This window comes from Lactuca serriola, chromosome 9 (assembly GCF_051521515.1).
Source record: "Lactuca serriola cultivar US96UC23 chromosome 9, Lser_US96UC23_V15, whole genome shotgun sequence".
Lineage (NCBI taxonomy): Eukaryota > Viridiplantae > Streptophyta > Magnoliopsida > Asterales > Asteraceae > Lactuca > Lactuca serriola.
In genome coordinates this window covers 165,117,623-165,189,711 of record NC_136416.1, presented here as the reverse complement: position 1 = coordinate 165,189,711, position 72,089 = coordinate 165,117,623, and the positions used below count along the sequence as shown (strand labels likewise).

Below are 72,089 nucleotides of genomic sequence, written 5' to 3'. Positions count from 1 at the left end.
TGAACTCCCCTGAAAGTTTGAAGAAAGCGAGATGGAAACCGGGTAGAATTTCGTCTCGGGAAAACGGATTTTCTCGGGATTCTCGGGAATCTCGGGAGTACAAAGGATCTTCGGAACTTGAGCAAAGTGACCGGGGCTTCGGGTTAGCATGGGCACGGAAAACGAGGCAAGAACACAAAAGAAATGAGAGAAATGGAGCCCTTTCTTCGGAACCCTCGCATCCCTTTTATAGGGGCTGGGAACCGCCTCGGTACGCGGGGCGTACGAGGGTACGCTGGGCGTAAGCATACGTCACGCATGACCGGATCCTCGACTGCCTCGGACTCAGATGGGACAGGCTGCTAGCTTTGCATAGGGCGAGACGTGGACGATCTGAAGCCTGGGCTTTTAGTACGCGGGGCGTAACTCAGCCCTATCTGATGACTCCCCTTCGGATAATACCAAGGATTAATAATTAAATTTATATTTTATTTAATTAATAAACTTATAAAATTCATATCTTCTTCATAAGAATTCCGTTTTCGATGGTCTTTATATCCACGCGTAGGTGAGACTACGCTCTACAACTTTCGTTTAGATTCCGTCGGCAAATTTCGAAATTATTTTTATTATTTATTTTTAAAATGTCGTTTTTAAGAGAATTTTGTTAGAAATTCATAACTCCTTTATCTGACGTCAGTTTTTGCCAAACTTTTTACTGCTGAAATACCATTGTCGAGACCTTCGATTCTCGTTTAGGTCATTCCGGCTAAAAGTCGCTCGATCTCGGATTCAAGTTTTTTAGCTGTCTGTTGCTAAGCCGAACTTTGGAAAAATCATAACTTCAATATATGAAGCCGGATTTGGGCATTCTTTTTACGTACGATCACAGTTTAATGATATCAAACATAGTAGGTAATTAAATAGAAACTTTTTGGGCATTTTATTATCAAAGTTAATTTCATTAACTCAAAAGTGGTTACAATACTTGACGTTTTAGGTCATTACAAAGAGTTGAAATATCGGGTTGTCACATCATCCCCCCGTTAGAGGGAATTTCGTCCCGAAATTTAAAGTAGTAAGGATACTAGTGAATATGAAAAAGATGAGGGTACTTTTGTTTCATCTGATCTTCGCGTTCCCATGTGAATTCAGGTCCCCACTTGCCGTTCCAGCGAACCTTCACGATGGGTATGCGACTTTGTTTTGTTTGTTTGACCTCTCGGTCCATGATTTCTACCGGTTCTTCCACAAAGTTGAGGCTCTCGTTGATCTCGATCTCGTCGAGTGGGATAACAAGAGTCTCATCGGACAGACACTTTTTCAAGTTCGAGACATGGAAGGTTGGATGTATGTTACTAAGTTCACGCGGTAGATTAAGCTTGTAAGCCACAGGGTCGATTCTAGCAAGAATCTCGAAAGGCCCTATGTATCTTGGATTTAGTTTCCCACGCTTCCCAAAGCATATTAAACCCTTCCACGGTGAGACCTTCAATAAAACGTGGTCTCCCACCTGGAATTCCAAAGGTTTCCTCCTTTGGTCAGCGTAGCTTTTCTGTCGGTCTCTGGAGGCTTTCAACTGTTCACGAATTTGAACGATCTTCTCTGTCATTTCCCGTATGATTTCCTGACCGGTGAGAGTGCTTTCAGGAACTCGTCCTCTAGCTAACTGGGTATCGCCAACTTCAGTCCAACACAGAGGGGATCTGCATTTTTAACCATAGAGGGCTTCAAACGGAGCAGCCTTTATGCTTGTATGATAACTATTGTTGTATGAAAATTCGACAAGGGGTAAATGGATATCCCATGCCTTTCCAAAGTCAATCACACAGGCTCTCAACATATCTTCCAAAGTTTATATCGTTCTCTCACTTTGCCCGTCTGTTTGTGGGTGGTAGGCTGTACTCATGTCTAGCCTAGTCCCCAGGGAACTTTGTAGTGACTGCCAGAATCTTGAAGTGAATCTACTATCTCTATCGGAGATAATGGATATCGGAACACCATGCAGTCGCACTATTTCCCTTATGTAAGTTCTAGTAAGCTTTTCCATCTTGTCAGTCTCCTTGATTGGTAGGAAATGCGTGGATTTGGTCAATCTGTCGACGACGACCCATATGGTATCGAGTCCACCCGTCATCTTGGGCAACTTGGTTATGAAGTCCATAGTAATCTGCTCCCATTTCCATTCTGGTATCTCCGGTTGTTGTAGTAATCCTGACGGTTTCTGATACTCGACCTTAACTTTAGCGCAAGTAAGGCATTTACTTACGAAGGTAGCAATTCCTGCTTTCATGTTAGGCCACTAGTACAGTTTCTTAAGATCCAGATACATTTTATCTGAACCTGGGTGAACGGAATATCTCGTGTTGTGTGCTTCGGTCATGACTACGTCTATGAAACCACCATGTTTCGGCGTCCAGATTCGGTCCATGAGATAATATGCCCCGCCACCCTTGATTTCTAGATTCTTTTCCATTCCTCTCAGGGATTCACTCCCACATATTCAGGTTGCAAAGCTTCCAGTTGAGCCTCCTTAATTTGCGTGGATAAGTGGGAATGGATAGTCATAGTCAGAGATTTGACTCTCCGACCAGTGTATTCTTTTCGGCTGAGGGCGTCAGCTACCACGTTGGCCTTGCTAGGATGATAACGAATTTCACATTCGTAGTCATTGAGTAACTCGACCCATCGTCGTTGTCGCATGTTGAGTTCCTTCTGATCAAAAATGTGTTGAAGGCTCTTGTGATCGGTGAAAATAGTACTCTTTGTTCCGTATAAGTAGTGTCTCCAGATCTTTAGAGCAAATACCACTGCTCCTAACTCAAGATCATGGGTTGTATAGTTCACTTCGTGTGTCTTAAGCTGTCGGGAGGCATAAGCAATAACCTTCCCTCTCTGCATAAGAACGCAACCAAGTCCTTGGTTTGATGCATCGCAATACACTACGAAATCTTCTATCCCTTCGGGGAGGGATAGTATCGGTGCGGTGCACAAGGCCTGTTTCAGCGTTTGGAACGCCTTCTCTTGTTTCGCTTCCCAATCAAAGGCCACGCCTTTCTGGGTTAATGTAGTAAGAGGTTTCGCAATGCTAGAGAAGTTCTTTATGAATCTGCGATACTAGCCGGTGAGACCTAGAAATTGACGAATCTCTATAGGTGTCTTTGGTGCCGACCAGTTCTCAATGGCCTTAATTTTGGAGGGGTCCACGTGTATCCCTTTCTCGCTAACAACATGACCCAAAAATTCGACTCTTCGAATCCAAAATTCGCATTTAGAGAACTTCGCATAGAGTTTCTCCAATCGTAGTGTTTCTAAGACTTTTCGTAGGTGCTGACTATGCTCCTCCTTACTTCGGGAGTAGATAAGTATATCATCGATAAAGACGATGACGAACTGATCCAAGTAAGGACGGCATACCCTATTCATTAGGTCCATAAATACTGCTGGTGCGTTGGTTAATCCGAACGGCATCACTACAAATTCGTAGTGTCCATAATGAGTTCGGAAAGCTGTCTTGGGAATATCCCCCTCTAGTACTCATAATTGGTGATATCCGGATCGTAGATCTATCTTTGAGAAGTAGTTTGCTCCTTGAAGTTGATCAAATAGGTCGTCAATACGGGGTAGAGGATAACGGTTTTTGACAGTAAGTTTGTTTAGTTCTCTGTAGTCAATGCACATACGGAACGATCCGTCTTTCTTCTTTACGAACAAGACCGGTGCTCCCCAAGGTGAGAAACTTGGTCTTATGAATCCTTTTTGAAGGAGTTCGTTAAGTTGACTGGAAAGTTCTTGCATCTCTGCCGGTGCTAGGCGATAAGGCGATTTCGCTACTGGGGTAGCCCTTGGAACTAAGTCGATTCTAAACTCGACTTGGCGTTGTGGTGGTAATCCCGGTAGTTCTTCTGGAAAGATATCGGGAAATTCATGTACTTCTGGAATGTTCTTGATGTCTTTCAGTTCCTGACTCGTATCGACGATGTGTGCTAGGAATGCTCGACAATCCTTCCGTAAACACTTTCGAGCTTTGATGCACGAAATGATACGAAGGTGTGTACTTGATTTGTCGCCGTAAATCACTAATGTTTCGTTGTTAGGGGGATTAAGACAAACTGCTTTCTCAAAGCACATGATGTTAGCGCGAAGAAGACTTAACCAATCCATGTCGACTATGACGTCGAAACTTTTAATTTGGACCGGCATGAGGTTGATTGGGAAAGAATGCCCGTCTAAAGTTAACGTACAGTCCATGTATATGCAGTTAGTGTTTTCCATTTTTCCATTGGCCATTTCTACAGTGAATGATTTTTCTAACTTGCTAGGTTTTGGTTTAAGTAAGTGAATAAAGTTTTGACTCATGAAGCTTCTCTCCGCTCCACTATCGAATAATATGCATGCATATGAATTATCTAGAAGGAACGTACCGACAACTACAGTCGGATCAGCTACGGCTTCATCGTGGCCTATAGCCAAAACTTGTCCCACCCCGCTGGTATTTGCTGCCTTTGGGCAGTTTCTCCTGTAGTGGCTCACCTCACCACAACCGTAGCAAGTTTGTCCTACACCCGCGCTGGGAACTTGAGTGATCGGCTTTGCGGGATCCTTGCAGAAACGGACAGTGTGTCCCTTTCTGTTGCAGTTGGAGCACTGCATTTCCCGACAAGGTCCATGATGGTGGTAAGTGCATTTGGTGCACTTTGGAAGGTTACCCCCATAAGTCTTTGTTGGGTAGGGATTTGTAGGAATGGTAGTAGGTACAGTGGCAGCATTCACTGAAACCAGTTGTTTCTTCGCGGATTCTTAGGAAGGCCCACCCTTCCCTTTCTTCCATACTCTCTTCCTGTTATTGTTGTTGTTGTTGTTTCCCTTTTGTGGTTCTGGTGTAGCAACCGTTGAGTTCTGATGGCCTCCGTAGTCAACAAGAGATTGTGCCAGTTCCTTGGCACTTTCAAAAGTGTCAAGTTTCGAAGCTAGCACGCTTGACCGAATTTGGGGTGACAGTCCCCAAATGTATCTCTCTATTTTCTTGCTCTCAGGAGCAATCATATCTGGACAGAGGATTGCCAGATCGTAGAATCTGTTGGTATAAGTTGCGATATCGGTACCAACCATTCCAAGAGTCCAGAGTTCGTGCTCGCGTTTTTGAATCTCTCCTCGTGGACAGTATTCTCTCATCAGCATGACTTTTAAGCTCTCCCAGCTTATGGAGTTTGCCACTATCAGGGTAAGTACCTTAACGTGGCCATTCCACCAAGGTAAAGCTCTATCAATAAGGGTGAAGGTTGCAAACTTGACTTTGCTGTGCTCGGGACAGGAGCATATTTCAAAAACTGATTCTGTCCTTTCGATCCACTGCCTCAGAGCCATCATGCCACCAGTTCCATAAAACATCCGGGGTTTGGCATTAGTAAAGTCCTTATAGGTGCATTCTCGGGGCTGCCCATGACTCTCGCCATGGTTGGATAGGTTTGTGCCAGTTCCCGAGCCAGTAGTACTCGAGTTATTGATCTGTGACATGGCAGCTGCTACCGCTGCGGTGACTGCTGCTTGGAACATGACAGCATCAAATTGAGGAGGTGGAGGTGGTGGTGGTGTAGGTGCTTCCCCACCATTGTTTCGCCTTGGGTTCCTACGCGGAGGCATCCTTCAACTATAGGTTGAAAAGATAAAGATAAGAATTCCATTGCCTATAAATGGTATGTGTCTCATGAACTATATTGCTATAGCCCAACAACAGATGATAGTACGAGTCTCAAAATAGAAGAATGAAAGTTATTTGTAAGACTGAAAATATGAAACAAGCATTTTTTTCCATAACTTTTTAAGGATTGAATGAAATACTCCACGTATTAATAATAGTGCCACTTATATTAATATAATAGTTGATACAATGATCACGAAAATTTGACCCCTATAAGGGTCTCCGGTTACAAAGTTTAAGAAAATTAAAAACTTTTAGCCGAGGTCCTAACTTATAACAAAATTTGAGATTTTGGCAAACACTACTTGCGACGTAGGTTGCGCTTGGAGCTTGACTCCGCATCCGATTGCTTTGACTCCATTAGACGCCTATCAAAAGCGGCTTGTTGTTCCCTCAATTCGGAGAGGGCTGCAATCATTTGTGCTTGGAATGCCTCAGTTTGGAGTTGGGCATTGTCCTGAATTCTGTCCAGCCTACGGATGTCAGAAGTGTGAACCTGTACTTCTACGTTGACATCCCGAATCCGGCTAGCTTGAACTCCGGATTGGTAGGACTGATTGGCTAGCTTGCCCACCATCACTGGGAGTGCCCGATCAGCCGAACCTCCGCCTCTGACATCGTAGAAGTCTCGGCACATGCCGTAGGGAGAGCGTAGGTTTTGTTGTTGGCTCCAATGGTGGAGGTGACTTCCCCAGACGGGAGTCGGTCCTTGAAAGTTCCTAACGAAGACGGGAGGTTGTGCGGGAGGTGGATTGATCACTTCCGGCTCTGAGTCGGTACCGGAGTCATCCTCCAATTCTATGGGTTCTTCGTCCTCCTCGGGATCATCTTCGATCCATCCCCCGTTGCCTTGGTTAGGATAGTAGGGGTCGCCGGGGTGGTGAAATCCAGCCATTTGACTGTACGAGAATAGGGTTATAAGATTTGAAATAAAGTTGGAACATGTAAGAATTAAACATGTAAGTTAAACTAGTTCATGTAGCAAATACTCCTATAGTATTTAAATTCTTGTGTTTGATTCTTGTGATGTTTTGGTAAGTTTTGACTTGTTGCTTACTACGAGCAATCCTCGATATATATTGGTCCGATCTCGGACAAATATAGTTGATCACGCTATATTTTTCCCAAATCCGATTACATATATCGAGTCTTGACCGTAGTGTCCAACTTGTCTAAATACTTCTTGTATAGTTATAATCATGAAAATAATTTGTTGTATGCATGTATTTGTACTTAAATGAACTAACAATTTAAGTTAAACGTAATGCTGCTTAAGCGTAAAAACAAAAGAAAAATGTTTTTTCAGAGAGTATTAGTCCCTTAAGCATTTATAGTTTGTATATCTTATGTGGTTCGATATACTTAGTTCACTATAAACATTGCTCTGATACCAATCTGTCACACCCCCAAACCTGAACGGCGGAAACGTTCGGGGGGATGACTTCATGTGGTAACGTAACAAATGAATACATAGTAAAGAAAGCAATACAACCATCATATATATAATTGAAAGTTTACATTTGTCAAAAGTTACATGTTCAAAACCAATTACAATATGATGTCAAAATATGAAATTAAACTGGCGCCGCAGCGTCCCTTCTTCAAAAGCATACTCTTTCAAAATTACTTGTATGTCCCAGGGATTCAGTAATTACAGGTAACAGTATGCTTTTGAAGAAGGGACGCTGCGGCGCCAGTTTAATTTCATATTTTGACATCATATTGTAATTGGTTTTGAACATGTAACTTTTGACAAATGTAAACTTTCAATTATATATATGATGGTTGTATTGCTTTCTTTACTATGTATTCATTTGTTACGTTACCACATGAAGTCATCCGCCCCCGAACGTTTCCGCCGTTTAGGTTTGGGGGTGTGACAATATATATGGGAATCTACTCGTCACATTAATTGAACCTATACTTGGAACCGTGGTTTAACTTTTCCTCGATGTGCGGATTCTGTCCTTAATTCCGGCTGGATGGAGCGACTGGTAAATTCCGATAAGTTAGGTCTGTAGAATATCATTTTCTTTCTTTCCGTCTGTTAGTCATATGTTGTCTCCTTTGTGCGACTTCCAATCCGACCTGGTACACAACATATGCAACTCTATTTCTCTGCAGGTTATATATGTGAAAGACTTCTTATCTGTTAGCCATATGTTGTCTCCTCTGCGCGACTTCTAATCCGACCTGGTACACATCATATGCAACCTTCTACTTCTCAACCCCTCTGAAGTTATAAGTAATAAGTAATAGAATTCTGAATCTCTTCTCACTCTGAATGGTTGTCTGCTCACCCGGTGTAAGGAGTACTCTGGAAGTTCTTGATGGCTGGGGCATATCAGGAAGCGGGAAACACGTTCTAGTACACTTAAAAATTGAACACATACTAATTGTCTATAGATCTCGTTGCTCAATTTAGGTGGACAACAATATCCCTGGTCGTCGTCAGATGAATGTTCCTTAAGATATAGTATCTAAGGAATTAGGATCATATATAAATTTTAGGTTTTTAAGTTCACTTTTTCTTGTAACAAGTAGTATGTCCTAAATCTGTCATAATTTTTCGTGTTTAAGTGGACCACAATACCGACGATCGACCAGACAAAGATGTGAATATGGAAGGTACCGACAAGTGGATAATGGTTGTCCAACAACTTTGATCCTAGTACCTCAAGATGAAGTCAAAAAGTTTACTTATGTTGTTTAGTTAGAATTTTTTATTTTTACTTTTATTTTTATTTTTATTTTTATTTTTATTTTTATTTTTATTTTTAACTAATAGACAAATTTACATTAGCATTTTTTTTATTATTATTTAATTTTATTTTTATTCTATTTTTATTTTTATCCTCAAAAGGTTTTATTTTTAAAAATTTTTGTTTGGAATTTGGACAGTCAATACAGTGTATGCGGCCTAGAAAAGTCAAAGGAGTATAAAAGCGAGAGTTTACTGCTGTAAACACTCTTTACCGCCTCTTTCACTGTGAAACCGTAATCTTCCCTTTCTCTCTCAAATCTTCGAAAAATCAAAGTGTGAGTTTTCTCAAAATCGTTTAGTCCATAACAAAGGTAAGTCAATTCCGACCCTGAACCTGTAAATTTTTGTTTGAATCGACTTAGAATCGTGGAATAATTCGAGTTTAAAAGTTGTCGGAGTTTACGGTTTTTGAATGTTCACAGGGAGTAAACTCATAGGCTGTAAACTCACAGGGAGTAAAATCATAGGCCGTAAACTCCAGGGAGTAAACTCATAGACCGTAAACTAGTTGTGCTTCATAGACCGTAAACCTGTTTTAATTGATGGGCCGCAAACCCACTTTGTTTACGGTCGTAAACACATTTGACCTTACGGCCGCAAACTCAGTTTACGGTCCATTGACCTAGTTTGACCGTAAACTTAGTTTACGATTCGTTGACCTAGTTTGACCATAAAATATTTTTTCTTACTTGGCTTGGTTAGTGCAGATAATGGCATATCTTAAAACAGCCGAGATGCACAACATTGCAATTGTGTTGGATGATCCACCAGAGGCTCACAGAGACTTCATGTCCATGATGTACCGTCTTCAAGAGTGTTGCTTGGCTTATGCGATTACGGTGAATCCTATCATTTATGAAAGTCGTATTCAAGAGTTCTGGAAAACAGTCAAAGTAACCAAGAAGAACAAGGAAATGAACATTGAAGCTGTGGTTCAAAGTTGCAAGATCCAAATTTCGGAGCAATATATCAGAGAAACTCTGATGATTCTTGATGAGCCTGGTTATCCAACTGAAGCTGATGCTGAAGAAATTCCAAGGATTCTTGAGAGAATGAGATACGAGAATTCTTATCCTCCAACAGTGAAAAAGCTTCTACCTCCTTGCTGGTGCTTCTTGGCTCACGTGTTCATCAATTGTGTGTCAGGAAGAAGATCGGGAGCGGATGAGATTTCAATCAGAAACACAGGAGCGATTGTATCCCTAGCAGCTGGCAACAAATTCAATTTCTCAAAGTATATCTTTGATGAGTTTCTTGTGAACATCGGTGCACTAACTCGAGGAAACAAAGATGCATTTCTAATGTACCCCAGATTTATTCAGACCTTCAATGATGATCAGTTTCCTGACATGGTTAAACCTGGCGATAGGATGGACACAAAGTCTTTGGGTCCTCACACCGTTGGACTCATCAAACAAAACAGAAAGGGTAAAGTGGTATTTCAAGGTCTTCATCCCTTGGTGAAGTTCGGACAATTTACAGAGATCAATGAGTCTTCTGAGTCGCACGGAATTTCTGAGAAGACTTTGTCTGAGCCAACTTCTTCAGAAAGAGTATCCTCTGTTGGCATCATCACTGTTTCAGATCACGAGGATGATGAAACTCCAGCCCTCGAAACTCAAGTCGATGATGAACAGGAATTGCAGTCAGTTCAAGTTCAAAGTACTTACAATGAAGACTTGAGAAAAGATGACAAAGAATATGAGAATGTTGACGTCACGGATTTTGACAGAGATGATATCCCATTAAACTTTGATAACAATGATGTATTTTTGTCTGATGTAAACCTCGAAAACTTGCTTAATGATGTCGATGAAATAGCTCATGTAACTGCTGAGACAAGGGTAGAAGAAGAAATTTTTGTGACCGCTCCTTCCACTTCCAATCCAGAGGCAGAAACAGCAACTCCTATGGTGACAGTGTCAGGAATTCCTCCTCTTGATACTGGGTTACCTACCTCCACGCCAATGGAAGAAGATCTTTCCACCATCCAAGCCACTCCTCCTCCGACAAAGCGACGAAGACTCATTCTGAGATTTGCAAATCGAAGTTCAACGACACAAAGTGTTACAGCTCCTCCAACAATCACACCAGCTATTGTCTCAGCCAAACCCATAAGTGAAGGTCCCAGCATTGTATTTGATGCTGGTGGTTCCTCATTTCAAGCAGATCTCTTACCTCCAAGGCCAAACAAAGACGATGCCTCAATCAAGCTAGCTCATCTGTTAGCTGAGGAACAATTCTCGACGCCGCCTTCTCGTGGCAAGGGAATTCTCATCGGAGGTGATAACACAAGAGATTACTCCCCTTCACTCCAAAGCCAGATTGATGCCATTAAATAGAAGAATGTTGAGCTTGACCAGAGGAACATTGAGCTGGTAATCAAAATCGCAGATCTCCAATCTAAGAATACCGAGCTCAGCATTCAAATGGCTGAACTTAAAGAAGAAAATGATATGAAGACTAAGCAGATTTCTGATCTTCAGACGCAATATGGCAGTCTGGCTGCAAATCTCCTGGAGTTACAAAAGAAGCTTGAAGACAGGTTTGGTGACAATTTCAAGACAACTGTTGATGAACCTCATGTCGATTCCCCCGCTCCAGACGCTCCAAATGTTGATGCTCCCATAGATGATGCTCCTATTTCCTCTCAACCAATCCGATCTTCCATCGTTGTAGATCGTTTTGACGTGGATCCAGAATAGGCTTGTAGAGCTGCAAAGGCAAAAGGAGCTAAGCGAAAGAAAGCTGCTGATAAGTCGACTGACAAGAACAAATGGCTTTTTAAAAGAAGTGTGGATCATAAATCTCCTTGGGATAGACCTCAAGTAACCTTCACTGACCTAAGCACTCAAACCTTCAGAGACATGTATGGTGATAGGTCAGGAATTATTTCATGGGGATTTCATGATACACTAGATATGTTCATGGTTCGAAGGAAGAGTAGAAATAAAGAACTATACAAGGATGCTCATGATTTCAACTCCTTTACTAAAGTTGATCTCATTGAGCTATCTAAAGCTCCCTTCTCGAATCCGTCAAAGAATTCCAAGGCCAGTCAATTCAAATCATTTTTGGAAGATCAAGTCGCTAAAGGATTTCCATCAATGAAAACTGCAGAGTCCTTTGTTGCAGTTCACAAGCATGTATTGGATAAAGAAACCAACGAGCCTATCCGAGCAGTAATGTGGTCAGCAACTGCTCAAGTAAAACACATCCCTGTTCCTCAAAACTGTCCTGATGGATCTCTACACTCTATGCTTTATTGGGTGTATGAGGAAACATCAGATGCTGCTGTCATCAAGCTCAAGGAAGATTCTATTCGCTTGTATGACAAAAGGGATCTACTTATGTTTGGTGAACAAGACATTCATCAGCTTGCAAGGTGTCAAATTGTTGTTGCTGATGAGCTGTTTGAGCCTGCTGCAAAGGAATATACAAGGATGGTGGCTACAATTATTGACAAGAGAATATGGAATGGAGCTATGGGGAGGTCCGACGTGCTGGTTGCCAACAAAGACTAAATCCAAGCCTGCTCCAAACCAAGGGGGAGATTGAAGGGCCATGTAAATGGTTTGGGCTAGGCTTAGCATGTGATGTGTTTTGTTTTGTGTCTGTAATTTCACTTTATGTTTATTTGAACTTTGTTGTGCTTACTACCGTAAACACGTTTATGGCCGTAAACGTGTTTACGGCCGCAAACTCAGTTTGCGGTCCAGATGGGTATATATTGTGTAAGAGCTGGTCTTTTGGGGGGTTGGTTGCTCTAGAAGCTTACGGTCACTTTTGACTTGTACCTGATGATTTCTTGTGTTTAATCGTGTGCAAGCTCAATTCATTCATCTTTACTGTGTTACTCTTGATCCATGTATGTTTGATTATCAGTTTTAGATCTAGAATCGGACCTAACAAAAAATCTTGTTATGTCTAAAACTCTTTAGACAATCTACAATCCTGCTCATGACAATCTTAATTTGCTACTTACTTCCAAAAGTACGATCTACTGTGGAGTTTTAAATAATCCAATTATTCGGGAAGTAAAACATGCAAAGTGAAACACAATAATAACCTAACTAACTATGGTCTCAAACTATTAAATATAAATAAAACTCTTTTTATTTAATCACCATAAAAATTAGACTTTGTTCATTGTATAATGTTTCGAGTAATCAACTAAACACTTAAATTAAACATTAGTCATGCCATGTTATAAATATGCATACAATGTCTCTCTATGGTCCTTACTTTGTGAACAAATCGACTAGAAACTATTCTAATGATGCTCATTTCAAGATTCCATATTCTTGTCAGTACAAGAATGTGTTAGAGTTCCAACCTTATATGCATTGTCATTCTGTGATGTCGAAGCTTCAAAGTCACAAAGACTTAGCCAACAATATTACAGAATGTACCATTGGAACTTTGTTACTGAAAACAATTCCATGGTAAGAAGTCTTAGATTCAAGACACGCTCCTTGAACACCTTCCTTGCATTAATGTTTCCAACTTACACGTACATCTTTAATAATCAACTCTCAATATGGAAAATTTTCCACATTCCCATATGACCATCAATTTTGACCAAGAATCATCCCAGTCCGAAACATGTCACCATGGTCCTTCTAACCAATTGTAACACCCTATTCCGAATCGTTTCCTATTTTTGGGTGGTGACCAAAGATCGAGAATTATCAAGCTTAGGACCGTTGAGGAAATCAAATATGGACCTATTTGGATATGGGTGATGTGAATCTAGATGATCTGGGGGTTCAGTTTGTATTTTGGAGCCAATGGGTATTTTGGTAAATGTCAGCTCGGACTTTTATGGAAATTTGATTTCTATTCAGTAAATTTTAAGGCGATTATGAGATGATAAAAGTGTAGAGCTTTTCGTTACCTTTTTATGGATATAGGGTGAAACATCCCAAAAATACAGTCCAAAAATTTCGTTTGGATTATTTATAAAAACCATAAATGCCATTTATCATCTCACAAAACATAAGTAATGTATCTCAAATCATCATAATAAAATAATGTATCAAAATCATATGCCAAATATCAAAGTCTAAACATCCTAGGCTAAAAGTTGTGGTGTGTGTCATGTAGTCATCCTGAGTTCTTCCCCTTGCTAGCGGAAGTACCTAAAACCAAAACTGAAACTATAATCACAAAGCTTAGTGAGTCTCCCCAAAGTACCACATAACATACACATATCATATAACATGCAGCTAGGAGATGCGGGCCTCGCCCACACTCAAGGAGATATGGGCCCCCGCCCACACTCGGCTAACTATGAGATACAGGCCTCGCCCACACTCAGCTATCTCAGAGATATGGGCCTCACCCAAACTCTGCTAACTAGGAGATACAGACCTCACCCACACTCAGCTGGATAGGAGGTACGGGCCTCGCCCACGCTCTGCTAACTGGTAGATACGGGCCCCTGCCCACACCCTACTAACTAAACATACATACAAGTATCACACAGACAACGAGTATAACCATAATCTACCAGTTCAATATCATACTCAGACAATACTAAGATACGGGCCTATCCTACACTTAGCTACTAATCATAAATCATTCTAAGATACGGGCCCAGCCCACACTTAGATACTTGACACGGGCCGACATTGGTGCCTTAGACCCATTCCTACTAAAGGAAACTCACCTCTCAAACTAGCTGATGAAATCTCGTGTGAGGAATCCCCGACTGCTGCTCCAACAACTCCCTGACTATCATCCACATAAATCACTTAATCAAAAACTGAGAATCCTCCCAAGGGTAAAATGACCATTTTACCCCTTGATCTAATTTGGACCATGACCTAGGCCCAATTCCCTCTAATCTTTCCTAATTCACTAATGTCCCAATTTTCTAAATTGGGGCCAACTCCTCCAATGAATCCCAAAAGCGGATGGTATCTTGGATCTGTGAGCTCCACATACTCAAGTTCCTCTTCATTATCTTCTCCTTCTTTCTTTCAAGATTCAAATCTCCAAACAAGCTTCACATAGCCAAAACACACACAAGAATGAGAAAGGGAGGCTATCTAGGGTTTCTGAGAATGAAGGGCTGGTAAGGAGGCTAGGGTTTTTGTAATAATGTGGTATGGCTTAAACCCTAAAAATTAGGGTTTGGAATATGCTCACGTACGCTGCACGTACGTGCATGCATCCCCCGCATCCAATGCTTCTCTACGCCCCATGTAAACCAAGGCTACGCCAAGCGTATTTCTTATGGGTGGCCCAAGTCCTCGGTCCACTCGCTAAATGTCCACTCAATTAATCCTTCTATTAACATATAGCCCAACAATTAATAAGAGATATTTAATAATTATTACCTCAAGTGATGGTCGTTACAATTCTCCTCCACTTGTATCAGACTTCGTCCTCGAAGTCCGCTGTATCCGAGAACAACTTCGGGTAGTGCTCCCTCATCTCCTCCTCGGGCTCCCAGGTCTACTATGAGCCCTAGTGGTGCTGCCAATGCACATTCACCAGCTCCACCCTCTTGTTCCTCAGCTCATATGTCTTTATGTCGAGAATAGCTACTGGTCTCTCGATGTAGTTCAGACTGTCATCAACCTAAATATCCTCTAAAGGCACAACCACTGAATTATCCACTAAGCGCTTTCATAACTAAGAAACATGCAAAGTATTATGGATCCGGCTGAGCTCTACTAGAAGATCCAATCGATATGCCACCTTGCTCACCCAGGCTATAACCCTGAAAGGACCGGTATACCTGGGGCCTAGCTTGCCCAACTTCCGAAACCGGATGACACCTTTCCAAGGTGACACCTTCAAGAGGACCATGCCCCGACTTGGAACTCTAGGTCCGATCAACGTCTGTCGATGTAACTCTTCTGCCGACTATATGCAGTCTGAAGCCTGCTCCTGACCTTCTGAATCCTCTCCGTCGTCTTGAGCACCACTTCAGTACTCCCCATGACCCTCTGACCAACTTCGCCCAAACAAAATTGGGGTTCTACACTTCCTCCCATAGAGCATCTCGAAGGGAGGTCGGTCTATGCTGGCATGGTAACTATTGTTATACGAAAATTCCGCTAACTGAAGATACGTATCCTAACTGCCACCGAAATCCAAGACACATGCACGTAGCATGTCATCGAGAGTCTGTATCGTCCTCTGGATCTGTCCGTCCATCTAAGGGTGGAAAACGATTCTGAAGTGGAGAAGAGTACCCATCTCGTCATGAAACCGCTTCCAAAATCTGGAAGTGAATCGGACATCTCGGTCTGACAACACCGAGATAGGCACTCCATGACATGAAACTATCTCACGCTCATAAATCTCAGCCAGCCTCTCAGCCAATATGCTTTCCTGGATCGGGATAAAATGGGCACTCTTGATCTACTGATCCACGATGACCCATGTCGAATCAACCCCGCATGCGGTCATGGGAAGCTTAGTGATGAAATCCATAGTGATATCTTCCCATTTCCACATGGGAATGTCTAACGGTTGCATCTTTCCGTGAGGCCTCTGGTGTTCTGCCATGAGCATCCTGCAGGTAAGGCATCTCTCAACATACCAGGCTACATCCCGCTTCATGCAGTGCCACCAGTAATTAGGACGAAGATCTATGTACATCTTCGTCGCCCCAGAATGTATAGAGAACCTCAACTTATGGGCCTCATCCATCAGAATCTATCGTACTCCGCCCCAGTATGGAACCCAGGCTCTACCATGCAAGTTCAGCAACCCACGACTATCATAATCAAATCAGGCCACTTGGCCTACGATCCGCTCGTGCTTCTGGAGCTCTTCCTTCTGGACCTCTACCTACGCCTCTCTAATCTGCTCCAACAATGGAGTAATTATTTTCATCCTCAGACAGATGTCTCGAATTGGGGCTGTTACCGCCTTGCGGCTCAGGGCGTCGGGCACCACATTAACCTTGCTGGGGTGGTAAAGGATCTCACAGTCGTAGTCCTTCACCACATCTAACCACCGAAGCTGCCTCATGTTCAAATTCGGCTGGTCCATGAGGTACATCAAACTCTTGTGGTCCGTGTAAATGGTACAACGGACCCCATAGAGGTAATGCTGCCAAATCTTGAGAGCGAACACCATATCCCCAAACTCTAAATCATACGTCTTATAGTTAGCCTCGTGAGGTTTCAACCGCCTCGATGCATAAGTTATCACGTGACCACGCTGCATCAATACTGCTCCCATGCATATGATCGAAGCGTCACATTAAACTACAAAGTCATCAACTCCCTATGGAAAAGTCAAAATCGGTGCCTCGCATAACCACTATCTGAGGGACTCGAAGGCTACCTGCTGCTAAGGCCCCCAACGGAATGTCAACGACTTCTTAGTCAGTCAGGTCAGGGGAATGCCCATCTTGGAGAAATCATGGATGAATCTTCGGTAATAACCCGCTAGACCAAGAAAACTCCAAATCTCAGTTGGAGACCTGGGAGCCTCCCACTGCATCGCGGCCTCTATCTTGGCTGGATCAACCAGAATACCCTTCTGGTTGACAAGGTGCCCCAGAAACTGTACCTCGCGCAACCAGAACTCAAACTTGGAGAACTTTGTGAAAAGTCTCTCCCTCTTCACTGTCTCCATCACCTCCCTCAGGTGCTCGTCACATTGCTCCTGAGTCTTGGAGTAAACCAAGATGTCATCTATGAAGACTATCATAGACCGATCCAACATCGGTCTGCACACGTGGTTCATGAGGTCTATGAATTCGGCTGGAGCATTGGTGAGCCCAAAAGGCATCACCACAAACTCATAGTGACCATAGCGAGTTCTAAAAGTTGTCTTCTGCACATCCTCGTCCCTGAATAACATCTGGTGATAACCCGATAGCAGATCAATCTTGGAGAGCCTAGCAGCTCTTGCAGCTACGTTGACAACTCCTACATCTCGGGAGGAGCCCAATGATTTGGTGCCTTAACTATCGGGGCCGCACGAGGGACTAGGTCAATCCTGAACTCAACCTGTCTCTCCAGAGGTACCCCAAGAAAGTCATATGGGAATACATCTGCGTACTCTCAAACTACCAGTACGACATCGACTGTCATCTTACCTTTATCCAGGGTATCCATGACATAGGCGACATAACCTGCGCAACCTTGCTGAAGGTAGCACCTCACTCTTACTGCTGATCATAGAGTCAATCCACCCTACGGCCTCTCAACCTGAATCACCAACCATCTACCACTAAGAGTCCGAACCCTCACTAACTGGTGCTCGCAGTCGATCACTGCCGCTATTGGGGTTCAACCAATCCATGCCAACTATAACATTATTCCCTCATAGAGGAATACGGACTAGATCCACAGAAAAATGCTCATCAAATAACTGTAGTGTAAATCCTCGGTATCAATGAGGAGGTCATGAGTATAGAAGAGGATCAGTTCATGCCTTGGGCACACCAAACAGGATTGTCGGTGATTGTTTCTCAGTTTCAGGTTGAAGACCATTAGGGTCCGAGGTAGAGTCGGGTGTGTGTAGCTCTAGTTTGGGTGAGACCCATGGTCGAGACCGTAATGTTGGGATTGGGGATCTTGGGTTGCATGATTGAGTGTGTGGTCAATAAGTTGATGGGTTTTGTCCATAAGAACATCCTATGTGCTCATGCAAACCCTAATGCTTGGATCTAGGTTTCTTTATTGTACATGCTTTCATCCAAGACTTTAAACCCTAGATCTAGCATATGATAATCAATATTAACATAAGAATGGGGTTTAGATCTTACCTTGATTGTTATGTAGCAATAACAATCTCAAATCCTCCTTGTAATGGCTTCAGAAAGCTTAGAGTCACAAGTGTCACTCCTCTAATGGCTCACAAACACCAAGAGCAAGACGATGAACAAGGAGAAGAGGAGAGGCACCCAAAAACGTCTAAAAACCCTAACGAATTAGTTCGCCATGTTTTTGGTGCCCTAGGGTTCCTTAAATATATGAGGCTATTAGGGTTATCTAACAAGGAAACCCTAATTTGACTGCTTAGGCCCTAAGCAGCCCATGGACTCCCTCCTTAGAGGCCTTGGACGATTTCTAATGGGTTTCCCCAAAGAATTCGTCCACTCCATCCTCTATGGAGTTCATTAGCCCAATATTCAACTATCACACAATTGACAGTTCCAGTCCCCTTTATTTAATTAATATCTTTTAGCCACAAAATTAATTCTTAATTAATTATTGACTAATATTAATTAAACAATATGATTTCCCTTTAATATATTATTCTCATAATATAATTAATAAATCATAATTAATCCTCTCTCTCCATAATTCATCCTATAAAGTTGCTTTGGTGAAGGCAACCCAAAAGGACCATGCACCATCGGTTCAAGTACATACCAAAATAGTTATAGACTTAGACACTAATCCAACAATCTCCCACTAGGATAAGTCTAATAACCATTATGCGTATGACTTCAAATCCTGATCTGCAATCGTAGCTTTCAAAAGCCGTTGTCAACTTTGATCTTATCAGAAGCGTGTCCTTTAGATAAGGGATCATATATTCCTCCATTCTAGATATCGTATAGACGTGAGACATGGATTTAAATCATTCTCTCAGTCTATGTGTTGTTTCCTGATTTTCGATTTACGGCGACTGACAACAGACTACAAGTGAACATATCAACTTAGTCCCGGCTTGGCCAAGCACTTTAGGTGTCGTCACTAAACCATCGAGGGGCCCACAGATATCGCTTTTATCCCGCTTTGGGTAAAAGGAACGGATAAACTTTGACTCAATGCTCGCTTGCATTCACTTAACGAATCACACACAACAATATGTTTTATAACATCAAGTTACTGGTGCGTTTACATATTATCAATGTGTAACCGACTCGCAAGATACAACTTACACAACTCGGTTTCAAGAATATAAGATATTATCCTCTCACCAATCACTCGTGATAAAATCCATGAAGCGATCCAAGTGAGCGTGGGTTTAACACAATGCTCAAATCATATTCATAAGCATTCATGAACGTTGCAACAAACATTTGCTATGTCTAATACACTTTAGGCAATCTACAAACCAATTCATGAAAATCTTCTTTCATACCTACTCCTAAAGTATGAGCGACTGTGGAACGTTCGAATAATCTTATTATTCAGTAAGTCAAAACATGCAAAGTGAAACACAAGAATAATACTAATCCTGCATGGCCCCAAACTTTTGAGTATAAATAAAACACCATTTATTTAATCACCATATTTATCACTCATTATTTGTTGTTTCGGGTAATCAACTTCTTACTTGAATTATAACAACAATTGTCCCATGCTCTTAGCATGCACACTATGTTTACCTATGGTCCTTACTTTGTGAAACAGTATAATTGATAAAATTTTCAATCACACTCATTTCACAATTCCTAATCCATTAGTGTAAGAATACAAAATTCTCGCCACTACTAGAATATGTTAGATTCTAACATTTTATGCAACGGTCATTTCGTAATGTCACAGCACAAAAGTCACCAAGACTCGGCAAATGACATTACAAAATACTCTATTAGACATTGTTACAAGACAATTCCATAGTCATGAAGTCTCATATTTAAAGTACATTCCTTTGAACATCCTTCTTGCATAAAAGTTTCTAATCTAGACATTGATTCTCGATATCCAACTCCCAATATGGAAACATTTCCATATTTTCCATATGACAACTCATTCTAATAATGTCAATATGGTCCATCCATGACTATACTTCCAACTGTCCACAAGCGACCAATCCTTGGCGAACCATAGATTGTCCTTGGCAGTTGTATAATTATTTTTTAGTTAAAACCGGTTCTATTTCCTTTTTCCCTCTAAATGCCCTAGGCATTTGGAAAATTTTAGAACGGTCGAATATTATAGCATATGCAATCGATCCTATACCCGAAGCGTATGGGATACAATTCATAGTGAAAAACATGATACTTTACCAGTTTCTTACTATAATATCGTCATAATATTTCTATTTGTCGTGTTCTCAAAATTCGAACTATGAAGAGGGATGCCGTAATCATAATTGAACTTTAAGAATGCAAATAATAAATATATCCTTTACTAAATTCAATTAAAATTTCTCGATCTAAGCTTTTAGATTGGAAACGAAGTATAACATTCTCTCCCTTAATTATAGAAAAAACAACTTTTCAACCCCTACAACTTTGCAAAGTGAAACTTTTGTTTTTCTATAAATAATATTGCCAACTTGCAATACTTAAATAATAATCATGCTCCCACTAACATGATGATTATATTTATCCCATCATAACATTTATGCTCCCAATAGCTTTGACACGTATTTAGAAAATAGTTGGACTTCTAAAAGACAATGTTTATTGACTTCCAAAGTTCATATTTCCAATACGGTGTGCTTCGATAAGCCTTTATCTAAGCTTCTCAAACTCATACGCCTTTCTTCAGACAGCTCATATTTGTGTCTAAATTAATTCATAACTTATACTTCTAAGTCCCAAATGTTCATACCAATGCCAAATCTCACAATTCGAACTATGAAGAGGAATTTCGTAATCATAATCGAATTTGAGAATGCAATCTATATAATCGCTATCTTCTTAAAATCTCTCTTAGTAAAAGTGTTTCCTCACAATCATTTTCATGAAGGAGAGAAACCTTATGAAACTTAGATTTTATGGTGCATGTGTTCCTATCCATGCAAATTTGTCAAAAGCATAATCATAAGATAATGTTTGTGACAAATTCAAACGCTTATAGACAGAACTTGTTGATTCTTAATTTGTTGCCATCAAGGGTCCCACCATTGCTTCCAAGTTATTTAGCAGCTCACCTATGCCAGTCAATGTACTTTCATTGAACAAGGTGTTTGCCCTTATGCAACCTGTTGGAAACTCGTAGATATCATATGCATAATCAACTAAACTGGATTGGCACAGAAACAAGAATAAGTCAACACGATAGGTTACAATCCTCAAGTCGTGTGCTAGTTTTTAATAGGTTTACTCTTGATTAGTTCTTGAAATTTTTCAAAATCATTTAGACTCCCACTAACTTCTTGACATATAAGATTCTCTTGTCAAGAAAACATTTCTTGACAAACAAATATTCAAGAGTTAGTGCAGATTCTTATCAAGACAACCACTACACACAATTGGTATTAGTTGGTCTTTGTCTTATCCAAGACATCACAATTTACCAATTTCAAACGTGCAAGAGTAAGAAAAACAATTATCTACTTCACATTTGATGAGTGTGTTAGAACTTCTTAAGATGTTTCACTCAATTCACAATCTTGGAGTACGAGTCTAAGACTTGATTTTGGAACGAAGTATGACTCATCCTGTTGATTTAACCATTTCAACAATTTCCGATTCCTCTTCTCAGCCATACTAGTGAACTAAGATGTCCTTAGAGGATCAATTCTGATATGGCTCTTAATCATTAAGACGATCATAAACCATGAGACAAAAGTACTCTCCCTTCTTCTTAGATTGGAGAAACTTTTATCTTTCTGCCTAATTGATTCTTCATATTCGTTCTGCCATTCATTGAAACTTTTCAACGATTCAGAATTACACTTAATCTTGTAAGTATAACCACATACACTAGACTTTTAGTAAATTATGATGAATAGTCATATTTTTATTTATGGTGGACTTGATTGTGTGATCAAGGAATTAGTCTTAATTTCCTAAGTACCAAGATTTCCATACATCACATGATTCAAATCATATGATTCCAAGCTTCTGTCCAACTGAAACTTGGGCAATAGTAATCTTTCCTTACTTAGAGAAATTTGAGACTTCTATAAATAACATAACTAAGAATCACATCCATTTATAGAAATACACAAACAATATCAATTTTTCACAACGATTTCATTGCAAGCATATATATAAATAATATAAATCAAAATTTTATTTTATTCATAAAAGTAGTGGAAAACATGTCCTTACAATGAAAAATCAACTGAAAAACTATGTAATCAAATATTCCTAACAACTCTATCATAAATTTCAAAGCTCAAAATCTGATCTTCGAATCCATGCGATCGTGGTCCATTTCTTCATGATCAGACTCATTTTTCTCTTCCATCAAGCTTCCTCTCTTTTATCTGATCCAGCAAAACATTCAAATGTAATTTTATCACATTATTGTTTAAGAATCAATGAATAGGAACTTAATGGAGTTAGATAGTGGATATTACCTGAAGTAGAGTCAATCTTCTTGACTCTCCCATCTCTTAAATCTCTCAGGTAGACAGGGCAGATTCGTCTCCAATGTCCCTTCTCTTGGCAATAAAAGCAAATTGACTCTTTTGGAACAGCACACGGAACTACTTCAGACTTTGCCTTTCTCTTATGATCAAACTTTTCGACCATTGCATGCCTTTCCTTGCCATTGCCTATATCCATAGTGGTCTGGAAGGCAGATCCACCAATCAACTTTGCTTTTCCAGTGTGCCAAATCATCGCCGATTCAGCAGCAATAAGCCAATATGTGAGATCGATGAGGGTCACGTCGTGATCCATCATATAGTACTCTCTTACGAACTCACTATATGAGTCAGGAAGCGACCGAAGAACCCAATCAACAGCCAGTTCCTCACAGACAATGACTCCCAACATTCTTAATCTATCAATGTGTAACTTTATCTCTAAGACGTGTGCACACACTGACTTTCCATCTTCATGTGTCATCGCCAATAGGGCATGAGTGTGCTTGAAATTTTCAAGCCTTTGAGCTTGTGGGTTAGGGAGAACAATAGGAGGAGGTGGAGGAAGTGAAGCACGATCTCGGGTTCCTCAATCGTATCATGGAATATCATCTTCCTGTGGAAAGCTTGTTCCACGGGATTTAGGAAGACCATAGTTGTCATACTTCGACATCTACAAAACGTGAGAAAAGTCAAGTTAGTTGATTGAGTCCTTAATAAAACACCCAAATGAGATATTAAGGCTAGGACGCAACACAATATCCTACAAATTGGAAGAGGGATGCCGTAATCCAACTTGCAGAACATTTGAAGGTAAGTGAATGACGATTCACTAATTTTCCACTATGAAAAACGAAAAAGAATTTAAGTTTTAAATGTATTAAAAAAAACTCCTAGATCCTTTGAGATTCACTGAACTTTTCAATGGCATGTTTAAATCTCGATATGCCCTCGATTTGTGACTGGGATGCCGAGGATCACAAAACAGGGTGTGAATAACCATGCAAACTTACATGGTGCCCCCAATGTTACAGTCACCTATATGAAGTGCCGGTTAACCACACACGCTCCACCAAACTATGACAAACATTGAGTCACCCTTTTCTACCTTTGTTTAGAACCATTTATAGTGTCGGTTAACCACACACGCTCCACTAACGTCTTCACAAGGGTACAAAGTGTAATTTAGTTACTAAGATTGGGAATTTTGTAAAAACATTTAGTTACTTTATACTTCATTATACTTTTAATGGAAAGGGGTTTGCCCTATCCTACCCGTTTGGCTAACGACCCTCCACCAATCAAGGAAACGGTGGGTGAGAGTGGACACCTATTAAACGGCCATTTTATACGCCATAACCTTATACCCCCTTATAGATTGGCTTTGTGAACGAGGCCTACTAATGGTAAGACTGGCAGTTTATGTTATACATATATAATATTAGACTTTTAATGTTATATATAGTATAAGGGTGTATTTTACACTTTTAAAATACTAGGTGGACTAATTTAATAAATTATACTTTTAATTTAATTAAATGTAAACCACATCACTATGGATTTATTAACTCTCTTTTTAATTATACACTTAATTAATTTTAATAAAACCATAAGGGTGCAATTTGAACTTTTTCAAAAATTAGGGTTTTAGAATTTAACAATTTCAAAATTAAACTTTTTATAATAAAAAAAATTAATTCCAAAACTTGAGGGCAAGTTTTGAAACCTTTCAAAACTATTAGATCAAAATACAAATAAGGCAATTAAATAATTAATTGGTGATTATCTAATTAAGACCTAATTCAATTTCTTGCAAAATAATGATCAAATAATTCAAATAATTTAACGTTTATCAAATAAGGTAACACTTATCTAATTAGATGACCAAAATATTTTATTTTGACAAAGATAATCATAAGGAATAAATAAAATTCTTATTATATTAATTTGAAACAATTATGGCAATTATCCTAAGTCAAAACAGGCAAAAAAAATCCGAAAATTCGTCTGTCTGACAGCCAGACTCGCCAAGTCACCAAATGGACTCGCCGAGTTCATCCTACTCGACGAGTCTACATTGGGACTCGACGAGTTTGTCAGGAAGAGGGCCAAAAACTCAACTTTACAATCAAGGATGAATCATAAAGCATTAATACAATATAAACCAATCAAGGCTCTGTTACCATTGATGGGTTTTGACCATAAGAACATCCTATGTGCTCATGCAAACCCTAATGCTTGGATATAGGTTTCTTTATTGTACATGCATTCATCCAAAACTTTAAACCCTAGATCTAGCATATGAAAATCAATATTAACATAAGAATGGGGCTTATATCTTACCTTGATTGTTATTTAGCAATAACAATCTCAAATCCTCCTTGTAATTGCTTCAGAAAGCTTAGAGTCACAAGTGTCACTCCTCTAATGGCTCACAAACACCAAGAGCAAGAGGATGAACAAGGAGAAGAGGAGAGGCACCCAAAAACGTCTACAAACCCCAAGGAATCAGTTCGCCACGTTTTTGGTGCCCTAGGGGTCCTTAAATATGTGAGGCTATTAGGGTTATCTAACAAGGAAACCCTAATTTGACTGCTTAGGCCCAAAACAGCCCATGGACTCCCTCCTTAGAGGCCTTAGACGATTTCTAATGGGTTTCCCCATAGAATACGTCCACTCCATCCTCTGTGGAGTCCATTAGCCCAATATACAACTATCACACAATTCACAGTTCCAGTCCCCTTTATTTAATTAATATCTTTTAGCCACAAAATTAATTCTTAATTAATTATTGACTAATAATGATTAAACAATATGATTTCTCCTTTAATATATTATTCTCATAATATAATTAATAAATCATAATTAATCCTCTCTCTCTCCATAATTCATCCTATTAAGTTGCTTTGGTGAAGGCAACCCAAAAGCACCATGCACCATCGGGTCAAGTACATACCAAAATAGTTATAGACTTAGACACTAATCCAATATAAGTGGCATACAGGGATGCTTGGGTTAGGTTACCCTTTTCTTTCGGGTTCTTGTAAACCCGGTGTCTGGATCAGGTGTGAGACTGGTAGTTTCAGCGATGGTTGGGGGAAAATCTTTATATCCAGGTTTAGTAAGGGGTTACTATAATCAGAAAATTTCAGGTAAAATGCAAGTGTAGGTCCTTGGATATCGAGTTATGGGTTAAGTACCGAGTTGCTTCTTAGTAGGAACTCGCATTATGAATCACGGGTGTTTATGTGCAAGGTTTTCATTTCAGCAGAGTATGAGTTAAGGAATATGTGTGCCAAGGATATCCGTTGGAAAGTTCAGGGTTATAGGGTGGTTTCAGTTTTGATGGTAAATCAGATTTGTGTGGCCATGGTTTGATTTGGTTCTATTTGTGTGGGTATCATACAAGTATGGGGTTTCAGAACTTTCGTTAGTGATATGTTGGTTTGGGGGTTTAAGAAAGCAATATCTTGTTCAGCACTAGAAGGTTTATCTCCTAGTTTGTCTCATGTTGTTCGTTATTTTTGGAAAATGGTTGTCATTAGGATGAATTTTCCCTAGAAGGAATATTTGTCCCTTTGACCAAGTGAAAGGTTGTTGGTAGCAGTGTTTGGTCTATGAATGTTTTTTCTAGTGGGAACTTCTGGTAGTTAGGAGTTAAGTAGTCGGTTTGGGGACAAGTAGAATGGAATTAGCAATGGTACAATATGGGCGGTCTACCAGGGAGTTATACCAATTTGAGACTTCATATTTCAGGATGAGTAGTCGTAATTATTTTGCATGGGATTGTTTGAGGCTAGGACGGATTCGTCCATCTTCGGGTTGGAAAAACCTGCTACGATTGGTTTCGGTTGCTTTCGGAAGGTTGTGGTATAATCGGGGTTCTGGTCATGTTGCTCATATTTTCTGGCATGCCAGGGATGGTAAGGACTGATTTCGAGGATGATATCTAATTTAAGTGGGGGAGAGTTATAATACCTTGTTCCGAATCGTTTCCTATTTTGGGATGGTGACCAAAGATTGGGAATTATCAGTCTTAGGACAGTTGAGGAAATGAGATCTTGACCTATTTGGATATGGGTGATATAAATCTAGATGATCTGAGGGTTTGGTTTGTATTTTGGATTCAAGGAGTATTTTGGTAAATGTCAGCTCGTACTTTGATGGAAACTAAATTTCTATTCAGGAAATTTTAAGGCGATAATGAGATGATAAAAGTGTAGAGCTTCTCGTTACCTTTTTATATAAGGATAGTCAGAAACGGATATATAATGAAGAATTTATGGCCTTTGAAAGAATTTATGGTTTTGGGAAAAACCCTAGTGTATGGGGCGTACATGGGAGTACGTTGGGCATACTCGTGTGAGGACCTTTACATGAGGCATACCTTGGCGTACGCTGAGCGTAGTTAGCAGATGGATTGCGAAGCTTCGGCCTCGTACGTTGGGCATACGAGGAGTTCATGAAACCCTATTTTCCTTTTGTTGTACCCTATATAAACACCTTAAGCCCCTAGGGATGGCCTTTTTACCAGCCCCCAAACCTCCTAAAACCTTAAATCGTCCCTTAAGATTTCTTGGTGGTGTTCTTGAGTCCTTGAGAGGATTTTAGTGGGTGTTTTGCTCATTGTGAAGGAAGCTTTGAAGATTGAAGGTGCCTTGCTTGGAAGGACAAAGTATTTTTGAGTCCTTGAGAGGATTTTAGTGGGTGTTTTGCTCATTGTGAAGGAAGCTTTGAAGATTGAAGGTGCCTTGCTTGGAAGGTCATAAATCCAGAATTATCTCACTTGTTGCAATCTCTTTGAGGTGTCAAGTTCATACCTTGACTTGTTGCAATCACTTTGGGTTGATTGAAAAATTAAGATGTCTTAAGGGCTTGTTCTTTTAGATCTAAGCTTGTGGTGGACTCCTTGAGCATAAAGGTGCACGCTTTATGGGATTTTTGGTTACATGTATGCATTAAGTCACTTGTTAAGTCCTCTTTAAGCTTAAGAGCTTTATTTAACCATGCATGAACGTAATTTTAGCGACTTTACATGATAATACAGCTCAAGGAAGTCAGATCTATGTTTTAGAGCTATTTCTTAAGGGATTAAGTGATGAAATCAAGTTTTGGGTTGAATAAATGAATACGTTGGGCGTACAAGCCGTCAAGCGAGTATGCTATGCGTACGTGCTGAGTATGCCCCGTGTACTCAGTCTGGTGGACTTTGCATGTTTAGGCCTTGGATTTGGGTTATTCTTTGGTCTTTATGTCTTGTGGCTTTGTTGGGCCACCTGAATGCAAGATTTTGGAGTAGAGAAAATTAGTGGGCCTTATGGTAAGGCCTATGTAAGGGTTTGGGCCTAATTTATAAAATTGGGCCATGTATGGCCCTTGGGTATTTATTTGGATCTTTTCACCTTTGGATTGTTGGCTTGGACCTAGGTTTGGGCCATGATGAGTAGAGGGTAAAAAGGTCTTATACCCCAGTTTGGGCAATTAGTATAGACCATATTTGATTATTGATGGATGATTATTATGGTGATTTGTAGCACAAGGATTTTAGCGTGGCAGTGGCCAGAGATTCTTTCTGTGAGATTTAGCAGTGTGAGGTGAGTTTTCCTCACTATATTTATGGGTCGAAGGCACCAAGTCCAGCCCATTGGTTTGATAACCTCATATTCATGGTTATGCTGAGTATGGAATTGATATGCATGCTAGTTTTGATATGCTAGTATGGTAGATCAGTAGGACTACCTGTGATATTGTATGTATGATTATCTATATATGTTAGTATTTGTTATATGTCGACATATTGTGTGGGTTGGGTTGAGTTTGTACTGCTCCGTGCGGTAGCCAACAAACCCAGGACCGATCCAGATATACAATGAGGGCCATGTAGGGCATGCCAGACTCATATTTTGGGCTCATGATCATTCCATATACAAGCTGCTCTCTGGGTACGGCATGCTAGACTCGTACTAAGGGCTTTTTTGTAATCAGTCTGAGGACTGATCTGGTCGGGAAGCAAGCAAAACATAAGATGTGGGCCCTGAGGGCAAGCCAGACTAATGTTGTGGGCTCAGGGGTAATCCAAACTTTTTGTTGTGGACCCACTATATGGTGTTATTGTATATGTGTTATTTGATGTGTATTGGTACGTTATGGGAAACTCACTAAGCTTTAGGTTAACAGTTTTGGGTTATGTATCAAGTACCACAAATGATTGCGGGAAGGCGAAGGCATGATTGTGAACCTCCTCGTGTTTTGTTTTGTGATTTTCAATTATTTAAACATGATATTCATATATGTCCAAGATTAAGTTCCATTAAATTCTTCAGTCTAAACCTTTAGACGTGAAAAGAAGTATAAGTGCCCTCTCCCTTAAATTTTCCTATAGCGAAACTATTTCCAAACTTTGCAATTTTCTAATTTGAAAATTTTGTCTCCTACAAATAGTATTGCTAACTTGCAACACTTAGCATAAAAATTATGCTTCCACTAGCATAACAATTATGTTCCCACTAGCTTTGACATGTATCCAGAAATCAACTGGGCCTTTATAAATCAACACTCTTTGATTTTCTTACTAAAGTACAGATTTCTGGTATGTGACGCATTCATAAGTCTTTAACTTGACTACTTAAATCTTAGACACCTTCATTAAGTAGCATATTTATGTGTGTTCAATCCCTTTCAGAACTTATAGCTATATGTCCTGAAAGTTCAAATAATTCTTTGCCATTTATAACAATTCGAACTATGAAAAGGGATGCCTTAATCATATTACGAATCTGAGAATGCAGTTATTAAAACTATTAACCATAATGATATTTATCAAATCTTTCAAATCTACTAGCGAAAGTGTTTCCACATAATTAGAGCGAAAACTTTGCCTCCTAGATTTTATGGTGTATATGTCACAACTAGCCTTTTTGGCTAGGAAATTTCATCCTTAAGTAAGCAAGGACTATTATGAGACTAGTGCTAACACACCTAAGTGTTCAATATGAGTTCCTAAGGAGCCATATAGTGTTATAATGCGAAATCTCTCCAAGTATAGTGAATCTCTCCCAAATCTCTCCAAGTATGTGAAATCTCTCCCAAATCTCTCTAAGTATGCAAAATCTCCCCAAGTATAGTGAATCTCTCCTAAATCTCTCCAATTATAGTGAATGTCTCCCAAATCTCTCCAAGTATATGAAATCTCTCCACGTATCTCAAATCTCTCTCAAATCTCCCTAAGTACCTTCCTAAGTCGAAAACAACTCAAAACCGGAAAAGGAAACCCCAAAAGGACCCTCTCGGTCCGGAACCCTCTTGGTCCTGAACCTCTTGGTCCGGAACCCTCTGGGTCCTGAACCTCTTGGTTCGGAACCTTCATAGCCCGGAATGCCTCCTAAAGAGCCAAGAGAAGCCACATCTTCGGAACCTCCCTCACTCCGGAAGGCTTCACTCCGGAATAAGCCTCTCATCCGGACACTTCGGTTCCTTCAGAATCCTTGCCCTGCCTCGCATCTTCGGTCCGGATCAGATGTCCTCGCATTTGAAGGGAGTACTCCGGAATCATGAGAGAAACTTCGGAATTGGCCCAGCACCTCCAGAACTCCCATGCTGCCACTTCGGACCCTCACAGGAACCAACCCCCACTTCGGATTTTGGTTATTTTCCAACTTTTTCACCATTTTAAGGCATTTTGACGTCAGAAATCACACCAAACTCGTATTTTTCCTATCCTAAACCCCTTAAACCCCTATTTTATGCTAAAATTAATTATTTTAAGCATAATTACATAAAAATAAATGTTTGGGATTTAGGAAGATCTTATCCTAAACCAAGATAAGGACAAGAAGGTTGACCTTGTGATTTGATGAAATCCTCATTTCCCAAGCAAATCACAGTATCCCATGCTTTACCCACCAAATATCCATGCATGGACCATCAGATCCAGATACACCAAAGATTCCTCCCTTCTCTTATATTCCAAAGCAACGACAGTAAAGGAGTTTAGACACCACCTTCTCTCTCACTTTTTCCATTTTCCCTCAAAACTCATCTTTAAGGCAAGAACAATGATCTTGGTGGAAAGGAAACTATTCTCAATTTCTCCCTGGAGTTGTAAGGTAAATTCCTCCACTCACCTAATATTCTATTATATTTCAAGATGAATCCATATTATTTTATTCATAATAATATGTGATGATCATCTTTAGGGAAGCATCCCTCCTAGGGAAGTTCCTCATCTCAGCCAAGAGTTTAAGCTTGAGATCTTCACTCCATAACTCCATACAACTCCTCAACTAAGTCAAGGTGAGCTTCATACCCCACCTTTTTCAATGTTTTAATGTTTTTAGGGGAGAGTACAAGTCATATCTTGCCTAAATGCTTGAATAATTGCATGTATACGTATGTTTGCATGTGTGTGTGAAATATATTAAATTATTATTTTAGTAATATCCTCATGAACGTAAGATTTCACAACTTCATAAAGAACATAGGATACTTTGTGTACAAAAGAGCCTCCCAACTATTGGGTGTGTCCAACTTAACCCCTTTATCTATGCTTTCATGTCTAGAGATAAAAGTTATAAAAAGGGATCTAGATAAGTAGACACCATTTCTAGTAATTTTCGAAAATGAAAACTTTGTGACTATTTGAAAACTATTAGGGGGTATTTTATAAATATTTAATATAAAATTTTGCGTCAAGAAAATATACAAATAGAGCCTTTATGACAGAAAATTTTGCATGTCATAAACTGCTGTCGTAAAACCTCTAAGAACATAAGTAATGTTCTATATGTCATAAAACAGAAAATACGTGTCATAACCGGCACTTATAAATTTATACAAATTATAACTTGACACTTTTTCTCTTGACTAAAATGACTCATTTTTCAATAAACGAAAAGGAACGAACACGAGCAGCCAGTTAACGAGCACAATCAACGATATGGAACAAGAACGATATCTCTATTCAATGAGTACGAATTTCATTATGTATCTAACAAATAATGGATCTCTAACGATTTCTCAAAAGGTTGTTAATATTCTAGTTAGAAAAATCTCAAAAGTACCTAAATAAAAAAAATATTAGTGCACGTCTATGTCCTGTAAGGAGTTATAGCCAGAGTCTCCTGGAGGGAGAGCGGGAATTTGTGTATAGATCTATACGGGGTTGACACCCCGCACCTTCGTTGTTCGCTACAGCTTGACAGGCCAGTCTAGGGTGACAAATGTCTTTTCCAAACCGAGGGCGCCTAAGAAACGCCAAAACAGGCACTCCGTCAGATTAGTATGGTTATAACGACTCACTAGAATATGCTCTATTAACTAGAAATTTATGTAAGGAAAACCTCATATATAAATTTTGGCACGTTGTGTTGACTGTCCACGTGATAGGTGATGGTCCGCATTGGTTGTGTTGACTGTCCATCTTCATCGCATAGAATGTCCACAACTGCCATGTTGGTTATTTCTCCTAACAAGTATAGAGTCGTACTACTGCTATTTTTACAAATTAAAAAATGTAGGGCTCTACGGAAAATGTTTGTAAATGGTTTTGATAACGATAAACTAACCCACACATATACATGGTTGGAACTAGAGTTTACGAATATTTTATAGCAGAAAATATTGGTTTTTCTGGAGAAAATGATTTTCTACGATTTTGATAACGATAACCTAGAACTTACGAATATTTTATAGCAGAAAATATAGGATTTTCTGGAGAAAACGATTTTTCTACGATTTCGATAACGATAAACTAGAACGTGCACGCAATTTTACTCAATACGAGGAACAAAATTTTCAACCATATTTCCTTTTTGAAAATAAGGGATTTTTCTTGAAAAAGTTTACTATTACTATTCAAAAGAACTATTCTCGGACACTTCTCGCTTTCACAAATAACAATACTTTTCAAAATCACTCCTTATAAGGATGAACGAAAGTAATGACATGCACACATATAACCATGATTTTCAAGGCAAGACTTCAAATGATTTCATAGAAAATATCGGATTTTCTGAAAGTAAATTGAGAACAACTCTAAACAAGTGTAAACGATTTTATACAAAAATGCTTATGAACTCACCAACTTTTTAGTTGACGCTTTTCGAAACGACTTGTATTCTCAGGGATCTAGTAAGTAGGTAACAAGGGACGTTGATGCAAGACTATTTAGTTGTAGTTTGAAGTTTTCTACTTATGTATCTTTTGGGTAACTCGAAGAACAAATACAATATGTAAACAATGAAGTTTTGTTATCTCAATGTATGATGTTTGGATTGCTCTGTTTCATTTATATTCAATTGTTATGACACTGCACAATGAAGTCACCCGCCTTCGGACGTTTCCGCCGTCTGGTCCGGGGGTGTGACAGATTGGTATCAGAGCATTGTTTATAGTGAACTGGTATATCTAGCCATACGATATATTCAACTATAAATACAATGGGACTAAAACAAACTCTATCTAAAAGTATACTTTAAGAAAATAAGTATTTATAAAAGTATACATAATTACTAACCCAGTATCATAACGAGAACACTACAGTCAAACCTGGGCAGTTATGTAATCATATCTGGGATCAATATAGCTTGATAAACTATATTTATTTGACATATGACCAACATGTTCGTGGGAGTGATGGTGGTGTTGCAACAAACCTAAAACCTAACAACTATGCGCACAAGAGAATACTAGAATTTGAACATCAAGTTTAAAATACTATAGGAGTATATTAGGATACTATAAACCCCCTCATACCTAAACTATACCCGTATATCTCGAGCCGCGACTCTTGCACAAACAGCGTAATTAAAATTCCTCACCAAGAATTCTACTACCCTATCACAATGATTTGTGGATGGGGCAAGGAGGGACCAAAAGAAACCCAAGAGGAAAATCCAGAAGTGGATCCTAAGGAACACCAAGGGATGAATCGTGAAAGGGAGAATTCCGACTAAGAACCCAACAAGGATAAAAGCACCAAGGAAACCCTTGATAAGCTTTACCCAACTAAGAGTAGACCCGAGACCCTTTCACCTTTCTCTTCCCAGATATGTAACCACCCGATATAAGTGCCCCTGGAAGGAACATACCTGAAACAAAACAATACCCATGCAAAGACGAGCTTAGGAATTGACTCCTACCCGGTTCAGGGCGTATCTCCACAAAAGATAATCCAATCCACAATCAACGTGCATCGAACTCCGATATCCAACACCCTCACAAATCAGGCGTCACCTATTTTTAGAACACAAGTAACCCGAATTGAATCCCGGTTTCCAAGCCTCCGTCATGAAGTAATGGAGACCATAAGTGATATGGGCATATTTAGTCATATAATTCATGCATTATCTTAATACTTTATGTTGTTGCTGTCTCATTTAATGAACAAAAGGTGCTTAATTAGTTTATAATTTCATTTTTCATGAACAATGACATGCTTGGATGGAAAAGGAAGCGGAACTAGCGATTGGACGCTTGGATCTTGGATTTTGAAGAAAGAAGGACGTTGCTGGAAAGCTTGACCCCTCGTCAGTGTTTTGGCTATATCTCATGAACCGTAACACCGATTGACGAGATTCAAAATGTTCAGAAAAGTAGACACTATTTCGGACGACTTTCGTGTTTTGAGAAAATGCTGATTCGAAACGTACTCGGCGAGTAGGGTCGATTACTCGGCGATTTGTATGGAACTTTCGCGATTCTGGACGCGCTGACTTGCCGTACACGGGTTTTAAGTGATGTACTCGGCGATTAGGTCACTGGACTCGCCGAGTAGCCTCTGTTTTGTGAAAATCTGTATAAAGGGACTTTCAGATCGATACCCTAGCATATAGATGAACCCTTGGAGGCCAATTGTCGACTAAAGGTGTTGCTGATAGCGTGGGAAGCAAGGGAATCAACCCTACATTCCCTTTTAAGGAGAATCAAGTCAAAATCAAGTTTACTCTTACCTAATCTCTTGTTTGAACTATGTTTTTACCAATTGATTTCGTTTTTGTGCTTGTTTCTGCTGTAATCATGAGTTAAAAACTCATAAATTCTGTTTAGGTAGATGAATTTGTGAACATGGATTGATAATTTGATTAGGATTAATTTTAATTGGTGATTATGTTTTATTAAGCTTGTTAAAGAACCTTATGTGTTAACAATAACTATTCTTATGTTAATAAATTAGTAATCAAGTTGTATGAACATCTCTTAGTTGCTAATTTCATATGATTTACGTGACCACATAGTTGTATGTCTAGGAATAACGAATGTGAAACTAGAATTAACTTGAAGATAGGTAAGTTAATGTGTGAGCTTGTGTGATACACCATCAACAAGACGTTAACTGAATCACCAATTTGATTAGCTAATTACAAGTCTTTCTAGACCTGAATCAACAAACTAGGAAATTCATTAATTTAGACAACTGGCCATTGCTTGAATTAATCTGTTTTCTAAGGATTAGCTATAGCGAATGTGAATCTAATCACTTTAGTCGGTAACGAATGAAGAATTAATCCGATATATTTACCATAAAATCATCCATGGGAACAAATGATTCGAACCTAAACAGAAGGCCTTTTTAATCATTGAATTTAGTTGATCTTTGTTTTCTTAGCTATTAGTTGCTTAGTTTGCGTGTTATTAAAGTATTTAAGTTTCTAGTCTTCCAAAACTAGAGAAAACTCTTTTTTTTACTTGTTTTATTTAGATAGTATTAGCATTTATTTTAATTGTTTACCGTTGCCTATGTTCGACTGGTGGTTGTCGAGGCCAACACAAATAATAACCCTAAATATCACACACTAAAATAGTGTATAGTGGTAAAGGGTTCGAATCCACGGAGACTGGTTCAATTTATAACTCTATGAGAAATCTCTTTGTAAAAATACTTGGAATATGATGATGTGGTGGTGGATAGGATGGTCTAACCAATGCATTTTGAGGCAATGGTCTTGGGTTGTAGCTCATGTTGGGATTTGGCTTCCAACTTGAATTATATGCATTTTGGTAACCGGATGGTTTGTTGTGGTAGTTTTGGAACTCTCCCGTGGCATTCACATGTTCCACGTCTTCTTGAAGGATGGGGAACATATCCGTAGGATGTCCCATTGTTGCACATATTCCACAAACCATCACTTGTGGAGTTTGTCCCATGGCTAGCTTTTGGACAACGGAGGTTAGATCTTTTATTTGAGACTCAAGATTTGATGTTCCCACTTCATTGACTTTGTGTTGTGTGTCTCTTTTCATATCTTGGCGAGGGCCAAAATGTTGTGAATTTGCGGCTATGGTGTTGAAAAGTTGTCTTGTTTGTTGTGGGGTTTTACTAAAGACATCTCCCCCACTTGAGGCATCAACTAGTCTTCTCTCCATTGGCAACAATCCCTCATAGAAGTGTTGAATGAGGAGTTGTTCCGGAATTTGGTGTTGTGGGCAACTATAGCACAAGTTGTTGAACCTCTCCTAATAATCATGGAAGGTCTCATTTTGACCTTGGCGGATTCCACAAATCTCATTTCTAAGACTTGAGACTCTTGAGGCGGGATAGAATTTATCAAGGAAAGCTCTTGCCATGTCGGTCCATGAGTTGATCGACCCCGGTGGAAGATAGAATAACCAATCTTTTGCTCTATCGGCCAATGAAAAGGGGAATGCCCTTAGCTTAATTTGGTCATCGGTTGACCCTTGTGGCTTCATGCTAGTGCAAATAATGTGGAACATCTTCAAATGCTTATGAGTGTCTTCATTCTCCAATCCATGAAAAGTTGGTAGATGATGGACTAAACTTGACTTCAACTCCGAGCCTCCTTCCAAAACCGGGTAATTGATACCGGTTGGAGTTTGTGTAACATCGGTCTCCATCATTTTCCTCAAAGTTCTTTCGGGAACTTCTCCTCCGTCCGCCATTGCAATTGGTTCAATAATGGGTGGATTTTGTTGTAGGGGTGGTGTTTTGGGAATTTCTTGGCGAGGGTCGGGACTAGAATCGGGTTCTATATCACTTAATGAAGCGGTTTCAACCTCCGGGTCCCCGTGAGGATTAGAAGTTTGACCACGTTCAATTCGCTTTTCCTTCGCCAAACGCCTTGCTTCTTTTTTGATTTCTGGGTTGTAAATCAAGTTACCTGTACGCTGAGATCTGGGCATAGAGAAACAAATTGATTAAAAATAAACCATTCCCCGGCAACGGCGCCAAAAATTTGCTGGTTGTCGAGGCCAACACAAATAATAACCCTAAATATCACACACTAAAATAGTGTATAGTGGTAAAGGGGTCGAATCCACGGAGACTGGTTCAATTTATAACTCTATGAGAAATCTCTTTGTAAAAATACTTGGAATATGACAATAAATTGAAAATGGGGGTGTTTGATGTTTTGAAATACTTGAAATAAACTAGAATTAACTATGATTTAAATGGACAATTGCAACAAAAATAAGAGTTTGATGTAAAATCAATAAGAGAAAGATGATTGACTTTGGACTTTCATCACTTGAACCTTTGGTCAAATAATCATGAGAATACCAAGGTGCAATACTTGTGTTTAAAATCTAATTTGGCTATAGCAATTTATAAGCATAACTTGCCTCAACTCTTCTTTTGTATTAAAATTACTAGAGAAGCTCATAGCACATTTCCTAAATCAAAGTCACAAAACTAATGAAGCATGTAATTTTGTGAAAATCAATTAGCATTACGTTTTAAGAGTCACCAAATCCAAAGAGTAATCTATTGCTTTCATTACCACTATGGAGAAAATGTTTTCTTAGTCTAAATGAAATGAAAACAAACATTTAAACTAATTGTTGCTTGTTAAATTGAAGACCTATTACTTAGTCAAGAATTTAACCAACAAAGATGACATTCATATATCAATATTCATGACTAGAGATATATAAACATGAATGAATTTTTTCATAGAAAATATAATCATAAATATTCAACACAAGTTCATGGAGTTCTTCAAAATAACCAAAACATTCAAGCAATTATATCCAAGTCAACCAAATGAAAATCTAGCCAAGCATGGCTAAGATTAAACAAAAACAAGAGGGATTAGAGGTACCAAACATTGTCTTAGATGCAAGATGTAAGGAAATTACACTAATCTTCCAAATATTCTTCAAATCTTCCCAAAACTTCTTAGAGAGAAAAAAAAATGGAATGTGTTCTTCAAGTTCCCCCCAATGAGCCTCCAATCTCCAGCTAAAGAGGTTCAATTTCCGGATTCAAAAAGAGACCAAAAGCTACCCACCAAACTTCCACAAATAGAGTCAACAAGTCAAAACCCGGAAACAACTCAGCACAATTCACGCGGACCGCGTATGGATCCACGCGGACCGCGTGGGTCACGCTGAATGTGAGATTTGGGACATTTAACATGCATTTAAGCCCAATCTTCATTTCTTCAACTTCAGCCCATAATCATAACTCTTTAAGACCCATTTTCCATTCCAAAGCCTTCTAAAAATTGACCCAACACTCCTCCAATTTCTTGTAGCTCGATTCCGCGCCGTCTCATCATCATCTTTTCCCATAAATTAGATCCAAATTGATTTCTTCTTTTACGCATGCACCTAGCCCAATCGCACCACTTCAAGTCCGCAAGCAAATCACATGCCTCCATGAGTCCCGCATCCTTCTAAGCCTCCAATAACAAATAGTCTTCGGAAAATCCTGCAATTAAGCTCAAAAACTAGAAAGTACCCGGTGAAGGAGAAAAATGACAAAAAAGGAAAATATGCATGAAGATTGACTAAAATAAGATGGATTGTGCTAAAAAAACTATAAAAAGAAGTAAATAAAATGAAGCTATCATCGACACTCTACTTACCTGAACTAAACTGCTAATCGATAGGTACACTACCTTTCGTGTGTTTGTCTTTGTGTTTAAGTTAGTAGGATTAAAACTAGTTCGTTTCACACACATCAATAAGCAAAGCCCAATGTGCAACAGTGTAAATCCGATCCGCCACAAGTAACAAGAACACCATTCCAAATGCCTTACAAAACCCACAAGTAGGACCAGAAAACTATGTAGACCATGTACACTCCTTAAAAGAGGAAATGGTCATTTGGAGACCATAACTCATAGCAGTCAAGGCTAAGACAGCCTTAGCAGCGTAAGGAACACAAAAAGGGCACCCTTAATATAAGTGAAATGGCCAAGCACTGTGTGCGCCAAAAGAGGATCACCACACTTAGGTCCATAATTCCCTTAATTGCAACCAATAGTAGTAAACCAAGTGGGGTACATCCTCCAAGAATCCATACAACCGAATATGTTAACCATATTGCTAGCTATGTGTTATTTTGACGAACCTTACGTCAGATAATACATGTTCCCACCCTCTACCATAACTGCATCATGTGGATATAGGTTGACCCAATTAACACCAATATGTTAAGATTATACGAGTAAACTCACTTGAAACTAACTACAAGTACTCACGAGCTCACTTTTCGTGTGCAACAGAGTTATGTCTTCTCATGAAGGTAACCAGTACCCCGACCATGCGTCGGTCCTACGAATAAACCCCGCCACTCTCCAAGCCACTATAACATCGGCTGTGGTAGCCGTCATGGGATACTTCAATGCCAACGACACAAACGAAGTTGGAAGCAGTGTCGGTAACTTCAACCGTAATAACAACCAAGGAAACCAACGAAGAACAACTCACCCATGCACTCAAAAACCTAAACCTAAGAACAAGAAACGAAAGTCCGGGAAAGAAAAAAGAGGTAGTTTGACTCCGAGGCTTTCTAAAAGGCAACAAGAGGGATCAGTCCCTATCCCTACTAACCCTACTCCTCCCACATCAGGATAATCATACCTTGGGAGCAATCCCCCCCTGAAACAAGTGCCAATACCATCATTGGGGTGCATGCCCGACATTTCGTTGCAAAAGGTGCAACAAGATGGGACACACCTCCCAGTAACCCTCAAACCAGAAGTAAGTCAAGTTTGTCACCAGTGCGGTGCAACAGGACATTTCAAAAGAAATTGTCCAACAGAGATGAATGGCGAGGGAGTGGACAACTAGACAGGAAGAGACGACAAGAAACACTATCGAGATTTTTGGTACGTTTCGAATGATAAACTTTATGTAACGGATTTTCACATAAAAGTCTTGCAAATTGAAAACATAATCAAAAACTATTTCCCCATTCGAGAAAATCTGTAAATCACGGAGAAGCTAGAGAATCCTTATGAACGGACGATGATGGTTCCATATGAACGTTAGTATCATGTATAGCTAGGATTCCATAAACTAAGAATGTGCGATCCCACATCATTTTCCTGTCCTTGGTCTGAATGTTGATTAGGACAGAACCCCACAGTCAAGTACCTTTTAAAATCCTAAGTATGTGCGGTCAGGTCACATCCATCTATAGTGGAAAAACCTGGCAGAAGTCGGATTATGAATTCCCTTGACTTATAGCAGCACCTTTGTGTCGCTAAAACACCTAGCGAGCATAAAAAAGATAGATCCAATGGTAACAATGAAAACGAAACTAGCAACGATAAGAACACGAACACTAGAACACCTAACAGCAGAAACGAGATCGACCCAATGGTAACAACGAAAACGAAACTAGCAACGATAAGAACACGAACACTAGAACACCTATCAAGCAGAAACGAGATAGACCCAATGGTAACAACGAAAATGAAACTAGCAACGATAAGAACACGAACACTAGAACACCTAACAAGCAGAAACGAGATAGACCCAATGGTGACAACAAAAACGAAACTAGCAACGAGAAGAACACGAACACTAGAACACCTAACAAGCATATTTGAGATAGACCCAATGGTAACAACGAAACGAAACTAGCAACGATAAGAACACGAACACTAGAACACCTATCAAGCATAAATGAGATAGACCCAATGGTAACAACGAAAACGAAACTAGAAACGATAAGAACACGAACACTAGAACACCTAACAAGCAGAAATGAGATAGACCCAATGGTGACAACGAAAACGAAACTAGCAACGATAAGAACACGAACACTAGAACACCTAACAAGCAGAAACGAGATAGACCCAATGGTAACAACGAAAACGAAACTAGCAATGATAAGAACATGAACACTAGAACACCTAACAAGCATAAATGAGATAGACCCAATGGTAACACCGAAAACGAAACTAGCAACGATAAGAACACGAACACTAGAACACCTAACAACCAGAAACAAGATAGACCCAATGGTGACAACGAAAACAAAACTAGCAACGATAAGAACATGAACATTAGAACATCTAACAAGAAGAAACGAGATAGACCCAATGGTAACAACGAAAACGAAACTAGCAATGATAAGAACACGAACACTAGAACACCTAACAAGCAGAAACGAGATAGACCCAACGGTAACAACGAAAACGAAACTAGCAACGATAAGAACACGAACACTAGAATACCTAACAAGCAAAAATGAGATAGACCGAATGGTAACAACGAAAACAAAACTAGTAACAATAGGAGCATGAACCTAAAACGCCCTGTCATTCCTAGAAACCAATATTCCTCAAATTGATGTAACAACAAGGATTCCAATGTCATCAGTTGACACGGATAGGCTTGATTCTCACCTTAGAAACCTCGAGCTCTGTAAATAGACTTTCGTCTTACTCAACCGAATAACAAAACTCTTTCAGTCGATAATGACGAAATCCCTATCAACCAAACACCTAAGTTCTGGCATAAGAAATACCACGCCCTTCCCTAGCCCCAGCAAAGATTGAAAATCAAGGAGCAAAGGGCATAAAAAGGAATTCTAAAGGTTTCCAACATTCCTCCAGAGATCCCCAAAATCTCTTAGAAAACCTCAACCATGTGCTAAGCAGACATAGAACCACCTCGAATCATGGAACCACCTCAATGACTAAACACCCGATACCACTTAGCACGGACACAAGAACAAATAGTTCCTGATCATAAGATCGGCATATTATGTAAAGGAAACCTACGACCCAGTTCCTAACCACAAGAAGCACTTGTCTAACTCATAAGGGGAGAAAGACAAAATTACCATAAGCACCACCGACTACGATTAAGCCAAACAAAACCCATCCTCAAGGATCGATACTCCCTACCCCGAATCGGAGACATGTTCAACCCCCAGCAAGGAACTGGCAACGGTCGACCTACCAAAACCCTAGGGAGAAAACTCCCAAGATAATCGAAGACTTATGAGGTCAGCTACATCATACAAAATCAAACTTGGTGATCCTAGTACCAACCCTTAAGGCCCAGAAAACTCTACTTCTAAGGCACCAGGATCCCGATCCCTAGAAGACCATTCAAAAGACCTCGCCAAGAAAGGGCCCGATAACCCATAGCCTCTGATTACCCTAAGAACCTAGTTTCGTACATTTTAACACTCATAAGTGTCGAACCACCGAAGCCCTAGAAATCCCACTTGACAAGAACGAGGTAAACAAGAATTTGCACCCCGAAGAGAAACATGTGTAATGGGCATTGAAAAAGTTGGGATACCCACCTGCCTCTACTCGAGTACTCATATAACAACAACTACCACCCGAGCATGGGAGTTATATCCTTCGAGGCACCACGTGGCTGGAAATGCAGATCATCCTCTGATGGGATGAGTTGAGAGACACCTGACTAACGAGAGGACAAACACTCAATAACACACTCCCTAGACCCAAAATTATTCGAGAAACTACAAAAGGGATAGTCAAAACCCAAACACGACCCCAAACATCGTATAAGTCGACAATAGAACTATACACATAGCAGGTTAAAGCCTTGGAATGCCAAGTAAGGGATTAGGGTATTCTTAAGTATCTTTCCTCAGGGAAGGATGACTCGATTTGAAAGGTAAGGTAAACTAAATCCCCGATGCGCCAGACCATTCAACATCCTCGCACGGATCGGTCTGGTAGCCTACAAACTCAAACTACCCTCCAATCTTAGTAATGTACATCCTGTGTTCCATGTGTCGAACCAAGAAATGGTATGTCAGAAAAAAACCCTTCCAGTCCAACTAGACAGGTTTAGTGGACTAGAACATCCTACAAGTTTATCAACCTATCGAGACTATGATAGAAAGGTTAATCATACAAGAAAAAGCCACATCCCAATGGTGAAGGTTCAAGGGAATGCTAGGCGTGAGCCGGTACTCACCTGGGAACACAGAGACCAAATAACTCAAAATTACTTTCACCTATTTCCGCTTTCATGACCCTATCTTTCGAAAAAAATTTGGGACGAAATTCCCTCTAACGGGGGGATGATGTCACAACTAGCCTTTTTGGCTAGGAAATCTCATCCTCAAGTAAGAAAGGACTATTGTGAGACTTGTTCTAACAAACCTAAGTGTTCAATATATGTTCCTAAGGGGCCATATAGTGTCAGAATGCAAAATCTCTCCAAGTATAGTGAATCTCTCCCAAATCTCTCCAAGTATGTGAAATCTCTCCCAAATCTCTCTAAGTATGCAAAATCTCCCCAAGTATAGTGAAACCCTCTAAGTATAGTGAATCCCCCCCAAATCTCTCCTAAGTATGTGAAATCTCTCCACGTATCTCAAATCTCCCTAAGTACCTTCCTCAGTCGAAAACAACTCAAAACCGGAAGAGGAAACCCTAAAAGGACCCTCTCGGTCCGGAACCCTCTTGGTCCGGAACCTCTTGGTCCGGAACCTTCTTAGCCGGGAATAAGCCTCTCATCCGGACACTTCAGTTGCTTCGGAATCCTTGCCTTGCCTCGCATCTTCGGTCCGGATCAGATGTCCTCACATCTGAAGGGAGTACTCCGGAATCAGGAGAAAAGCTTCGGAATTGGCCCAGCACCTCCGGAACTCCCATGATACCACTACGGACCCTCGTAGGAACCAACCCCCACTCTGGATTTTGGTTATTTTCGAACGTTTTCACCATTTTAAGGCAATTTGACACCGGAAATCACACCAAACTCGTATTTTTCCTATCCTAAACCCCTTAAACCCCTATTTTATGCTAAAATTAATTATTTTAAGCATAATTACATAAAAATAAATGTTTTGGATTTAGGAAGATCTTATCCTAAACCAAGATAAGGACAAGAAGGTTGACCTTGTGATTTGATGAAATCCTCATTTCCCATGCAAATCACAGTATCCCATGCTTTACCCACCAAATATCCATGCATGGACCACCAGATCCCGATGCACCAAAGATTCCTCCCTTTTCTTATACTCCAAAGCAACGACAGTAAAGGAGTTTAGACACCACCTTCTCTCTCACTTTTCCCATTTTCCCTCAAAACTCATCTTCAAGGCAAGAACAATGATCTTGCTGGAAAGGAAAATATTCTCAATTTCTCCCTGGAGTTGTAAGTTAATTCCTCCACTCACCTAATATTCTATTTTATTTCAAGATGAATCCATATTATTTTATTCATAATAATATGTGATGATCATCCTTAGGGAAGCTCCTCAACTCAGCCAAGAGTTTAAGCTTGAGATCTTCACTCCATAACTCTAGACAACTCCTCAACTAAGTCAAGGTGAGTTTCATACCCCGCCTTTTTCAATGTTTTAATGTTTTTAGGGGAGAGTACAAGTCAAATCTTGCCTAAATGCTTGAATAATTGCATGTATAAGTATGTTTGCATGTGTGTGTGAAATATTATTAAATTATTATTTTAGTAATATCCTCATGAACATAAGATTTCACAACTTCATAAAGAACAGAGGATACTTTGTGTACAAAAGAGCCTCCCAACTATTGGGTGTGTCCAACTTAACCCCTTTATCTATGCTTTCATGTCTAGAGATAAAAGTTATAGAAATGGATCTTGATAAGTGGACACCATTTCTAGTAATTTTCGAAAATGGAAACTTTGTGACTATTTGAAAACTATCAGGGGATATTTTATAAATATTCAATATAAAAGTTTGCGTCAAGAAAATATACAAATAGAGCCTTTATGACAGAAAAATTTGCATGTCATAAACTGATGTCGTAAAACCTCCAAGAACATAAGTAATGTTCTATATGTCGTAAAACAGAAAATGTGTGACATAACCGGCAGTTATAAATTTATACAAATTATAACTTGACACTTTTTCTCTTGAATAAAATGACTCATTTTTCAATAAACGAAAAGGAACAAACACGAGCACCCAATTAACGAGCATAATCAACGATATGGAACAAGAACGATATCTCTATTCAATGAGTACGAATTTCATTATTTATCTAACAAATAATGGATCTCTAACGATTGCTTAAAAGGTTGTTAATATTCTAGTCAGACAAATCTCAAAAGTACCTAAATATAAAAATATTATTGTACGTCTAAGTCATGTAAGGAGTTATAGCCAGAGTTTCCTGGAGGGAGAGCGAGAATTTGTGTATAGATCTATACGGGGTTGACACCCCGCACCTTCGTTGTTCGCTACAGCTAGACAGTTCAGTCTACGGTGACAAATGTCTTTTCCAAACCGAGGACGCCCGAGAAACGCCAAAACAGACACTCCATCAGTTTAGTATGGTTATAACGACTCACTAGAATATGCTCTATTAACTAGAAATTTATGTAAGGAAAACCTCATAAATAAATTTTGGCACGTTGTCTTGACTTTGCTACACGTGATAGGTGATGTTCCCCATTTGTTGTGTTGACTGTCCATCTTCATCGCCTAGAATGTCCACAATAGCCATGTTGATTCTTTCTCCTAACAAGTATAGAGTCGTACTACTGCTATTTTTACAAATTAAAAAGCATAAGACTCTATGGAAAACGTTTGTAAACGGTTTTGATAATGATAAACTAACCCACACATATACATGGTTGGAACTAGAGCTTACAAATATTTTATAGAAGAAAATATAGGATTTTTTGGAGAAAACGATTTTCTACGATTTCGATAACGATAACCTAGAACTTACGAATATTGTATAGCAGAAAATATAGGATTTTCTGGAGAAAACGATTTTTCTACGATTTCGATAACGATAAACTAGAACGCACACGCAATTTTACTCAATAAGAGGAACAAGATTTTCAACCATATTTCCTTTTTGAAAATAAGGGGTTTTTCTTGAAACGGTTGACTATTACTATTCAAAAGAAATATTCTCGGACACAACTCGCTTTCACAAATTAGAATACTTTTCAAAATCACTCCTTATAAGGATGAACAAAAAGTAATGACATGCACACATATAACCATGATTTTCAAGGCAAGACTTCAAACGATTTCATAGAAAATCTTGGATTTTCTGAAAGTACAATGAGAACGACTCTAAACAAGTGTAAACGATTTTATACGAAAATGCTTATGAACTCACAAAATTTTTAGTTGACGCTTTTCAAAACGACTTGTATTCTCAAGGATCTAGTAAGCAGGTAACAAGGGACGCTGATGCAAGACTATTTAGTTGTAGTTTGAAGTTTTCTACTCAAATACAATATGTAAACAATGAAGGTTTGTTATCTTAATGTATGATATTTGGATTGCTCTGTTTCATTTATATTCAATTGTTATGATACTGCACAATGAAGTCACCCACCTCCGAACGTTTCCGCCGTCTGGTCCGGGTGAGTGACAGTATACGTTCCCATCCATTTGAATCTATCATTTTCCAACCTTCAATCATAAGATAAGGTTTAGGACAAAACCAAATTCTAATTTAGCTCTCATGGACTGAACTTTGCTTATTCGTAATTTCTTTCCATCTGGTATCACAATGGCCTACCAGTGCTTCCATGTTGTTAAGAACTTAACCCATATTGATCAATGTACTCTCACTGACCAACGTGCTCTTCCTTTTGCAGTCAAATGAGAACCATAGAACTCATAAACATTGTCAACCCAACTAGAAGGTGCACAGAAACAAGAATGTGTCATCTTAACACGATAGTTTTTCAACCTTAGGTCGTATGCAAGTGATAACTAAAAGGTTTATTCTTGATTGACTCCTGAAACTCTTCAAGATCAATAAGACTCCTACTGACTTCTTGACATATAAGTTTTTTCATTCTCAAGGAACATTCCTTGACGAGTTAAAAAAAATATTCAAAATTTAGAGTGGATTCCCGGCAAGAAATACTTCATAAATTAGTCTTTTTTTACCCTTTGTTTTAACCAAAAACATCACAACTAACAATTTCAAATGTGCTACAGTATGAAATAAGTTTCAAGATACGATTCAAAGTAACTAGATCATGGCTCTAAAACTTGATTAGAAACGAAGTATGACATATCTCTTGATTGAACCATTTTAACAGTATCTGAATCCTCTTCTTAGTCAAATAATTTCACTAAGATGTTCTTCGAGGATCAATTGAGACATAGTTCAACAATCATTAAGATGATCACAAAGCACGATACTAAAGTACTCTCATTTCCTTTCAGATTGGAGAAACCTTTATCTATCTACCTACTAGATTCTTCAGTTCGTTCTGCTACTCTTTGAATCTTTTCAAAATGTTAGAATAATGCTCAATCTTATAAACACAACCATATTTACTAAAATATCAATAAATTATGATGAATAGACTTATCGTCCTTTGTGGTGGATCTGAATAGTCCATATTAATATGTACAAGACCTAATGGTCCTTCACTTTGACTCACATAAACATGTGATCAATGAATTAGTCATATTTTTCCAATGATCAAGACTCTCATACATCACACAATTCAAATTACATGACTCCAAGTTTCTATCCAATTGAAACTTGGGTGATGAGAATTCCTTTTCACTTGGTCGATTATAAAAATACCACAAGTGATATAATAAGAATCAAATCCCAATTAACATTGCTAATAATAGAAATGTAACCACCAATTTTCATAAATGTCATTGCAAGGAAATATAAAGTAAACTAGATAAATCAAAATTTCACTTTTATCAATAATAAATGGAAAATTTTGGAACTTGTCCTTACAATGAAAAAATGAAAATTATGTTTTTAAAAATCTCCTAAGCAATCTATTAAGTTATCATAACTCCTAAGCAGTAGCTTCCAAAATCTGATCATCGAACCATGCGACCAAAGTCCATTTCTCACTATCAGATTCAGCTCACTCTTCTTAAGCTTCCTTCTTTCTCTTAGATCCTGCAAAACATCAAAATATGATCATCACATCATGTATTAAGAATATATGAATATGAACTTATTAAAATAATGGAGTTAGATAATGGATGTACCTGAAGTGGAGTCATACGATCTGACTTTACCATCTCTGAGATCTTTCTGGTAGTCTGGGTAGCTTCACAACCAATGCCCCTCCAATTGGCAATAGAAACATATGGACCTTTTAGGATTAGCACATGGGACTATCTTAGAACTATGCTTTCTCTTTACCATATAGTCAAACGGTTTGACCTTGGGCGATCCCTTTCCTTTGGGAAGATAAATCTATTCTGGACTACCATTGTCACCACTGTCAATGTCCATGGAAATTTTGACTCAGATCCTTCAAACACTTTTGCTTCACTTGTGCTCTTAATCATTTTTGCTTCAGCAACAATCAACATATGTGTTAGATCGATTAGGTTCACGTCGTGGTCGCTCATATAAAAGTTCTCAACGAACTGGCTATATGAATTAGGAAGAGAAAGTAGAACCAAATCAATGGCTAGCTCCCTTGGGAAAACGACACCCAAGATATCCAATCTATCAATGTACGATTTCATTTCCAGAACATGTGTATACACAGACTTTCCATCTTGATGTTTACATGCCAACAAGGCTTGAGTAATTTCGTATTTTTCAACTTGAAGAAAGCATGACTTAGGGAGAGTCATTGGACGAGGAGGGGGAAGAGTTCAAGAAGCATGACTTCCATTTCCACCATTGTTTGAAGAAGGGAACACGTTTTCACCTTGACCAGAATGTGGAGGATCATCTTTAGAAAGTAGAGGAAAAAAAATATTCAGAAGAATGAGGAAGATCATTGTTTTCTGAACTTGACATCTATAATAGGAGAAAAGAGAATTCAATTTAGTTGATTTTAATTAACCCATAAAATTTCAATTAAGGCTAGGATCCATATTTTCTATTGGAACTTTAAAGAGGGATGCCGTAATCAAATTCGAATATATTTTAAGTAGGTAAGGCTTTTATCAATTTCAATCTTATGATACTCTTAGATATTTTTAAGATTCATTGAATCTAATCAATGGCATGTATAATCTCGATTATGCTTTCACTTTTGTGATTGGGATGATGAGGATCACAAATGAGATGTGAATAACCATGCAAACTAGTTTGGTACTCTCGATGTCATTTATCATCTCATTTTAATGTGTTGGTTAAGCACATGTGCTCCATTAATCAACGGTAACTTTTGAGACACTCATTACCACCCTTTATTAGTCCCTCATTAATGTGTCGGTTAGCCATATGTGCTCCACTAACGACTTATAAAGTGTAATGCGCAATTTTATGGATTAGCATGAAATTTACATTTTTCCTAAAGTAACTAAGAGTGGGATTTTAGAAAATATTTAGTTACTTTTTATCATTATACTTTTAATGGGGTTATGTCATATCAAACCCGTTCGACTAACGACCATCGACCATACAAGAGAGCGGTGGGTAAGAATGGATACCCAATGGCGATCATTTACAAGTCGGTTCCTTAAACTCCATTTATAGTATGGTTTCGTGAATAATGCGTACTAGCGGTTCGACTGACTATTCTTCTACATATAATATATATATATATATATATATATATATATATATATATATATATATATATATATATATACACACACGCATACACACACACACAAAACCTTATATATACATAGTATAAGGTGTATTTTAAAACATTTTTAAAATTCCATGGGTTTAATCCTTTAATAAATTAAACGTTTAATTTAATTAAATTTAAACTATTTTATGGATTTATTGATTATCTTTTAATTAACCACTTAATTAAATTAATAATAATATCCATAAGGATGTATCAAAAACTTTTCAAAATGGTAGGGTTTTTAAATCTTAAATTTCAAAATTAAAATTTTTTTTAGTTTAAATTTAAAATTAAAAACAAATGATTTAATAATTATCTTTTAATTAAACACTTAATTAATTCATTAAATCAATTAAGGATTATCCAATTAAATTAATCAAGATAATTTAATCCTAATCCTCTCCTCCTAAATTTCGAAAATCACGAGAGAGAAAACAAAAGTTATAATTATCTAATTAACCAAATAAACAAATAATTACCAAAAATAATATAATGCTACCAAAACCCTAGTTTTCGAAAAATGCTTATCTTGAGGAGGAAGGCAAGGATTTCAATCCTTGCCATTTTCGAAATTCTTGAAGGTTAAGGAAACCCTAATTTCAAAAAATTATAGGGCAAGGGAAAGGGTTAAAACCCTTTCCTTATTTTCGAAACTTAGGGCTTAAGGAAACCCTAATTTCGAAAATCCCTAAGTCCAAAAGGGTTTAATTTCTATAAACCCTAGTTGATCAAATTCAACAATTGTAATCAATTTAATAGAAAACAAGCCGAGGTTTTGATATCACTGATGGGTTTTAAGTATAACAAACAAAAACCTATGTGTGTATGCAACCCTAATTGGGGATCTATGTTTTCTCTAAATTAAAAATACAACACTTGAACATCAAATGGGAAACCCTAGAAATCCTATATCATTATCAAATTAATATATAGGGTTAGAAAATATATCTTTGATTGCTATTGATGAATAACAAGAAACCCTTGTGTTGTTGAAGCTTAGGGGGCAAGCAACACTACCAAGAGTATGAGAGAGGAGAGAGGAGAAGGGAAGAGCAAATTTTCGGCTTTCTTTTCTTAAGATATGATGGCCGAAATTCCTAGGGTGAGGAGCCCTTTATATAGTGCAACAAGGATACTCTGGATAACCTTAATTTGAATATAATAATATGATTTCAAATTCAGTAATTATCCACCTCCTTAATTATCCATATGAGATATTCTAGAAACTCTAGAATTATCTCATAAAACAGTCCACCTCATTCCCTAGGAAGGTTCTGGAATCTCTTGCTCAACTATTAAACAATTGCACTTTAGCCCTTGTACTTTTAATTAATTCTTTTAATCCCAAAATTAATTCCAATTAATTTCTGATCAAATATTAATTAAATATTGCTATTTCTAATTTATATATTATTCTCATAATATATTAACAAATTATATATTTCAATTTATTAAACAAATAACAAATTCAACCTCTCTCTCCAAAAACCATCATGTCTAGTTGCTAGTTTTGAGGGCAACCCAAAAGGACTGTGTTATTATCAATTCAAGTATATATCAATTATAGTTATGGACTTAGACACTTAATCCAACACACGAGACTCTTTGTTGTCTCAGAACATTCATTCAAGGGTGAGCCATAACACCCGTGCATTTATTTGATGCTTGAGCATGGTGAGAAGGTTTGTAGAGAGAGTAGAGTGTATCCATCCTTTTACGACAATCGACAACATCAGTGTTCTTCCAAATGGGTTATGTTGGGGGTTTGTTGCGAGCTTCTTATGTTTCATCTATGTGCTCAATAGCATCATAGGATTCATAGCGATTCATGAACAGGATTCTCCAAGTGTCGTAGTTTGATCGTTCAAGATCAAGAACAAGAGGACTGTGAGATTTTATGTTGGAAGCACATAAGACTTTGTGAGGATTAGGGGTGGAAGACTCACATGTCATGGTGAGAGGAGAGGCGAAATTAGAGTTGTTGTGGTTGAGAGGATGAACGGTCATTGACAGAAGGCATAAAGAGAGCATGGAAAGTAGGAGACAATAATGGAAGGTATCTAATTTGGCTCAATACCATATTATCAAATGATCTCAAATGATTTCGTAAAGCATTACATCACTACATATATACACAAATACATTGGGCTATACAAGGCTAATAACAATGGACTATACATGATGGGCTATACACTAACATTTCTTTTAACTTTATAATGAATTTTCATACAATATAAACAAAACAGAAATATTGGCTCTAGTTATAAAAACATATAAACTATCATTCTATCCGTATGTGTAACCATCTAGGGGCTATTGTCTTACGCCCTTAAACCTTGTATACAAGCTAAATTAGCTCCATATCCAAAAATGGAATTCTATGTTAAAAATGCCTTCAAAAAACGTATTTCTTTTTATCAACCAACTCGCATATTCCAGGCTAGCTTCGAGCTAAAAATTCTTCCCTAGTTCGACCTTTTTCGCCAATTTACATGTGTTGTACAGAATCGAATCCAATATTCCAGCAACCTAAAAGCATCACACAAAGAAAGTAAACAAGTTAATGGTAAAATATCGATATAAATAACTTCCCAGATAAAAAATATATATATAAAACTTTTTACAGTTCCCATTTACCGTGAAGACACCACCGATAATGGCACACAAGTTGGTGATGAAATGAGAGAATGACTTGGAGTTTTCGGTTATCAAAACCTGGTGACACAGATTAAAGAGAAATAAATAAATTAGTAGGAATATTTTTTGATGGAATTAAATTAAGTGAAATGCATGCATGCATGGGATTTGAATTTTAAACCTGCATTGGTGAAAACTGGAGATGAAACTTTGCTGCAGGGATTGAAGGAGCGTGTATCAAACTTGTATGTGCAGTGTACTCGTAATTCTCAATTAATTGATGTGATAATCCCATCACCTCCGTTTTCACCACTTGAAGATAATGCTCTATCTACAAACACAAAAGGAATTTTCTTTTAATTAAAAGAAAAGGAAAAAAGATAAATAAAAGCATCCAACGTTATGTAAACAGATTCTCGACCTGTTTTGTTTGTTTCATCGTTCTTCAACATGTGATCACTATTTCTTTTTTATAAAATCATATTTTTGCCTTTGAATTTGGCTGATTTTCGTAATTTTCGTCCCAAATATTTTGTAATATTGATCATTATTTATTGCTCTTGTAACTTTTTTGTTTCATGTTACAAGTAAACTAACTATTTTTAGCGTCAAATATAGCTGACTTTTTTATCCCAAAAATAGTTATTTACATGGAATAGACCAAAATTGCATGAGAACAAATTTTGAGATGAAAACTTGTATTAAAAAAAAAAAAAAAAAAAAAGAACTGTTATGATAGACCAAAATTGCAATTCACTTTTTAGTCTTTAAAAATTTATCTTGTTTATGATTTGACTTTATTTTTACTGAAAAAAAAAATAAAAACAAAATACGTCAAAATTTGTGAAAATTTGTGAAAAACATTTCTCTGCAAATAAATGATGTATTTGCATATATTTTCTTATAATCTTAAAAATAAGAAATAATAAAAGTTTTTTGTTGTGTAACGAAATTTTTTTTCCCATATTTTCTTAATAATAAAAATAACAAAACTTGATCATAAATATAAACATTTTAATGAAAGGTTGGATTGGCTTATATAACTAATAAACCGACAAAAATTATAATATTTGGGTCATGTGTGGAACGAAAAAAAAAGTACATTTTTAATAAAATATTAGGTTGGTTTCAATTATGTTGATTAGTCTTAAGGAGAGAGGAGAGACCACTCCAACATATATATACAATGACAGATGAGATAGTTTCTACCACATGACAGTTGTATCGGGTTCTTTTCAAAAAAAGTCATTAACGATAAATAAGATATTAGACTCCAATATATATATACAGACACACAGTGACACTGATTGTGACTGTGTCTAGCTGATATGGGACACCAACTTACTGTAACATTTGCACGATCTTCTAGCTTGGTGACGTACGCGTGGCCATTCAACCTATTGTGGACTTCATCAAGATAAGGTGCTAATCTTTTCACATCACTCATCATTATAGGAGTAATTGTCGAACCAAAAGAAAAATTTGAAATCATATGTGACATGTTCATTAGTGACGCATCAAATGAATGGGCTGCTGAACTTGCTGAGATTATAAGATTTCCCGGAACCTAAGTAGTAGCACGTGACAAAAAAAAAATTTACTTAACAAAAGAAAATATTTTTTATTTTTATTTTTTAAATTGTTTAATTACCTTTTTGACACGTACGAAACCTTCAATCCTACAACCTTCTTGAGGTGGCGCGGGTCTAACTTTTATATATTCTGTAGTTGCGGCTGAAGAACGCTTTACGGAATTTAATTTAATAGCTGAAGCCATGTTATCGAATTTCTGTATAAAAATAGAATCGATCAAATTGGATTAAAATTAAATCATATGAAATTATCCAAAGGGTATTTTAGTAATTTTCAAAGGGTATTTTGGAATTGGGAGGAAATGGAATTGGAAACGGTGAGAGGAGTTTAATTGTGTAAATTGTAATTATCAAAAGGGTATTTTAGTAATTTTGACAAGAAGAAAATGGGGAAATTCTGGTCAAACAAATAACTTCCAAAAACTCAAATCAAAAGAAATTTAATTTTTTTTCTTACAAGAATTAAAGTATCTGTATCTCTATCTCCATAATATGTTTCATGAATGTGTACTCCATGAGATCCATCTCTAATTAAAAAAAAAATTATTAGCCAACATAAAACAAAGAATCTTATTAAAAAAATTAGCATCAAGAAAGTAAAATAACTAACCTAATATCACTGCCTTTACGATATATACGAATAGATGGATACCCTTGTATATGATGCCTAAAAACCACTGAAAAGTGAGTAATTTTTTTTAAAATAACCCATTTTTGGGGATGTTAAAATTAAATAAGATGACTTTTTTTTTTTTTACTTTTTTTAAAACATACTTTTTACACATATCAGCTTCTGCCGTGCAATCAACACTTCCGATAATAATACGCCCATCAAATTCTGGATGATATCTGGTTAATGTAATCGCGAGTCAGGATCTAATAAAGAGAAGTACATGTCAAATTTATAAACTGAATTTTGTTTTTTTAAAGAAAGTTTATAGAGTTTTAAAAAAAAAAAAAAAAAGGTAGGGATGAATGTAACCTTTGTCTCATAACTTTTGCTGTTTTCTCCCATGCGGGTTTCTGAGATACAAAAAAAAAAAAAAAAAGGTGAATGTAACCTAAGTATTTTTTCCAATTAAATCTTTAAAAGTTTTGGACACTTTTCCAATTTAGTCATTTTGACATGTTATATAACATGTAAAATGGTTTTAATTTGGAAAAATGTCTAGAAATTTATTGTTTGATTGAAAAATAACCATAAATGTTTCACATTTCTCCAAATTAACTATTTTAACTTGTTATGTCACGTTTCACCTTTTGACTTGCTTTATAAAATCAAAATGGTTAATTTAAGGTTATATTTGGCGTACTGGCTGAAAAGCTAGTTGTCAACTGAAAAACTAGCTGATAAAAAATAACGTTTGGTAAAACTAGCTGAAAAGCTAGCTGAAATATATAAAATTACATAAAATGACATGTAAGAGTATGTGTTTCTATAATTAATTAAGGGGTGTATTTGGAAAATTTTAAAAAATCTCTTAAAAAGTTAGTCTAAGTAGCTTTTCAAAAAGCTAGTTTATAAGCTATTTTTTAGTTTACCAAACACGACAACATAAAAAAAACTCGAAAAATAAGCTAGCTGTGGCACGCCAAACACAGCCTAAAAAGACGGAAACTTTTACAGTTTGACTTACAAAAATAAAAATAAAGTACAACTAGTCAAACCCCAAAATTGCCTAAAATATAATAACTTTTATCTTGATTTGCCCTTCAAATTACAACATTAATTAAAAAAAAAAAAAAAAAAAAAGGTATTTCATCAAAATATTAAAAGGAAACATTTTGTATTCAATGAATAAGATGAATATAATCATATAATACCAAAAGGTTACTCCAATGGCACCAAGGAGCGAAGAAATTCACAACCACAATTGGATGACTGAAATCGCCCAAAATATAAATAATTAAACACCATATAATATAATCATTCACTAAATTACTTAAAAAAATATATAAATATTCTTTTTTACTTACTCATGAGCGACTTTATCAAAATTACGTGAAGTTAATGGGATAGATCCATCGCCATATCCCTCTTCAACCTTATCATCATGCTTAAGAGCATAAGAAATGGGCCCCGCATCATACTCAAAGCCTGAAGGATGATAATTTTGATTGATTGAATATTTTCGAATTGTTTTTGTTATATTTAATCTGTTCTGCAGATATTAGGAAAACATAATAAATAAATATATACCTTTAAAACACATTATTTATTAATCTCATACACAACATAGGGCTAATCACAAAAAGGTAAATATCAAATATCGAATTATCGATCACTTTTTTCAACTTTTATTCGTGAAACATCTTTTTTTGTGAAATTAGCCCTAAAAAAATATCGATCAAGAAATGAAGTTAAGATGATTGGAACTCACTGTTCCCAAAACATCGCTCACATCCACGGATGCAAATTCACATGATAAAACTGGGAAACTGCACGAATTTTTTGAACAAATTAGCCACAAAACCACATAAAATGTCATTAATGAACAAAAACGTAGTGATTATTGACATAATTGTTATGATTTATGAAGCATACCTTATGTTAAAGTCAATGCGTAAGGATTCCTCAATGGAACTTTTGTCAACTACAATAGCAGTTGAGGTACTAATTGTCAAAAAATTATGTATCTCCTGCGATTAAAAAAAATTAAAAATGAAGCCATGAGTAAGTAAATTTGCATTTCAATTAAAGATCAAACAGAAAATAAAGAGGGAGACTTTTTTACCATTCCAAACAAAAAAATCATGGAGATAGCTGCTACAACAGAAATTCCAGCACCTGATAATGATGCTTCTGTCAAATCTCTTGGAGTTTTTCTGGAAAAAAATGGTGGAATAATTAGGAAAAGCACAGATTCTTTTTGAAAGACCCAAGGTGCTTTCATCTGGGAATAATTAACATGAAGAGGATTTCCGTGAAATGATAATCAAATTCCTATGAGGATGAAAGGAAATGTACCTGAAAAAATCGAAAGATTTGAACTTTGCTACAGAAACCATGGTTGGAAGATGGATCTGGGAACTATAATCTACAAGATTGAATCGAATTTAGGGGTTTTCTGTTGCCCAATCAGGAACCCCTTTGTTCCTTGAATGATTTGGGCTTCGTTTATTGACTCGAAAAGGGAAAGAAAAAGAAAAAAAAATCCTACTGCTATTCGGATTTCAATGCTGCATTCTTGTGGGTTGTGTTTTGTAAGTAAATATAACAATTTATTTGATTCCGCCTGAAATTCAGGGGTGTTCATTGAAATAGTTTGAGCGAAAAACTGAGGCTGATATTGGATTTTATTTTTGTCTATTCCTATATATGGGGGAGGGATTCCATCTGAGCTTTTTGGGTGGCCATTATTGAGCTTAATCGGTAAATTTGTATGAGTAAGGTGTTTGAAGTTTGAACAAGATCTAAATCAAGAGAGTTTTTCTTGATTCATGATTCATGATTCATGAACGAGTAAAATGAATATATTTGAACTTGCAACAGATAAAGAATATCTAGTTAGGATGGCCGAGTGGTCTAAGGCGCCAGACTCAAGTTCTGGTCTTCGAGAGAGGGCGTGGGTTCAAATCCCACTTCTGACATTTGATGGTTTTTTTTAACATTTCTTTGGTGCAGTTCAAACTCAAATTACATACAAATCACTTTTTCTATGTCACCCTACCATTATCTTATTTTCTCCATTAATTTAAAACCTAAAAAATACTCACATTTCATTTCACATCATTCTTCAAAACCCAGAAATGTAATATTTAATTTCAGTCATTTTTTTGTCAAAATAATGTAAAGTAAAGCAACAAAGAATAGATACCTCAACTAGCAATGTTGTTCAATTTCTGACACAAAATAACAAATCAATAAGAAAACTCACAACTTAACAACTATACAGATAAATGAGAATAAACAAATACTTTGTTGAGCATATTATCCAAGAAATCTTATTTATACACCGAAAAACGACCGGCTACAATGGCAATCGAAAGATCAAACGTTGCCATAAATGGGCAAACATAAGACGTAACCGCAACCCATGGAAAAATCATTCCCAACCGAACGACATGATAGAAAATGACCCCTTACCACATTTTATTTTTCGCAAATAGCGTAGAATTACACATGTCATATGGCCTTGAAATACAGTGTTTTCGACAAATCAACAAAAGTCTTCTTAAGCTAGTTAAAGTTATATAAGATATAGATCACTATCTGCAACCTTAATATTGTCGTGTAATTATATTATTTTTTACATATTATATATATCAAGTTTGGGGTCGGGGACCAAGAGTATCTTATCCACATCCTCATACATATCTTTTAATCCGGTGATTCTCCGTATCCATATCCAATTAATTTGAAGATTTCTATTAAAACGGATTTGAATATCATATTCCCTAGGTATAAGAATTTTTGTCATCCACATGAATGAAAGAGGAAAATTGATATTTTGGTTTGAGTTTCTAGATACTTTTAATCTTTCGGAACGAAACATTGACAAAAATTGTTTTCCCAAAAACTTGATAAATATAAAGTGAATATAACATACTTGGCTCTAATTCGTTTTGTTTGATCCGGTTAGTTTTTTTATTCATATTTCAGTTCTGTTAATTCAAACTTATTTTTACACACTCCTTATAAATGCAAGATGGATTTTGGACTATGTATTTGCATTTTCTATCGGCATAATTTTTGTGCTTATGAAAATATCTATCAGATGCAAGAGGACTTACTCAAGAACAATGACCACCCAATTTAAATTATTTTTTGAAGAAGTTTAAACTTGGTAAAAAATAAATCAATGTTAAACTTTTACAATAAACAATTACTCACTTTGCTGATTGAATTTAAAAAGTTACAAAAACTATTTAACTTCCGAAAATGGTAATAAAATTCGTTAGATTTAATTTATTAATTTTCATAAGGGCACAACGTCATCAAAGCGCATCTAGTGTAGTGGTATCATAGTACCCTTCCACGGTACTGACCGGGGTTCGATTCCCCGGATGCGCATTTTCTTCGTTCTTTTTTTTTTTTAAAAGTTATTATTTAACATATTATAAAATGTCATCTTAATACAAAACCCATTTAACACGATTTTGATTTACACCGGCCTTTTTGACTTGAAACTTAAAATCAAAATAATTAACGCAATGTCAATTCGACAATTGATTGTTAGTTCATCAATTAATAAATCATTTTGTTGCATACAAAACTTGTTAATTTATGTATACATAAATTAAAACAATGCTTTAGTTAGTCATTTTTTGTTAAGCTTACAAACTGTAACACATCCGGTGAAATTTCTTTATTTAAAACATGTGTTTCATAATGCATTAAGCTAATTTAAAAGTTAAAACTTATTTTTGCATGAAAATTGTGTCAACAATTGATTTTGGCATGAAAACTGAGTTTGTGGATAAGTGTATTACTATTAGATGGCATAATCTTTGACGATATTGATAAGGGGGAGATTTTGCTCTGTGTTCCAGTATGAAAATGAAATCAAAATCAGCCTCCATTTTTCTTTTATGGTCATGGACCCTTCAAAATGGAAGGAAACGAAGAGCTCCATATCAAAAGATCAGATTTTCCAGATGGGTTTCTCTTTGGAGCAGCTACTTCATCCTACCAAGTCGATCATCCCCTCTTTCTTGCTCATGATCATAGGCTCATAGCTATTTATCACTTAACTCATGATGAATATTTGTAGGTTGAAGGAGCCTATCTTGAGGATGCCAAATCTTTAAGCAACTGGGATGCATTTTGTCATTCCGTAGGTTAATATCATAGATTTCACATCAAAATGGCTTTAGTAATTTCTACTTTCTAGTCATTAATCCATGGTTATTGATTAGTAGGATGTGGAGAAAATGGAGATGTTGCAGACGATCATTATCATCTCTTCTTGGTTAAACTTCAGCTCATCTATCTAATTTGGAACTTTTATATGCAGAAAACATTCTTTATTTTGATTATTTTTTGTTTATTATTTGTTTTTTTTAATATCATAGGAAGATATTGATATGATGCATTCCCTTGGTATAAAAGCATACCGATTTTCGATTTCATGGGCTAGAATTCTACCAAGAGGAAGGTCGGGTGAAGTTAATCCTGCAGGAATCACATTCTATAACAAGATCATAGACAATTTAATTCTCAAAGGTGCTATGTTTTAAAAGTTAAATGATGCATGATCAAATGAGTTCATATTAACTCAACATACATGTATGATAAATTCTAATGTTTTGTTCGTTTTACTAAAAAGTTGGTAGATATACACATTAATTTTTACTTTCATGATACAGGAATCGAGCCATTTGTGACGATGCACCATTTTGATTTTCCTCAAGAACTTGAAGTGAAATATGGATCTTGGCTAAACCCCGAGATGCAGTACTGCTAAAACATTCATTTTCATTGTCACATCAGTTTTTCTCTGCTGCTTTTTAGCATATATATTTATACTTTGTACTTTTGTTAGGGAAGAGTTTGTACTTTTGGCAGAAACTTGTTACAAATATTTTGGAGACCGAGTGAAGTACTGGATCACAATCAATGAACCAAACTTATTCACAAACGCCGCTTATGAAAGCGGGGATTTTCCACCGGCTCGTTGTTCAGAACCCTTTGGCAACTGTCTGGCTGGAAACTCTGATGTGGAGCCTCTCATTGTTATGCATAACATGTTGTTGGCTAATGGCAAAGCAACAAAGCTATATCATGATAGTTATCGGGCAATAATTTAAATTTGTCATGAATTTTGTCCAAATTTTTTTCGATGCAATGAAAGTATTGAACCCTATGGACTTATTGGACTAATGCATAATTATATGTGCAGCTACACATGGTGGATCGATCGGAATTGTTGTGAGCTGTTTAATGTACGAACCACTAACAAATACGGATCTTGATCGTGAGGCTGCCGAGAGGGCATTTGCCTTCAATATTGGTTGGTAATGTCATGAACGAATGAAAAACAATGAGAAAAATATATATGATCTTAGGTTAACTTCTTACTATAAAATAGGGTACTTGATCATTTGATATATGGAGACTACCCCGAAGAAATGCACAAATATCTTGGAAGTCGATTACCAAGTTTCTCCCTCGAAGAAAAGAATCTTTTGAAGAACAGTATTGATTTTATTGGCATCAACCATTACTCAACTATGTATACTAAAGATTGTATAAATTCTAGTTGCTCTTCAACCGGGGCTCATGCAATCCAAGGTTTTGTGGATATTATGGGAGAGCGTGATGGCGTGTTGATTGGTGAACGTGTAGGATATAATGCTTTTTATTATGAGGTTGTTTCTTTTTAATTGATAATAATATGTTTATCTTTATTTTGCAAATGGACGGGTTTAGAAGAATTATTCGTTGTTCCTAGAGGCATGGAGGAAATTGTTAACCATATCAAGATTAGGTACAATAATAAACCCATGTTTATTACTGAAAATGGTAATGGATGTGTTTTTCGGATTGAACAGTTTATAAATGTGTAATTGCTCGTGTCCACAAAATTTGTATTTTTTTTAGGGTATTCTTCACCGGATGTGTGCAAGGAACGAGTTGATGAGATTTTGAATGATGTGAAACGAATTGAATTCCACTCAAAATACCTTGCTTTTTTAGCCAAATCATTAAGGTTTCCTCTATAATAATCTTTCGATACTTTGACTTTGTATATTTTGAAAATTGCCCATTTGACTTCAAAATTCCGAATCTTCCATCATGAATTATGAATGTACAAATGTGGCTTTTGAATGATAGAAACGGAGCTGATGTACGTGGATATTTTGTGTGGTCATTAATGGACAGCTATGAATGGTTACAAGGTTACGATGTGAGATTTGGGTTATATTATGTTGATCGTAAAACACTAACAAGAAGATCAAAGCTTTCTGCAAAATGGTATAAAGATTTTTTGATGAACAACATTGATCTTATTGATATGAAAGCATTAGGAGGAAGAAGATCTTTCCAAAACAATGTTATGATGCTAAGAAATGGATAAGCAGAAAAATATTTGATGCAAGAGAATAGTATGGTTTGTTATGTATTATTATCGGAAATATTATTCATAATAAAAACGTAATGAATTTAAACAAACAAGCGCATCTAGTGTAGTGGTATCATAGTACCCTCCCACGGTACTGACCGGGGTTCGATTCCCCGGATGCGCATTTTCGAATTATTAATTTTAATGGTTTTTTCCTCTTTATTTAATCTATTTAGCAAAATATTCCACTTTATACAAAACCCAGATGATTTATTTTCGTTCGTAACTAATAACCACAATTCCAATTAGATAAACCGATTGTTAGTTCATCAAGTAACAAAATCTATTAAGATGTCAAAGCTTTTGTTTATTTAGATATCAAATGTTCATCTTTAGACAAAACCCAGATGATTTTTTTTTCATTCGAAACTAATAACTACAATTCCAATTATATATAAATTATTTTTTAGTTCAGCAAGTAACAAAGATTTTAGATTGTTGGTAATCTATTAAGATATCTATAAAATTGAAAGCTTTTGTTTATTTAGATATGAGAACAGTATTTGTTGTATGAAAAACATCATGAATCATATATAAATAAATCCAGCAACAAAATAACTGAAAAATATGCAAACGCAACTAATTTATTGTAGTGAAGAGATAAAGATAAAACCATGGGATACATCATAAATAGATTCAAAAATAGTGCCATGAAATCAAAGAATATGGTACAATAATACAAATAAAAGGAAAAAAAAATCACAAATTTCACAAAAAAAAAAAAAGAAAAATGTAAAAGTTGTGAAAGCAATTCTCTAAAGTCGATAAGTTGCTGATTTGGCAGGAAGAATGTCCATCAAAGAGAAATCATGATGAGGGGGCCCTACATTTGATCAATCAAGAAACTCATAAAAACTACAACATTCCTCCCTTTAACAAAAGTACAATGCTATTTCTCACATTTAACCCTATAAAAAAAAAACCAAAATTACCTTCTTGTCCTCCAAGAACATAAAACGGTATATTGGCAATCATCTTTGTTCTCCCTTCACTCCAATTGATCATTCCCGGCTTCTGTATGGACCCACTTGATGGTCTTGTGGGCCCCAACACAGACAGACAGATCGCAGGCTCATTCATTAACCCTAAATAATCACGCGCTCGCTTCCACACTCTCGCATCCGATATACGCGAATGAGCCACCTATAACGTTCAAACCAATTATCGGAACCGCTTTGTAAAATGACCAAACTACCCTTGCCCCTTAAAAAAAGAGTAAACTAACCTTGCCTAATGACACACGCGCCCTCGGGAGTACTTCGCGATGGTGTGTTGCAATCTTTGCTATTGCGGTCACAACGAAACAAAGAAGCCGTGATTGTGATGATCTTCTGACAGTTGAGCTACTTGATCCAAGAACCGAATCTCCTACACCAAGGCGGCTTAAAGAGTATATATATTTGAGAAAGGGTATTTTGGGTATTTGAAAATTGTTTACTATGTTGATGATGAAGAGTATTTGTGGCATACCTTGATGAAAGATTTTCATAAAGAAGTAATTCTAGGCTCTCAAAAAGCTCACGGGCTGCGTCTTTGTGAGATGCACCGCCCCCTCCATGCTCCCCAATGGCCCAACATAGTTGTAATGCCAACTCAGTCTGTTGTAGAAGGGTATTTTGGGTATTTAACTTATAATGTAAATGGAAAACATACATACTATAGAAGGGTATTTTGGGTATCTGACTTATAATTTAAAAGGTAAATATACATTGATAATACATGGTACAGAAGGGCATTTTGGGTATTTCACTTATTGATCTTACACATTATAGAATGGTATTTTGGGTTTCTTACTTATAATTTAAAGGGTAAGCATACGTACGTACTATAGAAGGGTATTTTGGGTATTAAACTTATAATGTAAATGAAAAACATACATGTTATAGAATGGTGTTTTGGGTATTTGACTTATAATCTAAATGGTAAATATACATATTATATAAGGGCATTTTGGGTATCTGACTTACATACATTGATAATACATGGTACAGAAGGGTATTTTTGGGTATTTCACTTATAATCGTACATATTATAGAATGGTATTTTGGATTTCATACTTGCAATTTAAAGAGTAAACATATGTACTATAGAAGGGTATTTTGGGTATTTTTATACAAGATCATCATGGGGAGTTTTTATTAAAACACTGACCTTTTCAGGACTATCATAAGCTTCTCCAAGCCTATCTACTATGGGCTTCTGCACAAGTACAAATGGTTGAAAAATATTTTTAACACAAAAAAAATATATTCAATAAAAAAAAAATACTAAACACCAAATTATAAAAATATTTTGCAGAATAATACCTTGAGGATTGCAACGAATTCAGGGGATTGATGAAATGCAGCTAATATGAAATTCAAAAGCCTCTTTCGCACCTATATAATATTATATAACAAAAAAAATAAAAAAATAAAATATAACCCACGAAAGAAATTACAAAAACATTATAAAACCAAACAGAATAATTTATGTACCTCATAAGAAAAGATCTTTTCAGGAAACAGCTTAGAATTTCTATCAAGAAGCATAGGGATTAAAGCACATTTCAAAGCTGCATAACAAAACAAGTATTTATAACTTTATATCAAACATTTTATAACTTTTCTTATATATAAAAAATGGCATACAAATATATAATGATACATCATACATACACTGATTGACATCATGCAATGCTATTGAAAAATACACATCAAGAAGCCGAGGTGCCATTTTTAATGCTTGTTTTAGTCTATCAGATGGAATAGAAATTGATGCCTGTAATGCTGATTCCATTCCAGGAGAAGTCCAATGCCGTTGCTGAAATATCATTTATTAAAAAAATATTTATTTAAATGACATTTATTACATCATCGATTAATAAAAAATAAAAATAAAAAAGAATGTAATGTAATGTTACCATACAGCAAGGCCATCATTTTCATCTTTAAGAAGCTCAAGAAACAGTGGATCTGAAGTGATTGAATTATTGTCCTCAGATTCCGAATCTGCCCCTCCATCTCCTATGGTTGAACCAGTATATGCTTCATCCATGAGAGCTAATAACATCTGTATATAAATTGTAAAAAGTTTATTACATTTTTTATATTTAATCAAATAAACACATATTTTTTATATTTACCTCTGGAGCTGCACTCTTTTGGATTGAAGCTATACTGCTACCAATTAATGGTCCAGAACTTTTTTCAACTTTTTCCAGTGCCACAATCAATACTAATTTAAAATTTAAAATGATAAAAAAAAAATGTCAATTGTTCATAATCGATGATCAAACTTTAATAAAAAATGGATGTTTACCTGGTAGATCAACAAGTGAGATAAATAAAGGAAGAAAAGACCCTGGAGATATCAATCCAGGAAAAACTCTCAAGAATGGTTTTTCTAATCTGTGTGAAGAAATTAAGGCGAGTTTTATAGAATTATCAGATGAATTAAACTACAGAAGAGAAAAAGAAAAGGACTTTACTTCTCTCCATTCCATGCGATCATTTTAAGCAGCAATGGATAAAACTGAAAGTAGAGATAGAAAAAGAAAATGTGAAATACATTCTATGTAATTGCAGAAGAATGAATAATCTAGTTGGAAGAATAATTAGTTTTTGAGATTATAATGTACCTGAGGGAGTAAAGTAGGAAATGCAAGTAAGATTTTCTTCTTGTTTATGATTAGAAAGTCTAGAGTTGCTTCTGCAACTTCAGGGTCTGCAAACTCACTGCAGTCAATGGCGATTTCAACTTAATTATTGAATTATTTAGAGCTTGCTTTCGGATTCGAAATGGTGGTGTATCTTACCGGCTTAAGCATGAACGGAAGAAAGTACGGAGGCTAGGATCGGCGTCATGTAGAACAAATTCACCGTAATCGATGAAAAATTGAAGAATAGCCTGAAAATTGAAAGGTGTTAGTGAGTTTGATTAGAAGTGGAAGGAAAAAGGGGGGGGGGGGGGGGGGGGGGGGGAAGAGAAATTGAAAGATGATTTACCAATAGCAGTAGTCCAGAAGGGGATCGAGAGTGAGAAATAGAAGAAACAGAACGTTGAAAGATCTTATTGAGTTGGGGATAAACCCTAGCTATCAGATTCTCGGAATTTTCACTTTTACACAACTGGGTCAGCTTCCTTACCTACAATAAGTATATTATCGAATTGGAAAGCAGTTTAATTGATTAGGGTGATGAAGAAAACAATAACTTTAGAAAAGATTCACAGAAAAATGTAGAAAGATTGAAAAGGGAGTTACAGAACGAAGAAGGGAAGGATATGAAGCGGGATCATTGGAGAAACTGGAGTCTCTGGCGTTCGAAGATAATGTTCTTAGATGTATTTCCCAGTCGCTGTCTCCTTCCGCCATTTTCACGGAATCTGTTTCGTACAGAACACAAAGAAAGCTAATCCGAGAGAGCTCAATAAATGGGGTTTCTTGAACTGTAACTTGGATACGTGCTCCAACTCACTCAGAACTCAGACCCATGCCTCTCCTTCCGCCATTTTCGATCAGCAGATTAGGTTTTTCCGTTTTACTTCATAGACTTTCCCGGAGATATAAAGGAGTTTTTAACCGAGTTTCTGAAAAACTTATCTATGTATATTTTTTAATTTTAAACTTATTTATCAAACAATTTAATAAATTAAAAAAATAATAAATAATAAAATAATAAAAGAAAAAAAAAGTCTACTCGTTTTCAATTCTTTTCTTCACAGGCATGTAAATTAACTCTCTTTTTTCTTTCAAATTCATTATACTTTTATTTTTTTAATATAATTTCTTTGAGTTTTGGCTATTAATTTTTAAAGAAATTGTCAGAAAAATCTTAATATTTTTTGAAAAATTTTCATTAATCCTAAAAAAAATTTAACAGCAAAGTCATATTATTTGATTTTACATGATAATATGTCATTTCCTGTTAAAAGAAAAAAAATGTTAAGTTCAGTTAAAATGAAATAATCTGGTGTTCAAAATATTATGACTTTTTATTAATAAAGTGAATCTTTTTCAAAAATATTGAGATTTTTCTTATAATTTCCTTAATTTTTATATTTTTGTTTTATAATGACGGTTGTAATTAATTATTTTTTGAATCTAAACCAATTAAAGATTCTTACAAAATCAACAAACAATTTTTTGAATTTAAAGGGACATACAACATCTTAAATAAATAATAATAATATATAGGTTCAATATTTAAGTACAAAAACAACAATCATTTCCTACGGATTACAAAAGAAAATAAGGAGCATTCGGAATAATTTGATTCAATAAATACTATTTGTAAAATAATAATAATAATAATAATAAACAAATATACATAAATAAATAAGGTATAAAATCATACCAATGAACACAAAACAAAATATATTGAATATTTCTTCGGTTACCTTGGTTTAAATGGACGTTTTTTTTATTGTGGCCACTTGCTTACAAATTCCAGAAATGTTCGTTTTTCTTCTTTCTTTAATGTTCATTCCATTTCATAGTCTCGTTGAACACAAACGACCTTTTTTTTATTCCATAAGAACTCTAAATTTGGAAGCAATTCTTTAAAAAATGATTGTGGCCAATACGCTTCATGAGGAAATGGGGAAAATTCAGACGCCCAAGTATCACAATACTTTACGATTTAGTAACATTTATCAACATGTTGTCAACAATTCAAAGAAAGTTTGGCACATGCACTCAAGACATGAGAACAATGATATTTAAACACTTCCCACTTACCACATGTGCAAGTTTTTTGCTCCAAATTAACTACTTACACATTTCTTCCACTTTGTGTTATCAACTCAAATATAAATTTCTCTCAATTAAAATATCTCAATGAATGTGTACTTGCTTTTGACATCAAAGCTACTTGTTTTACAAAAAAAAATGAGGGGTATATGCATCTCCATTAGCTCGTGAACCATTTACTAAAGGACGTCTCTCCTCAAAGTAATGCACCAGTTTATAGAAAGCTAAGCTATCAATTGCGCGCTATAGCGTTTTGCGGAGGTCAAGAACCGCTATTTCCAGTTTAGCGTTTTCATTTCGCGGTACCGCTATTAGCGGCGCTATTTACCGCTATTTCAATAACCGCTATAGCGGCGCTACGGGCGCTATTCCATTTTTGTTCACATTTTTTGCCATTTGGTTACTTTTTTCAAAGAAAAACTAGTCTTAATGATTTCACTACACTTTCATTTTAAAAAGCCCAAACAAATAACATAATTAAAAGCATTCAAAGCAACTACGTCTATCGACAACTCTTTTACTCATCTCTTTTTGTACTCACGCCAACTTGAGTTGCCATGGTCACACTTCATTAATGCTTTTTGTAAATCGACCCACGCTTATGATGCCACAACTTGAGACTTAATTCCTTAAATCAACCACGGCCTAATAATACGATATTGAATCCGTGCAATCCAATTAAACTCGATTTGACACTTTTACACTACCTAGTTTCCATATTAATATAATAGAATATTATGTTAAGTTTTTATATGACTTTTTAGGTTTGATGATATTAATTCTATATAGACTTATAGTATTAATACTCAAATATATAAATTCTATATAAATATAATATAAAATTATAAATTATACGTAATATTAAAAAACCGCTATATCACCGTTATACCACCGCGATAACCGCGATCTCAAATAGCGGCATGTGACCGCTATTGAAATTTTGACCGCGATAACTGCATAGATAGAAAGTAAGCTGGACACAAGTTGTGATTGGTTAAAAACGAGCACCTTTAAGGATACTAGTGGAAAAATCTGATTATTACAATCAAGTCCCATTGCAATCATCATTGTTCCCTTGTACTTAATGCATGTCATCATTGCTAATCATCTGTCGATGATCAAACCCCTTGATAGAAGGAGTAAAAGCCCAAAAAAAAACACGTATAATCTCCATGGGTTCTGGATTGGTTGATCTCGAAACACACCACTCGACTATAGTCACCAGATTGGCAGATTGAACTTCTGAAATGCATATAGAATTTTGGGTAAATCAGAATAAGATTCTTTCCAATTGTCAAACACTTGTTCAATTGCCTTTTGTTTTCCAGTCCAAACCTTTTGTATGTAGGAATATAGCCTAATTTATCAACTATTTCGGATGTCAAAGCATGAATACTAATTGAAGGTTGCTCTTTAATAAGGTGCTTGATTTCCTGAGCTATCAAGCTTCCATCTAGGTTTGGATGGTCTTGAGAAATATTATTGTGTAAAGAAATACGTGGAGTGATGTACTTTGTAATTTCAAAATATCCACTTGGTTTTTTTTATTACACAAACTTGCCATTTGCAACCAGGTTGTAAATGTACCTTGCATCGTATGGTCCATAGAGTTGACGTATCTCAATGACCTTAAATTGTTTATGTTTCCTAATGTTGTAGAGCTTGATAGCTCTAATAAGTTCTTTATCATTGAAAGAATCTTTTTCCAACTCTTGTATAAAACCATTTTGCTCACTAATTATGATACAATCCAATTGTTGTCACCAGTCATATTTGTTTCCTCTATACTAGTAAAATTTGAAGGAATTTAAAAGTTGTCAAAAGATTCTTCATCATCTTTTTTCTCCTATAACACCATGATTTTTCACATTTTTTTTATTTTTAAAAACATTATTTAACAAATTTAGGCAACAAAAGTCTTAATTATTGTATTAAAAACATCATCGGTATTACTTTAAAAAATAATCCATCAAAAGTTCAAAGTTGCAAACCCATACCAAAAAAGTACCAAAACCAAGTATAAATGAAACATCACAACAAGTCTTAAACTGGTATCATTTCTAAATACGTAAATAAAACTACCCAAAAAGTCCCAACCTCACGATACCATCAATATCAAGCTACCTGTACCAATGCAAGCCACAATAACAAGTAGAGAAACAAGTGTCAACATCAGCACATTGACTCAATCCCAAGCACATGGATAGGAAATAAACATACTACATAAAAGATGTTTGTAACATCCCCAAAAATTTCAACAAATTTTAAACTTTTCAAAACAAATCATCGACTAATAAAAGTGTTTACAAAACCATTGTTTCAAAAACATTATTTAAAATCAGAGTCTCCCAATATCAACAACATAAAATCAGGATGTGTACGGTCACGCTTTCACCTTGCCAATGTCCTCTGAAGTACCTGAAACTAAAATTGTAAGCACAACTTAGTGAGTTCCCCTAAAGTACCAACACAAACAGATAACACATAAAAATAACATGTACTTGGTCCACAGCTGAAAGACTAGATTACTCATGAGCCCACAGTATGAGTCTGGCTTGCCTATCAGACCCACAGCTCATATATGGCCTGCTCTTGAGCCCACAACATAAGTCTGGCTTGCCCTTGAGGCCCATAGCTTATGTATGGCCTGCTCCCTAACCTAATCAGTCATCAGACTGGAGTACCAATGTTCAGCCCTTAGTACGAGTCTGACATACTAACTGATCCTCATCTCATACATGGAATGCTCTTGAGCCTTCAGTATGATTCTGACATGCCCTACCTGACCCTCAGTTCATATCTAGAATGTTTCATGGTTTGTTGGCTACAGCACAAAGCAGTACAACCTTAACCCAACACAATATGTCGACTTATACCAAATAGATAACATATACAGATAATCATGCAGACAGAATCATAGGTAGTCCTACAGATCTACCAGACCAACATATCGACAACTAGAATTGTGACATCCCCAAAATCACGGCCAGAAAAGACCGATTTTCATTTATGCTTTTTAAAATAATTTCAGAGTAAATCCTTTTGATTTAATAGTGTTGCGGAATTTGTTCCCAAAACAAAACATGATAAAATAATATTTATCAAAGCATTTCATCAAGAGATGCATTTTCATTATATAATCAAAACTCGGGATGTCATGTTCCGATACAGACCATAAAGCATAAACGATAACATTACAAGTCATTCAACCAATATATACATATACAGACTTGTAAACAAAACAACTTGATGATTCAACCATCTTACGCCCTTGCGCCACTTCCTGTAATACAAATAAAACTGAGTGGGTCAGGCTTGGGAGCCTGGTGAGCATATAGGGTTTTCAACCCACAATAAATAAATTATATTTAATTTCACCAACCAATCACTATCCCGATTACCCATTCCCGTTATCCTCACTTTACGTCCCTAAAATAACATCTATCTCAAAGGACCTAATCTAGGATTTTCATCGGGACGGACATTACTGCTAAGGGGTTTCCTCAACAATAGATATCCTAAAGGCAACCATGAGGGGGATAGAGTACACCGGTGAACATATCGTTCACAACACCTACAGGTTATGAACCTGCTAGCGTTCCACAGGACTGTCTAGAAAGAGTCCGTGGTCGTTATCCATACTCCGTTGAATAACTAGATCAACAACAACAACATCATCGAGGCCTCTCATCTGTTTATTACACACCAACTATCTACCCATGTTCTACCCAACATATTAATAGATAAAAATATATATTTTCATACATAGTTTAAAACCTGTATATCATTTCCATTCAATACATATTCCACATAACAGATGAGGCACACCCACATAACACGTATTTCATAGAAAGTAAATCAGATTTATGAGATAGAAGAGAATGAATATACATTCACACTTATAACAACAAAATTATACACATAAACAACAATATACTTAATACACTCAAACCATACTTGTATTATTATCGTGTTTATGAAAGGTAGTATACACTCACTTGATCAGAAGATGATCGGACAGCACTACGACTTGCAGAAGTAGTAATCCTCAGTACAAAAATCGAACTTCTCGCGGGCAGAGCTTCGGCTCGGGAACCGCACTTCTCGGGATCTCAGGACTTGCTTCGGGGCTCGAGAATAATACTGGGGCTTCGGGGTATTTCTGGCACGCAAATCGATGCAAAACTGGAGAGAGAAGAGAGAAAAATAGCAAAGGAGTCGGCTGCCCTCGCATCCTATTTATAGGAGGCTGGAGCCTCGGAGTACGCAGGGCGTACTCGTCCGAAATCGTCATGGAGTTCGTCATCCGAAGAACTCGAGTGCGAAGGTCTTCATGCTTCGCTGTACGCGGGGCGTACAGCAGTACGCTGGGCGTACTTCGGATATGCCCGGTGACTCCCCTTCGGATAATACCGGGTTTAATAATTAAATTTAATTATTAATTATTTAATAAATTTCGAAAATTCATATCTTCTTCATACGAACTCCGTTTTCGACGTTCTTTATATCCACGCGTAGGTGAGACTACGCTCTACAACTTTCGTTTAGACTCCGTCGGCTAATTTTAGCTTTATTTTTATTATTTATTTTTAGTAGGCCGGGACAGAAAAACTTCGTTATAAATTCATAACTTCTTCGTTTGACGTCCGTTCTCGCCTAACTTTTCATCGCTTCGATACCAACAACGAGA

General features: G+C 36.9%; 3 protein-coding genes, 3 non-coding genes and 1 pseudogene across 8 annotated transcripts; 4 read left to right on the top strand and 3 right to left on the bottom strand.

The window, feature by feature from the left end:
- Positions 1 to 47,970: 47,970 nt before the first annotated feature.
- LOC145076254 (uncharacterized) lies at positions 47,971 to 48,417 on the bottom strand. Its single transcript, XM_079022199.1, has one exon. The coding sequence runs from the start codon at positions 48,415 to 48,417 to the stop codon at positions 47,971 to 47,973; it is 447 nt and encodes a 148-aa protein (XP_078878325.1).
- Positions 48,418 to 51,454: 3,037 nt separating this feature from the next.
- LOC145073920 (protein disulfide isomerase-like 5-4) lies at positions 51,455 to 57,823 on the bottom strand. 2 transcript variants are annotated; one of them, XM_079020391.1, is made up of 15 exons: positions 56,571 to 57,823; positions 56,338 to 56,428; positions 56,148 to 56,242; positions 55,984 to 56,041; positions 55,580 to 55,764; positions 55,427 to 55,484; positions 54,585 to 54,625; positions 54,377 to 54,451; positions 54,213 to 54,269; positions 54,060 to 54,129; positions 53,662 to 53,799; positions 53,356 to 53,577; positions 52,192 to 52,341; positions 52,011 to 52,088; positions 51,455 to 51,902 (listed from the first exon to the last, which is right to left on the bottom strand). In XM_079020391.1, the coding sequence occupies exons 1-15, from the start codon at positions 56,609 to 56,611 to the stop codon at positions 51,825 to 51,827; spliced, it is 1,437 nt and encodes a 478-aa protein (XP_078876517.1). In that variant the 5' UTR covers positions 56,612 to 57,823; the 3' UTR covers positions 51,455 to 51,824. The 2 variants fall into 2 exon arrangements, with proteins under 2 accessions (XP_078876517.1, XP_078876518.1); XM_079020392.1 differs by lacking the exons at positions 56,338 to 56,428; positions 56,571 to 57,823 and having other exon boundaries at positions 55,580 to 55,759.
- On the top strand, positions 57,110 to 57,193 carry TRNAL-CAA (transfer RNA leucine (anticodon CAA)). The gene has a single exon. It is a non-coding gene; the product is annotated as a tRNA-Leu (tRNA).
- Positions 57,824 to 58,545: 722 nt separating the features above from the next.
- On the top strand, positions 58,546 to 58,616 carry TRNAG-UCC (transfer RNA glycine (anticodon UCC)). The gene has a single exon. It is a non-coding gene; the product is annotated as a tRNA-Gly (tRNA).
- A 418-nt stretch (positions 58,617 to 59,034) lies between these two features.
- LOC145075088 (beta-glucosidase 18-like) lies at positions 59,035 to 61,649 on the top strand (annotated as a pseudogene). The gene is made up of 11 exons (XR_013692303.1): positions 59,035 to 59,238; positions 59,317 to 59,383; positions 59,465 to 59,514; positions 59,618 to 59,768; positions 59,912 to 59,999; positions 60,088 to 60,356; positions 60,445 to 60,559; positions 60,634 to 60,881; positions 60,960 to 61,067; positions 61,146 to 61,254; positions 61,380 to 61,649. The product of XR_013692303.1 is annotated as a beta-glucosidase 18-like (transcript).
- A 72-nt stretch (positions 61,650 to 61,721) lies between these two features.
- Positions 61,722 to 61,792, top strand: TRNAG-CCC (transfer RNA glycine (anticodon CCC)). Its single transcript has one exon. It is a non-coding gene; the product is annotated as a tRNA-Gly (tRNA).
- Positions 61,793 to 62,234: 442 nt separating this feature from the next.
- LOC145074192 (AP-5 complex subunit zeta-1) lies at positions 62,235 to 66,216 on the bottom strand. The gene is made up of 16 exons (XM_079020596.1): positions 65,912 to 66,216; positions 65,655 to 65,795; positions 65,465 to 65,556; positions 65,288 to 65,384; positions 65,138 to 65,181; positions 64,969 to 65,057; positions 64,793 to 64,884; positions 64,576 to 64,719; positions 64,326 to 64,470; positions 64,146 to 64,222; positions 63,975 to 64,046; positions 63,820 to 63,867; positions 63,139 to 63,266; positions 62,894 to 63,050; positions 62,601 to 62,811; positions 62,235 to 62,491 (listed from the first exon to the last, which is right to left on the bottom strand). Exons 1-16 carry the CDS (start codon positions 66,020 to 66,022, stop codon positions 62,424 to 62,426), a joined length of 1,716 nt encoding a protein of 571 aa, XP_078876722.1. The 5' UTR covers positions 66,023 to 66,216; the 3' UTR covers positions 62,235 to 62,423.
- Between the last annotated feature and the right edge of the window lie 5,873 nt (positions 66,217 to 72,089).

Bases quoted from the DNA above. Each gene is read 5' to 3' on its own strand.
- LOC145076254 (XM_079022199.1), bottom strand. From the start codon at position 48,417: ATGACTCTCCCTAAGTCATGCTTTCTTCAAGTTGAAAAATACGAAATT.
- LOC145073920 (XM_079020391.1), bottom strand. From the start codon at position 56,611: ATGGTTTCTGTAGCAAAGTTCAAATCTTTCGATTTTTTCAG. The intron at 56,429-56,570 runs GTACATTTCCTT...ATTTTTTTCCAG, and splicing joins AAATCTTTCGATTTTTTCAG to AAAAACTCCAAGAGATTTGA. The intron at 52,342-53,355 runs GTAAGTTGGTGT...TTGTGTTTGTAG, and splicing joins AAGATCGTGCAAATGTTACA to ATAGAGCATTATCTTCAAGT.
- LOC145074192 (XM_079020596.1), bottom strand. From the start codon at position 66,022: ATGGCGGAAGGAGACAGCGACTGGGAAATACATCTAAGAACATTATCT. The intron at 63,868-63,974 runs GTATTATTCTGC...GTACTTGTGCAG, and splicing joins AATTCGTTGCAATCCTCAAG to AAGCCCATAGTAGATAGGCT. The intron at 62,812-62,893 runs GTTAGTTTACTC...TGAACGTTATAG, and splicing joins CGCGTGTGTCATTAGGCAAG to GTGGCTCATTCGCGTATATC.